General features: G+C 50.1%; 1 protein-coding gene across 1 annotated transcript; it reads left to right on the top strand.

Moving 5' to 3' along the window:
- The first annotated feature begins 14,438 nt into the window (after window positions 1-14,438).
- WSCD2 (WSC domain containing 2) lies at window positions 14,439-50,368 on the top strand. The gene is made up of 8 exons (XM_056859486.1): window positions 14,439-14,905; window positions 23,361-23,475; window positions 27,741-27,925; window positions 39,223-39,344; window positions 42,436-42,610; window positions 43,628-43,792; window positions 46,952-47,152; window positions 50,004-50,368. The coding sequence occupies exons 1-8, from the start codon at window positions 14,524-14,526 to the stop codon at window positions 50,354-50,356; spliced, it is 1,698 nt and encodes a 565-aa protein (XP_056715464.1). The 5' UTR covers window positions 14,439-14,523; the 3' UTR covers window positions 50,357-50,368.
- Window positions 50,369-70,896: the final 20,528 nt, after the last annotated feature.

Raw genomic sequence — 70,896 nt, forward strand, 5'->3', positions numbered from 1 at the left:
ATTATAATCTCTTTTTGCATTCCAATATTCAGAGTGAATAATCCCTGGGTACCACGTGTCTGTTCCCAGCTGGGACAGAAGCGTCGACATAGCAAGTAATTGGTGGATGTGCTACAGTGGGCTGACCCCCCCCCCCATTAATTTCTGAAAGTGCACCCTACTGCCACCAGCTGAAAAAGATTCTCTAATGAGTCAGGAATTTGGGTTGCTCTCCCCCCAAAAAACATTTGCAAAATTGTTCTCCCTTCACTAGGAAGGAGCTGCTGATGTTGAAACATCAGCTTTAATTTTGGTGTCGGCACAGCAGACTTCTGTGATCAAATGAAGTCTTTCACAGCAGTGGTGGTGGAGGCTCCAGTGGGCAGCAAGAACGCAAGCAGAGCCCTGCTGGATCGAGACCCTTGGTCCATCAGAGTCAGTATTGTCTACTCAGACTGGTAGCAGCTCTCCAGGGTCTCAGGCAGAGGTCTTTCACATCACCTACCACCTGGTCCTTTTAACTGGAGATGCCGGGGATTGAACCTGGGGTCTTCTGCATGCCAAGCAGAGGCTCTACCACTGAGATATGGCCCCTCTCCATGGCTCTCCAGGGTCTCAGGCAGAGGTCTTTCATATCACCTACTGCCTGGTCTTTTAACTGGAGATGCCGAGGATCAAACCTGGGAACTTCTGCATGCAAAGCAGAGGCTCTTCCACTGAGCCACAGCCCCTCCCCTCTGCCACAGAGAAGATGACTTCCCGGGTGTGAGCCCCAGGGTTTTCTTCCCCAAGAGCTGTCTGGATTGAAAGGGCTGTGCTGCTCAGAACATGGCAAGAAGAGTTGGTGCAACCGTTGGGGGTCTGTCTATATCCATCAGGTCTGATTCTTAGCAGATTTGTTTGCCTCGGCGGGGGGGGGGGAGGGTGCAAACTGTTTTTGCAGAAACTTATAAACGTGAGACTGCAACCCATACTGTCAAAGTAGGGGGAAACGGAGCCCCCTTTGTTAGCTGCTGCCAACTCCAGAATGAATGCGTGGAAGAGACGCTTCTTGGGATCTGAGAAAGATTCTGCCTCTGAGAACTGCTGCAGATGAGCCACACGTGAAGCTGCCTTCTGCTGATCCATCAGGCCAGTATTGTCTATTCAGACTGGCAGTGGTTTTCCAGGGCCTCCGGCAGAGGTCTTTCACACTACCTGCTGCCTGGTCCTTTTACCTGGAGATGCGGGGGGTTGAATATGGGACCTTCTGCAAGCCGCGCAGTGGCTCTTCCACTGAGCTATAGCCCCTCCCCATCAACTGTAGGGGAGGACATTGTGGTACTTTATGCTCCACTGAATCTGGTTCCATCCAACTTGGAGACTGTTGGCAGGGTGGGGGAGATTAATTGCAAAGAAACTCAGTTGACCTTTTGTGCCAGTCTAGAGGTGGAACGTTTCCATGTTTGCTGAGTAGGACTCTTATCTCCTGCCTTGCTTGAAGCTGAATTAACCTGGCAAGTTCATCTGGAACAGACATTAATTGGCTGACTCTGAACCTTCAGGATGTAGAAATCTGTCATTCCCACCAGCAACTTCTTGCAATCCAAAGCTCTCTTGCAAAGTTTATTTATCACAGAGGCTCAATTTGCCGCAGGACTTGCTACGATTCTGTCCCGAGACTTATTTTTGGATGTTATCCAGTTCCTGAACACATTATAGCACAGCAAAAATCCCACCCCTCAAGCAACCTGCAGAGGTACACGCTGGCCATCAACAGTTGTTTCAATGGCTTTTAGCCATGATAGCTAAATGGAAACTCCATGTCCAGAGGCAGGATATCCAGGGCAACTGATCTCAGTTGTCTGGAGATCAGCTGTAATTTCCAGGCCCCACCTGGAGATTGGCAACCCTGTGCCTGCGGTTCTCCCTAGTGGCTGCTTGTGTCTGGCAGGGGAGGCCGGGCTTTCCAAAGCTCAAGGATGCGGGCTCCTGCTCATACAGCTGCTTCCAGGCTGGGGGGTAGAGGAAGCAAAGCAAGCAACGTCATGACCTCTTCTCTGACAGCTGAAAGATGTGAGCCCGACTGGGAACTCTGGTACGTCACCCGGCCAATGAGTCAGGCAGGGCCGGCCGGCTTCTCCCCAGGCTGTGTTGCCAGGAAAGAGTGCCGCCGTCGCTGGCTGGGCGGCCCTCCCCATCTGCTCCTTTTCAGGCTCTCTTGGCAGGCTTTATTAGTGACGGGGCTCAGGGAGGGCGCCCAAACTTTGCTTGCAGAAGGCTCTGGGTTCCTAGTCGCTGGCATCTTCCGTCATGGCATCTTCCTCTTGCTCTGAGATCCTGGAGAGCCACTGCCAGTCCAAAGGGTTGGGGGAGGGGCTGTAGCTCAGTGGTAGAGCATCTGCTTGGCATGCAGAAGGTCCCAGGTTCAATCCCCAGCATCTCCAGTTAAAGGGACTAGGCAAGTAGGTGATGTGAAAGACCTCAGCCTGAGACCCTGGGGAACCATGGAGACAGGCTGTGGCTCAGTGGTAGAGCATCTGCTTGGCACGCAGAAGGTCCCAGGTTCAATCCCCAGCATCTCCAGTTAAAGGGACCAGGCAAGTAGGTGATGTGAAAGACCCCTGCCTGAGACCCTGGAGAGCCGCTGCCGGTCTGAGTAGACAATACTGACTCTGATGGACCAAGGGTCTGGTTCAGTATAAGGCAGCTTCGTGTGTTCCTAAGGCTAGGGTTGCCAACTCTGGGTTGGGAAATTCCTGGAGATTTGGGGGTGGGGCCTGAGGAGGGCAGAGTTTGGAGAAGGCAGGGTTTCAGTGGGGTATAATGCCATAGATTCCACCCTCCAAAGCAGCCATTTTCTCCCGGAGAACTGACCTATGTAGTTGTAAGTCCAGGGGATATCCAGGTTGCACCTGGAGGCTGGCAACCCTAAATGGCCCCACAGGCTAGGCTGGCATAAGGCGGTTTCTGACATTTCCCGGTCATTTCTGGCTTTTGCTTAAGGAATCTTGAAGTCCGCCTGCAGAAACTGCATTGAAATACACACCGATACTTAATGGATCGAGACAATAAGTCCTAATCCTGTCGGTAATTTATTAATATTTGATGGAGTGCTTTCTTCTTCCAATAATTTATTGAACACTGGCAACCACTTATTAACCCATTACAATTATCTACTTTCTTTTGTTCTGACATCCTTCATTACCTTTCCGGGCCAGCCAAGTCCTGTGAAGGGCATCGGGTGGTTTCTCTGGCAAGTTGCAGCCCAGAAAGCCCCAGGGTGGGGGGCAGGACCTCCCCCTCCCCATCTAGCCTTTGCAAATCACAGGGAAGAGCAAACAGGTGCCAAGGGCTTTGAATCCCCTTCCTCTCCCTCCCCGTCTTCATTAGGTGCTTCATCGGTTTCAGTGCTCCGTCAATTCCAGAGTTTGCAAGCGAGAAGGCTAGAAGCTGAAAAGGAAGAGAATTGAGATTCGTGGCTGAATTCTGCTGTCAGTATCACTTGTTGTGGTGTTTCGGTCCTTCTGGGGAACTGCGGAGTTTGGGTATGTTTGTAGGGCAGCTGTTCACAAATGCCTGTGGGCAGCAAAGGGAGGGGCTGTGGCTCAGTGGTAGAGCATCTGCTTGGCATGCAGAAGGTCCCAGGTTCAATCCCCGGCATCTCCAGTTAAAGGGACAAGGCGAGTAGGTGGTGTGAAAGACCTCTGCCTTGAGGCCCTGGAGAGCCGCTGCCGGTCTGAGTAGATGATATTGACTTTGATGGGCCAAGGGTCAGATTCGGTATAAGGCAGCTTCATGTGTTCATGTGACCGCTTGTCCTGCCTTGAGAGTCTGGTCATGCAAATCGAATAAGATGGCAACTGTTCTGTTAGCTCCCCTGTGTCACATCCCCGGCCTGGTTACCCTCTTTGCCACTGGCGGGAGGTTTTTGGGGTGAAGCCTGAGGAGGGCGGGGTTTGGTGAGGGGAGGGACTTCGATGCCATTGAGTTCAATTGCCAAAGTGGCCATTTTCCTCCAGGTGATCTGATCTCTATCAGCTGGAGATCAGTTGTAATAGCAAGAGATCTCCAGGTACTACCTGGAGGTTGGCAACCCTATTGGGGAAAGCTTTGACTCCAAATACCTGGAGATTTTGGGGATGGAGCCTGGAGAGGACAGGATTTGGGAAGGAGAGGGGCCTCAGTAGGATACAGTGTCACAGAGTCCACCCTCCAATGCAACTCTTTTCTCCAGGGGAACTGATCTCTATAATCTGGAGATCAGTTGTAATGCCAGATCTCCAGGCTCCACTTAGAGGTTGGTGTCCATACCCAAATGGCCTGCTTGTGGGCCTTCTGTGGGGCTGTTAGTTGCCCATTCTATGAAACAGGATGCTGGAATAGATACCCCATCGTTCCGATCCCGCACGGCTGCTCTTCTGTTCCTGTAATGCTGCGGTATCAATGATACCGCCCAATGCCTTGATAAAAAGACCATCCTCATATTACAGTTGCTGTTTCACATTTCATTGTTGCCAGCCCAGTCCTGTATTCATAGAATCATAGAGTTGGAAGGGACCACCGGGGTCATCTAGTCCAACCCCCTGCACAATGCAGGAAATTCACAACTGCCCCCACACACCTCCAGGGACCCCTACTCCATGCCCAGAAGATGGCCAAGATGCCCTCCATCTCATCATCTGCCTAAGGTCATAGAATCAGCATTGCTGACAGATGGCCATCTAGCCTCTGCTTAAAAATCTCCATGGAAAGAGAGCTTACCACCTCCCGAGGAAGCCTGTTCCACTGAGGAACCACTCTAACTGTTAAAAAGTTCTTCCTAATGTCTAGACGGAAACTCTTTTGATTTAATTTCAACCCGTTGGTTCTGGTCCAACCTTCTTGGGCAACAGAAAACAACTCGGCACCATCCTCTATATGACAGTCCTTCAAGTACTTGAAGATGGTTCTCATATCCCCTCTCAGTCTTCTCCTCTTCAGGCTAAACATACCCACCATCCTATAAAACTTTGAAAACCCCAAATATAAAGTTTTGGAAGAAAGACTGATGAGGGTTGATCAGTGATTTGCTGCTGACAAAGTTGGCTGGTGGGTTGAGTTGATCTGTAAGGAAAGGCATAGCTGAGTAACTGAAGGTGCCCCTGCCTGGTGACGCTGAGGTCCCTTTAGCTGGCAGTCTTGCGGGGGCGGGGGGGGGGTTAACTGGCTTGCACAGGGAAGAAGGTGGCATTCTTGAGGTCACCAGGGGGATGTGATTACATGCTGGCCCTGGCACCCACCACTCTACCTCAAAATAAAATGGTATAATCTATTGCTTATAGTTCTGATCCTAGTATTATTCTGAATATCCAATTTACCCTTAACTCTTGTTTAATATATCTATTTTACTTTTCAATCATTAATAAAGATAATACATTATGGATCAGATTAAGAAATAACCTTCCATTTTCCCAAAGTGTAGTTCTTGTTCACAATAGTTCCTCCAAGCCTCCCATTCTCCCAAAAATGTTGGGAGAATGTTCGTTGTCTTTTTGGTTTATTGTAGCAGTTAGTTTCGGCATCTCCACCAGTTCTAGCATTTTTATTATCCAATCTTTTTTCTCTGGAACGTCCGTCCCTTTCCATTTGGCTGCATTCTGGCCCACCGGAAACTTCACGGGAGCCGCTGCTTTTGCCATGCCCAGTCCAAAGTGAGAGCTTGGACTAGCTTTGGAGAAACCCTAGACTCTGCGGCATCCGAATCCACTTCCTGGCTCTGCCTTGTCCGCACCGGGTCCAGGATGAGCAGCTGGGCCCTACTGGGTATTCAGAACGACAAAATACTAATCTGGATGTCGGTAATTACGTCTCAGGCAAGCGGCTTCAATGATATACTGCGGGACTGCCGAACAAAAGCTCTGTGCGTGCCCGAGGCCCGGCTGTAGTCCTGAAAGGAAAGGGAATTCTGCTCCAAACACGCAGTGCAGCCCAACACAAGCTGCTGCTGCTTCAACAGATTGATCTTCTCTCTCGCTTGGGGATGGGGTGGAATTCTCCGTAGTCCCACTGGAGATGCAGGATTGGGTGGGTGGGTGGGGGGGATCAGAACTGGAAGAGCAAATCTTTCATAGGCCACCTAGGTCTAGGGTTGCCAACCTCCAGGTAATAAACTGGAGAAATAGGCACAAGTACCAAATGCCAAGCTGAGGAAATAAATAGTACTAGGCTCTTGCAATGCAAACAAACATCTATTATACAAAACTGTGCAATAAGTGAAAGTGTAAACTCTTACAAACGGAACAACAACATATACAATACAACTCCAAAAGGCTGTTCAATGTTCTACAAGAATTATCACAGAAGTGTTGTAATCAGTCAAAATTAACTTGAACTAATACATAAATTATCTTGAGAGTGGGCGCAAGACGAGAACGCGGCCCGGATGACCCTTGCGTTTTCGCTGCTGCGATAGCAGCTTCTTCAGTCATTCGTCTTGAATTTCATATGCAGTTGCTTCTTGACTATAGAATAAAAATTCTCAAAAATTGGCTCTGCTCTCTCTGCACCACAAGGCTGCTTGCTTCCAAAATGCTAGGCTAGTGCATCTGAGATGGGGCTGTGCTTTCTGGCATTCCCCCCCACTGGTGCGTAGAAGCAGGGCCTGCCGCCAGCAATCCTGGCGCTGGTTTGTTTCTTCGCTCACTCCACCTGAGGGCCCTTCCTACAAACAAAAGCGGAGGGGATTCCACACAAGCAGTGTCCAAATGGTCAGTTTCGTCAAAGGCTGACTGCCAGGACTGGGGAGCCCTGGTAATTTGGCCTCCGGCATCTAGGGGGAAGGCTGTGCCCAGCTCACCACTCAGTGCACAAACGGGTGGATTCCAACCCCTCTGGGCTGCCAACTCTGGGGTGGAAAATTTCTGGAGGTTGGGGTTGGAGCTTGGGGAGGGTGGAGTTTGAGGAGGGGTAATGCCACAGAGTCCACTAGGGTTGCCATTCCTCCCGCTCTCTCTGACAGGCAGGAGTCTCTCCTAGGTAGGGTTGCCAACCTCCAGATGGGGCCTGGAGTTCTCCCAGAATCAAAATTGATCTCCCGACTACAGAGATCAGTTCCCTGGGAGAAAATGGCAACTTTTTTTTATAATAAGTTTTTTATAATTTTCTCATTTTATACATCATATAAATCATTTTCCATTAATACTTAACAATATAAAATTGAATCCATAAAGATTTCTAATCTAAAAAAAATAACAAAGCATAATTGACTTCCCCTTCACTCTCTTCTGTCCATAATTAAATTGTATATACTTTTGCTAACAGTATAATCCCCCCTCTCAATTACTATATACGTATCTTGTTCTATCTAATTAATATATCTATAATCATCCAGATGTTTTCAATATACCAAATAAATGTGAGGGATTAAATCAAAGAGTATCCTTTAAGTTGACCCATTGAAAAATGTTTTTCACTAGAAAATGGCAACTTTGGAGAGGGAACTATATGGCATCACATCTAGGGTTGCCAGGTCCCTCTTTGCCACCGGTGGGAGGTTTTGGGGGCGGAGCCTGAGGAGGGCGGGGTTTGGGGAGGGGAAGGACCTCAATGCCATAGAGCCCACCTGCCAAAGCAGCCATTTAATGGGACCAGTCTCCCTTTTGGTTAATGATGGAGCCAAGGAATAGAAAGTCTTCAACAATTTCATATCCTCATTGTCAACCTTAAAGTTGTGTAATTCTCCTGTAGTCATTACTTTTGTCTTCTTGATGTTCAGCTGTAGTCCTGCTTTGGCACTTTCTCTTTTAACTTTCAGCAGTAGTATTTTCAAATCTTCGCTATTTTCTGCCAGTAATTTAGTATCATCGGCATATCTCAAATCGTTCATGTTCCTCCAGTTTTCACTCCTCCTTCATCTAAATCTAATCCAGCTTTCCTAATTATATGTTCTTCATATAGATTGAAGAGCCTACCTCGCAGGGGGGGATGCCATGGTGCTACCAACCCAATTGTTTTCTGAGGGAGGATGGGTTGCAAGTCTTCTGGCAGAGGAGCTTGTATTTGAGTCTCTGGTGCAAACCCAGACAGCCTCTCCTCCCTCTCCCTTGCTGAACAGGCCAAGGCGGAAGTTTCCAGAAGGCCAGGGTGTCGATTGAAAAAAAAGCCCCACTTCAGAGCACAAGGCACGTTTGAATAATTACACGAGGAAGCAGAATTAAAACATTTATTTATGCTCCACACCGAATGCACAGGTGATATTTTTTACTTAATCATCCCAAGACAGATGGCAGCACATGAGAGCCCATTAAACTAATGGCATCTTGTGTTCTCCAATTATTTTCAGATTTTTGTGCTCGTCTGGGGTGGGGTGGGGTGGGGGGCGGAAAAACAAATGAAGGTGAGCCACGGCTTCAAGGGATCCAGAACTTCGCCCCGGCAGCGCACCTCCGGCCATGGTCTCAGCTGGGGAGTGGGCAGAGTTGGAATCATGACAGCAGTGAATGTCACATAATCTTGTTTATGGACTTCACAACAATCCTGCAATGTAGGTCAGTGTTACTATCCCCTAATAGGAAACTGAGGCTAGGGGGAGTGTCTTGCCTAGGACTACATCATGGAGGCAGAGACAAGGTTTAAACCTGGGCCTCCTTGATTTGTAGCTTAGTCGCTTAGCCACAGTGCTGGCCCCAGTAAAGACCAGAAAGCCTCTGAACATATGCAGAGTGTTTATAATCACTGAGTGCAACAGACATCAGATTGAGGGGGAAGCCTTGGGATTTCTAAACAGGCTTGACCCTTCCGTTTGAAGCTCAGGGATAAGAAGCGAACTGTCCTTATCCTATCCATGCAAAAAAAGCTTTGCCTGTTGAATGTATGCCTGTCAGGTAGATGCTACAGGTGCAGGCACGGTGCTAGACAAAAAAGGGGTCAGCTTCTTTATCGCAGATTAAAATGAAAGGCCCCATAAAATCCGGAGGGTCTTGTAACTTGCACACAAGACAGTTTCTAGCCCTCATGTTAAACGGCAGCTGGCGGTGGGCACCTTGGAATCCTGTGCGGTTTCAACAGCTCTGTTTTTTTAAGACAAAACATGCAGCTATTCCCAGCAGAGATGGGGGCGGTGGGAGAGAACTGTGCCTGTGGAATTCCTGCCTGCTGTGTTGCTGGTGACAGGCATCTACTTAAAAGGCGGCTGTACTGCAGTGCTGAAAAACAACCACGGAGTCCAGAGGTTGTGCTGGTTTTGGAGACTGTTGCTGTCTTGTTCCTCTCCGGTTCGTGTGAAAGGATGAAAGACGTCAATGCCCGTCTTTTTTTCACAGAACGATCTGCAGAAAGCAAAACTATCCCAGCCTGTCAATTCTGGGACAAGACGATTCAATGTGTGTGTATGTGTGGGTGTGGGTGTGGGGGGGAAGTGGAGCAAGAGGATGACTTTGCTTCGCACAAGCAAAATTGCCAGGAGACACAGGCCCTGCAAAGAACTCTGTGCACCAGCCTTGCGGAATCCATCAGCTTTTCCATCCCCCACTGCTACGTTCGCACACATTTGAGAGGAAAATGATTCACGGTTGGTTAAACAGCTCTTGGAGGTGTAAACGTAGTGCCGGCAAGACTCTCTCTTCTCTCTTTAAAAGCATAACCCAGCTTCCCCCCCCCCCCAAAAAAAAACCCTTCAAGATTTGCATTTGCAGATAGCAAAACATCTGGAACCACCACTGAGTAACGGCCACTTCCTGCACAGGAAAATTAAGGCAGCCCTGGGGTCTGCGCCACAGAGTTGAGGCACGCTCTGGATCTGTTTTTATTTGCCCGCAAAGAAATGTTGGTTCTGCAGCGAAAGAACTGCAAAGCGGGCCTGAAATCCACGTCATTTGAACCCTGCCAGGCAAGACAATGTCGAAGAACAGAGAGGGAACAAACAGCTTTGCCTAGTGGACTGATGCTAAAAAGAAAGAAAACAAAAAAGGATGAGATCAACATTTTGGAGGAACACAATGGTAAGTAGGGTTGCCAGCCTCCAGGCGGTGACTGGAGATCTCCTGGGATTACAATTTATCTCCAGGCAAGAAAGATAATTTCCTTTGGAGAAAACGGCTGCTTTGGAGGGTAGACTGTGTGGCATTGTATGAAGATCAATTGCAATTCAGAGAGATTTCAAGGGTCCCCCTGGAGGTTGGCAGCCCTAGATTGAGGAAACTTCTCCAACTGTCCAGAAATGCGGGCATTCTTTTGACCAGGGCAGGCAAGCTTTAGGGCAGACAAGCGTGAGAGACCTGTCCATAGGAGCCAGAGGGCAGGTTGCTAACCCCCAGGTGGGAATTGGAGATCTCCCTGAATTACAAATGATCTCCACACTACGGAGATCAGTTCACCAGGAGAAAATGGCTGCTTTGGAGAGTGGACTGTATGGCAATATACTGCTCTGAAGTTCCTCCCCAAACCCTGCCCTCCTCAGGCTCCAAAATGTCCAGGTATTTCCCATCCCAGAGCTTCCTCCACCCCCAAGCCTGCTCCGTCACAGCTTGGATGTGGGGTAAAGCTTTTGGATCAGAAGGGTGACTATGGGGCAGATTTCCTGGCCCAAAGAGCACACCCTTATGATCAGCACTGGCTCTCTTCCTCTCCGCCAGCCGGCTTTCCGGAGGCAATAGAGATGCTCAGCGGGAGAGACGCGCACGCGGCTGAAGTGACGAACAATCGGAGAGGGTGGCAGGGCTGCCACTGTGCCAGGCCAGAGTGGCACAGGCGGCAACGTCCCGCTTCAGAAGCAGTGAACAAAAGGGCAGCAGGTGCCGGGTGACACATCCAAAGCCCTTCAGCAATCGGGCCTGTCCCGGTGGGGGGGGGGCAGGGGCTCTGGCACTCCCAAAATAACTCATTGGGAAGGGGGACGGGAGGCGACTCCTGCGCTGGAGAGATAATAGAGGACCACAAAGCGACGGAGTAGAGGGCAGGCTGCTTTTCATCCATGCCCGGCCAATCCAGGCCAGTCTGACCGCCCCAAAAGCAGCATCTTTGGATGGAGGCAGGCGGGAGAGCAGCATCGCTGCCCGCAGGGAATACGCTGCCCCGGCAATCGGCTCTACTTACAGGTCACTCAAAAACCTGCCCGACGAGTCGGATCAGAGGAGCCGGGCTGCCCAGTCTCCGGGTGTGAGCCACAGCATGAAGATGTTTGCCTCCATTTCAGAGTTGCCAGGGTGGGTTGGTGAGGGACTGGAAGGAAGCAAACAAATTCTCCCCACCTGCCTTCTAAAGCTTAAACTGCCCTATCCTCCAACTCACACAAGAAGCTGGAAAGGAGAATGTGGGGTCAACACAACAGGCATGAGAAAGTCAAAATCCTCCTTCCGAAATGGTGTGGATGCCCCATAGCCAAATGACCCACAGATTCCTGTGTGCAGAGCGAGCACTCCAACCATTCCAACTTTGGGGAGGGGCCGTGGCTCAGTGGCAGAGCATCTGCTTGGCATGCAGAAGGCCCCAGGTTCAAGCCCCGGCATCTCCAGTTAAAGGGACTAGGCAAGTAGGTGATGTGAAAGACCTTTGCCTGAGACCCTGGAGAGCCATGGAGAGAGGCCGTGGCGCAGTGATAGAGCATCTGTTTGGCATGCAGAAGGTCCCAGGTTCAATCCCCAGCATCTCCAGTTAAAGGTACTAGGCAAGTAGGTGATGTGAAAGACCTCCTCTGCCTGAGACCCTGGAGAGCCGCTGCCGGTCAGAGTAGACAATACTGACTTCGATGGACCAAGAGGGGTCTGATTCAGTATAAAGCAGCGTCATGTGTTCATATGTTCATGTGCCTCAATAATGGGGTGAGAAGCGTGTTGGGTGAGATGCTCAAACCTTTTCAATGTGGATCTGTTTAGAAAATTTACGCATTGGCTTTCTCCTACTTACGTGGCTCCTCGGGTGGCTAACACATAGGATTGCCAGCTCCAGGTTGGGAAATACCGGAAGATTTGGGGGGTGGAGCCTGAGGAGGGTGGGGTTTGGGGAGGGGAGGGACCTCAGCCCAGTTTGAAGGGCTGCCCTTCACTCTGTCCCCGCTTCATCCTCCCGCCTGTGTGAACCAGGCCTAAATCTCTGCTACTTGTGAACATGGCTGCCCCTCACACTATTTGCTCAGGGCTCCGTTTTTAGATGAGAGGTGCAGGGAGAACACCCTGCGATTCAAAGCTCTGACCCTGGCCTGAATGCAGCTGCTCCCAAATGTGGACAAGGCCTTCCTTATATGTGCAGAGGACCGGTCTTCTTCATGGTTACTTCACAAGCTCAGGCCTTTCAAACTGTCCAGTTCTCTGGTTCCTCTCATGTCAGAATCCATTTTATGTTGTGCCCACATTAGAAGAAGAAGAAGAAGAGTTGGTTTTTATATGCCGATTTTCTCTGCCTTTTTAAAGGGGAATCAAACTGGCTTAGAATAGCCTGCCCTTCCCCTCCCCACAACAGAAACCTTGTGAGGTAGGTGGGGCTGAGAGAGCTCTAAGAGAGCTGAACAAATCCAGTTCACCAGATTAGCCTCCGCCGCTCATGTGGAGGAGTGGGGAATCAAACCCAGTCCTCCAGATCATAGTCCACCACTCCAAACCACTATACCACGCTGGCTCTCAGATGAGATGGATTCAGTAGAAAGCCACCCCACCCCCATGGACCTGAGCCCCCCCCCCCTCAAACCATGAAGGAGAGGAGCCCCTTGATTCTCTGCCCCTCTTGCCCTCTGCCCGGGGAACAGGGCTGGCATTTTTACAGGCATGGTGTGGTATCAGTTGCTTCTTTTAAAGGGGGAGTCGCCTGTGGGAAAGAGATGCTGGTGATGCAGAGAATCTAGAAACTGTTTAGGGTGTGTAAAACAGTCTATACGCTTGTTTTTTAAAAACCCTTTCCTCTCCATACTTGCACGAAGTAATCCCTGAGCGGTCCCGTAGGCAGTGCTCTGGCTAGCCTTGCAGGAACCGCCTGCCAAGGGCTTCAGCAGAGGCCAGGCTCTGGAGGTGAGGACGGCACATTCAGCGGCCCCATTCCCTAGAAAGTGCTTCGCAGAGGAGGCCGCAGGACTGTACCACCTCAGTTTCCCAACGGAGACTGGCTTCTTTGGAAGCCCCGGATGACCCGTTCCCAGTGAGAAAAGCCGGCTTGTTCGGTGTGGGGGCTCAGATGGAACTGACCCAGTGACACGAAAAAGGTTGTGCAAGATGGGAGGCCATCTTCCAGACACCCAGGCGAGGGCTTTTGGGCTTCCCCGAGTGGGGCAGCCACCGAATACTGCCCGAGGAGGACATTTGGAGTTTCCTGTGGGAGGGGAATAGTTAAGAAGGCCAGAAGGGAGCTGAGTAAGTATAGCAATGACTGGCCCCATTTGTGTGGGTAGGTGGCTGGGGGAAAGTTTGACATGCAGATTCCTGCATGCAGAGCAAGCACCCCAACCATTCCATCTTTGGGGAAGGGGCTGTGGCTCAGTGGTAGAGCCTCTGCTTGGTATGCGGAAGGTCCCAGCTTCAATCCCCGGCATCTCCAGTTAAAGGGACCAGGCAAGACCTTGGCCAGAGAAGCCACCCTGCTCCTGCGCTGGCCCACCTATTCCTGTGGAGGGGCTGTGGCTCAGTGGCCGAGCATCTGCTTGGCATGCAGAAGGTCCCAAGTTCAATCCCCAGCATCTATACATACACCCCCCTTTGTAGGGGAGTGAGCCAGATGCTGAACCATATACACCTGGCTGCCACCTTCACGTCCCATTTGGCCCCCAAAAGAGGAGGAAAACTGGGAGGGCTTTTGGGTGGAGAGATGGGGTGCCAGTAGGATCCAGAGAAGTGAGAAAGGACCAAGTCCACGGCTTGAAAGTCCCTGCCACTTGTTTGGTTGTTGACCTCTGGTATCAGTTTCCTTGTCCTAATGTTGTCTTTCCCTTTTGACTTCCAGGTAGAGCTTTCTGATTCGGATGCTGCAATGAATGGTGGGTTGTTGAACAAAGGGCCCAGGCATCATGTTGTACCCAGAATGCCCTGGGTTACCTTTCCATTTTTCCTGCTGAAAGAGGAGATCCTGCTTCTTGTATTCAAGAGGAGGCTCTGAAAAGGACCTTCCCCCTCAGACTCGAAGCTGGCGACAGAGACGGCATCGGCAGATCGGCTTTCAAACGGCCTTTGCCTCCCCAAAGACCACCTTGCGGCCAATGGAAACTCCGGGCCACTCTTTGGGGGATGGTTGATGGGAGACAAAGAAAATGGAGCCCAGCAGGAATTCCCGTTGGAGAAAGCGCCGTCTTTTTCAGACCAGTATCTAAAATAAGATAACACCCGTTCCCTCGCCAAGGCCAGGGCCTGGCGGGAAGAACACAGAATGGTGTGTTATTTTTGTACAAGTTAAGAACACGACCAATTCATGGTGCCAACTGGAATCGTTTCTCGCTTTGAATACCACTGTGGAGCCACTGACAATAGAGGGTTGTCTACCTGGCATTACGACTGATATCAGCCATTTGAGTTCTTGTTCCTAGCGTGGAAATTTGTTTGCAAGTCTGGAGCTGCCGCTGCTTTTTGTGTTGCAAATCTGCACCCGGTCAAGAAACGGAATGAAACCATCATGGCCAGGCTCTTGGTAAAATTCCAAAGGTACTTCCGGCGGAAACCCATCCGGTTCTTTATGCTGATTGCCCTCTACTTGACTGCTGGCAGCCTGGTATTCCTCCACGCCAGCTTCACCGGTGAGCCGAGGGTCTCGGATGCTGCACCCAGTGCCAATGGTGGCACCAGCGGCAGGACCGAACTCCAGTATTTGGGGACGCTGCAGCTCGGCAGGGAATTCAAAGAGCTGCCGGAGCCGTTGACAACTGCCCGGAGGTACGGGTCCTGGTTTAAAAGCCCCTCCAAGGACACACCGGGGAGGAGCAACCCAGGAGACTATGGGGGAACGTGGAGCCGGGCCCTCAAGGGGAGGAACGTCCGTGAGAAGGAGGAAGACAAAGGTAAGGGTCCTTTGCAGGGGTGTAAAGGGATTTGGTGATGGGAATGTTATGCAGAGAATTTGAAGACCTGGCTTTGGGGCCTCACAAAAGGCCTCCTGTGAGGTTCGAATGAGGGCTGCAGCAAAACTTCTCCCGTTTCAAAAAATAATGATCCAGTCAAGCACTCTTGGAATCTGCAAACATTCACCCTCGTAATTCTTTTCTTCTGTCCTTCTGCTCCGACCTCTGTTGCTTTGGCAACATCTGGGTCCTTCCCTACATCTGCTTTCTCCATTCTGGATGAGACACGTGGGTGGCCTCAGCCAATCAGCGGTCACTTAGCACCATCTTGCAAATGATTCCATTACAATGACAAGCCCTCCGGCCTGCCTTGGAGAAGGCAGACCGGTCTTCCTTAAAGATAGTTTCGGGGGAATAGCCTTGTGGGTCTGCGGTAGAACAGCCAGATTCGAGTCCAGGAGCACCTTAGAGAACACGGTTTTCAGGGTGTGGGCTTTTGAGAGTCAAAGCTTCCTTCATCCAATTTTTGATGAAGGGAGATTTGAATCTCGAAAGCTCCAACCGCCCAAAATCTCATGGGTCTTGTGGGGAGAGGCTGTGGCTCAGTGGTAGAACATCTGCTTGGCATGCAGAATGTACCAGGTTCAATCCCCGGCATCTCCAGTTAAAAGGACCAGGCAAGTAGGTGATGTGAAAGACCCTCTGCCTGAGGCCCTGGAAAGCCGCTGCCAGTCTGAGTAGACAATGCTGACTTTGATGGACCAAGGGTCTGGTTCAGTATAAGGCAGCTTCATGCGTTCATGTGTGTTCCAAGGTGTTACTAGACTTGAATCTAGCTATCTTTCATGAGTTTGTCTAACCTTTGTCATTTAAAAAAACAAAACCTTCATCTGCACCTTGAGAAGAATGGCATGCCTCCACGATCGCACCATATAACAGGTTGGGGAGAAACATATGATTGAAACATGCACCCTCACCTCCCAAAAACGCACCCACTAGAAACCAGCCTAAAGATGCAAGGTGGCCAGGGATCTGGGTGGGGGCGCCCGTCCTCCATGAAGCCGCTCGGAGGTAGGGATTTGGGCCCCAGTTGGTTCTTGTGTTCCCTGGCGTTGTGAGCCCGGCTGCCAGCCCCCCTTCATGTTCTTCTTGGCCAATGGCATCTTTTGACTGGTGACTTATGCGGCTGTCTGCAGAACGCTTAGCGTCTCTGAAGGCCTCATTTACTCTCCCTGACAGGACACTTCGTTTTGGAGAGGAGAGGATCTCACCACGGTGCCGTTTCATTCATTACGGAATGGAGGGGTAACTCCTCTGTAATTCCGACACTGCGCGCACTGCAACCTGATGCGCCTGGGTGTGTGTGGGGGAATGTGGCCAATTTCTGAATAGGTACAAAGCCTGGAAAGGGGGACAGAGGCCAAGACTTCAGAATGTCTGCAGTAGGGCAGACATTCCTTCAAACAAGGAACTCAAGGCATGGTCTGTCTGTCAGGTTCCCAGAGGCCAAGGGCGGTGGGAGGAGGCTAAGGACAACAGGACAGCACCTTGTTGCCTATTCTGGAAGGAACAGCAATTCCCCTAAAGGATCAAGAAAAAGAAGAAGAGTTGGGTTTTTTACTCCGCTTTTCTCTACCTTTAAGGAGTCCCAAAGCGGCTTACAATCTCCTTCCCTTCCCCTCCCCACAATAGACACCTTGTGAGGTAGGTGGGGCTGAGAGAGTTCTGAGAGAGCTGTGACTAGCCCAAGGTCACCCAGCAGGCTTCATGTGTAGGAGTGGGGAAACCAGCCCGGTCCTCCAGAGTAGAGTATGACTCTTATGTGGAGGAGTGGGGAATCAAACTCTGTTCTCCAGATTAGAGTCCACCACTCTTAACCACTACACCATGCTGGTTCTCACAATTTAACCACTACGCCACACTGGCTCTCACCACCACTTGGGGTGCTTGAAGATCTGTTCTTATTCTCAGGTTTCCATGTTGATGCTGGAAGCATCTTTGGCCAATTGTGCTGTGCATACCAGCCATGCTTCTTCCTGCAAAAGAATGATGTACTATCTGAGTTTGGTCACATTGAGTCTTGACTACTGTAGTACACATTACGTGGGGCTGCCACTGAAAACCCCTGTTGTAGCAAGGGTGTCAAGAGGGCCCCGATGCAGTGATCAGATTACTCCTGTCTTACGGGGTTTTGCTGAGGTTGTCAGTGTCACAATGTTGACCTTGAACGAGAGTGCAGGTCCAGCAGATCTTCCTGCGCAATCCTGCCTGTTCACGGACGTCTTCCTGGGAGATCTTCTTTGGCTGCTGCTGTCCACAAGGACAGGGCAGATGGGGTGGGCCAAGCCAGCGAAGGCCCATCAAGAGGCCCACAACTGTTGATGGCATGGAGGCCCCAAGCCACACTTTTCATTTTTTGCTCAGGGACAGAGGTTAAGGAGGCATCATACTTCCTCCCAAGAAGCTCACACAAAGTGACTAGGCCAGAATAATTCTAAGAAATTGCCACTGGACTGGTATCTGCTTCTGTGGTCCATAGATGGGAGGAAAACCAGATGGGTTGGAGGAGTTGAAGGAGTTGGTTTTTATATGCCAGCTTTCTCTACCACTTAAGGAAGAATCAAATCACCTTCCCTTCCCCTCCCCACAACAGACACCCTGAGAAGTAGGTGGGGCTGAGAGTGTGTGACTAGCCCAAGGTCACCCAGCTGGCTTCATGTAGAAGCAGGGAAACAAATCCCATTCACCAGATGAGCATCTGCCGCTCATGTGGAGGAGTGGGGAATCAAACCCGGTTCTCCAGATCAGAGTCCATGGCTCCAAACCACTGCTCCAAACCACTACACCATGCTGGCTCTGGATCAGCACCAGTCTGAAATCACCAGCTCTCTGATTCTGCCCATTCCGCCTTTGTCGATTTCCCAGGGTACTCCATTGGACAAAGTCTCTCTGTGCTGGATTCTCATCAATAAGTAGCCCAACATGGTCCCTTTTCGTCAGCACCTGCGGGCCAAAAGGGGGTTGGAAAACCAGGCGGGCTGTCCTGTTTGCGGGCAGCCCTCCCCCAGGTCGAAAGAGTCCCGGGATTCCTTCTCGTGAGCTCTCTGGTCGCTTACTGCGCTCAAAGGGCAGAGGGAAACCCCATCTCCGAAACCTTGTCAGCCATGCTCGTTAGTTTAATTTGAATTGACATTCAGAGAATCTCCACCAGATGGTAAGTGAGACTCAACTGTCAGTGCCGGTACAGGCAGCCGCCACGTTCCCCACCATATGTGACGTGTCCACAGCAATTAACCTCCGACAGGAGGGCTTCTAATTCTTAACGACGGCCGTGGATTTGGCCCGGGGAAATGACGGCACCGTTTGACACAGATGGGGCGTGTCCGTCCCCGCCCCTCCGCTGACTCTCAGAAAAGGTAGAGGAACCGATGGATGGCTTCTCCTCCGTTATCCGTTGATCCGCCACTGTTATCCTTCATCCATTTGTACAAGAGGAAGTGGGGAAATTGCAAAATTCTCCCTGTCCAAATTTCTCCTGAGATTCTGGAGTTCCAAAGAATTTCGTTTCTGAATTGGAATGGATGAGTTAAGAATTCTAATTTCTCTGAATTTGGAGAGCCAGCATGGTGTAGTGGTTAAGAGCAGTGGTTTGGAGCGGTGGATTCTGATCTGGTGAACTGGATTTGTTTCCCCACTCCTACACAAGAAGCCAGCTGGGTGGCCTTGGGCTAGTCACACACTCTCAGCCCCACCTACCTCCCAGGGTATCTGTTGTGGGGAGGGGAAGGGAAGGTGACTGTATGCCGGTTTGAGTCTCCCTTAAGTGGTAGAGAAAGTCGGCATATAAAAACCAACTCCTCCTCCTCCTCTTCTTCTTCTCCTTTTCCTTCTCCTTCTTCTGTACAAGAGGAAGTGGGAAAATTCCAAAATTCTCCCTGTCCAAATTTCTCCCGAGATTCTGGAGTTCCAAAGAATTTCATTTCTGAATTAGAATGAATGAGTTAAGAATTCTGCTTTCTTTTCTCTGAATCTGGAACTGCCTTGTGCGCATGCACAATATGGCCACAGCAGAGAGTGTCTCTTATTCTTCCTTCCTTATGTGCCCATGTGAATTTGAAAAACACAGAAGAAAAGCAACTTTGGTGTGGCTATTTGTGCTGTGGAATGAAGATGCATTTCTGGTGGTGTTTCCCCAATGCGCAGGAGTGCATCAGTCAAAATGCCACACACATCTAATCTATTTAATTCATTTATATCCCACCTTTCTCCCCTAATGGGACCCAAAGTAGCTTCCCTCATCCTCCTCTCCCCAATTTTATCCTCACAACAACCCTATAAGGTATGTTAGGCCGAGAGAGTGTGACTGGCCCAAGGTCACTCAGCAGGTTTCTTTGGCATGAGTCGGGATTTGAACCTGGGTCTCCCAGATATTAGTCCGATACTCTTACCCACTTCACTGTACTGGCTGTTCATGCAGGTAAAGCCACGCATTCTCAACAGGGCATCCCAAACCCTCTGGAAATTCTCCCAAGAGTTCAGCCTTACTGGGCATGGGCAATTTGCTGGGGTGTGTTTAAGGATGATGTGGGGAGGAGCAGAGCATTGGTACCACTGAATGGAGTCGTGGGGGGGGGGAGTACAGATGTTTCCAGGGGGAGGGCTGTTGGAAGGGCAGCCTCCAGTAAGCCCCCCCCATCTTAAGCTGGCACTTGCCACAAATCCTAGCTCTTGTGTCTTGTTCCCCTTTGCCTTTCTGCTTGGCACTTTGGGGGAGGGGGGCATCCAGGGGCTCTAACTGAGGGCAAATGCAAAGCTCAGCAGACTTGGGATGCGGATCCAGGGACTGGGTCCCATCAGACTCCACTACGAGCGGACTGAAATCTTAAAACAGCCCTGAAAGAAGTAGAGCGAAGCTGCCCCTGCAGGGAGGGCTGGATGTGCCAGGGGGCCGCCTGGCTTGGGCCCAGGCCGTGCCATGGTGCAGCCTGGGTTGCCAGGTCCCTCTTCACCACCGGCGGGAGATTTTTGGGGCGAAGCCTGAGGAGGGAGGGGTTTGGGGAGGGGAGGGACTTCAATGCCATAGAGCCCAATTGCCAAAGCGGCCTTCTTCCAGGTGATCTGATCTCTATCGGCTGGAGATCAGTTGAATTAGCAGGAGATCTCCTGCTACTACCTGGCAGTTGGCAACCCTAGGGCCCGATGGTCTAGATCCAAGCCCAGGGGGCAGTTCACTCAGTGTGCCCCCCGGCCCCCAGGGGCTCCTCAGGGCAGCTGCCCACTAGGCTCTGTCCTGTCCACCCTTGGTCTCTGGGAAATGAAAGGAGGAGAAAGTCCCAGAAACCTAGCTGGCTCGCTGGATGATTTCTCACAGCTCTCTGCCTTGGGCAATCAGAAAAAAGCTGCAGGTCCCTTGTCAGGGCCATATTAATAGGCACGACTTCAATGGATTACCGAACAGCAGAATACCCACCCGACACTTGGAGTGTAGCAGCTCCCCCCCCCCCTTAATAGGCGTAAGAAATAGCAGGAGCCACAGTTCACTGAACAAACAGCCTCTGCCGACGTGAGCTGCCCGAGCTTTTTCCAACAGCCCCCCCCCCCCGTTCCTTATTGAGTCTCAAGAAAGCTGAAGGCCCCGCGCAGGGGGAGCGGGGCCTGAGGTCCGTGTGCCGGTTGGCAGGGATGCCAGCGACAGCCCGGTCTGGAAGGGTTGTTCTGGAGTATAGCTCGATTCAAGTCCGGTAGCACTGTAGGGACCTGAATCTAGCTACTCTGCTGCAGACCAACCCGGCTACCCTGTGAAATTAATCCAGAGTATGAGGCAGGGATGGTCAGCAAGACACGTTTCTTGGGACGCTTACCCAGCAGGCAGCGTGATCATGTCAACCCCACTGTGAAACCCTTGATCTCCCCCCCCAAATAACTTTTATTTCAATACACAGACATACATAAAAAACAAAGAAAAAACAAACAAGATATATACATACATATACATAAGACCTCCGCTTTCAATTGCAAAGATATATCAGTAATAACAAAATTATTGCCAGCTCTCTAGTTAACCTTTTCTACTCTATATTTTACTTATTGTCTTTATTATCATCATAAGTTATCTCCTCTCCTCTATTATTCTTAAATTCTTTTTCTTTTAATCTTCAAATCCACATATCATCAAGTCTTTTTTTTCCTTCTGATTTCCGTATGAAGTCCATCACGGGATTCCAGTTTTCAATGAATTGTTTTCGATTCTTTCCCCTGATTAATGCAGTTAGCTTTGCCGTCTCTGCTGAATCTAGTAGGTTCATCAGCCAGGCTTCTAAACTGGGTACCGCTGGGTTCTTCCATTTTTGTGCACATAATGATCTTGCTGCTGAGATCATTTATAGAAACAAAGTTCTGTATCCTTTTTCAAACTGTTTGTCCGTGAGACCTAAAAGGTATATCTCTGGAATGTGAAACCCTTGGCCTAACAGCTTACTATTACTGGGTTCCATCAGGGCCAGAAACCTGCTTATTTGCTTCTGTTTAAATGAAAGCAGATTCTTAAGCTGTGCTTTTTCTCCCGGTTCCTTGGGCTTGGGAGCCCTGGTGACAGGCAGGGAAAGAGCGAGAGCCGGAATGAGTCCTCCTGCTGAAAAAGGGTGTTGCGTTTTACAGCCGCCTCCCTTTTCAGGCAAAGTTTTTGCCTGCCTCATCCCGCTGAAGGCGAAGCAGGCAGCCTCACATTCTTGCTGGTTTCTTCTGGTGGGCAAATTGTACATAACAAGGGAGACATTCTTTCCCGGAGGCCGTACAAGGGCTTTTCTTAAGGAAGCACAGAAATCTGGAACATGGCAGCACCAGCAAATCCATAAGCTCTCCCCGGGCGCTGGGAGGGTTGCGTCAAGGACCACGTCTTTCCCCGTAATCCGTTTAGAGCAGCGTTTCCCGTGACTCTGGGTAGCGTGCGCTGCAGTTCATGCTGAGGAGACAGTATTGGATCTGCACTCCAATGCCCGGCGTGGGGTCAGCTTGAGGTGGCCCCAAGCAGAACGGCTGCTGAGAGAGTGGGTGAGAGAGATCACAGCTGAGCAGCCAACTCAATGTGGCTTAATGCTCCAGGGAGGCACCACAGAATGCAATTGTAGACTTGACAGGACTTCTTGTTCAGAGTCTGGATTTAAAAAAAAATGAGTTTGCCCTTATTATTTTTAGTTACTCTGTCTTCCTCCCAGAAGCTCAAAGCATTCCCTCTCGTCCTCCCCAACCTAGCTGCAGCTTAGCTGCATCACTCTGTGAGGTTGTACAGTGTGGTTTGGAGGTTGCTCTAGTAAAATTGTGGAACTCCCTGCCCCAGGATGTGGTAATGGCTGCCAGCTTGGAACGCTTTAAGAGGGAAGTGGACATGTTCAAGGATGATAGGGCTATCCGTGGCTACTAGTAAAAATGGATACTAGTCATGATGCATGCCTATTCTCTCCAGGATCAGAGGAGCATGCCTGATATATTATGATATATTAGGTTCTGTGGAGCATAGGCGGGAGATATATATATTAGGTAAACCAGGTGCCTCTAGGTAGGAAGTCCACAAGCAAGACGACTGCAGCAGTAGCTGCAGTCATCTTGCTTGTGGGCTTCCTAGAGGCACCTGGTTGGCCACTGTGTGAACAGACGGCTGGACCTGATCCAGCATGGCCTTTCTGACGTTCTTATGACTGGGAGGCTATATGAAGGATGTCTTCAGGCTGGTTGTGCTCCCTCAGCCTAGCCTACCTGACAGGGCTGTGGTGTGGGCAGAATGGAGGCAGGAAGAATCATGGGTGCCACTTGGAGCTCCTTGAGAGAAGAGGAGGGTAAAAAATGGGTGAGGAGTTCATGGCGGTGAGGGGAAGCGATCGAGACAGGCCTAAGATTGCCCAGCTTGGTATATATGAGACACTCTTCTCCATTGTATCGACCCTGCAAGGTAGGTTAGGCAGAGAATGAAAGAGTGGCCCAGGGTCACCCAGTGAGCTCTGTGGCTGAGTGGGGGTCCTTGTCTAACAAACATGAAGCTTGGCATGCAGAAGGTCCCAGGTTCAATCCCCGGCATCTCCAGTTAAAGGGACCAGGCAAGTAGGTGATGTGAGAGACTTCTGCCTGAGACCCTGGAGAGCTGCTGCCGATCTGAGTAGACAATACTGACTTTGATGGACCAAGGGTCTGGTTCAGTATAAGGCAGCTTCATGTGTTCATGAAGCTGACTTCTACCGAATCAGACCATCAGACTGCCGAGGCCAGAATTGTCTACTCAGACTGGCAGCAGCTCTCTGGGGTCTCAGGCCGAGGTCTTTCACATCACCAACCACCTGATCCTTTTAGTCCCCGAGGGATCCTGGGTCTTGTGCACAGTTGGATCTCGTGCGGCTTTGCTCTTGCTCCAGGATGGCCCAGATATTTGGGTCTTGACTGTGAACGCATGTTCTCTTCTCCTCAGCTAAGTACATCGGCTGCTACGTAGACAACATCCACCGCAGAGCCCTCCGTGGAGTGTCCTTCTTCGACTACAAAAAGATGACATTGTTCCGTTGCCAGGACAACTGTGCCGAGCGGTAGGTGGCAAATGAACATGGGGTGGGGAGGAGGAGGCCTTCATTAATTCCAAGGCATCCGCTGTATTTCTCTCCTGTCAGCTTCAGCAGTTTGACTCTCCCCAGGTTGTTTTTCTTCCTCCCTCCCGACACCCTCTGAGCCCAACAGATTTGAAAGATCCAATTTTTCTCACTCGGGGGAAAAGCAAGGCCTCATTTGCAATGGAAATGCCCTTTCTGAGCAAGGCTAGAACTGAGAAGCCGGAATTATATACTGCAGCTTTCCTGGCCTGCAAGAGAAATTGGCTGCTGCTGTGGTTGTAACTGCATAGTATTTGCCTGGTTGCAGAAATAAGGTTTGAGAGAAGCGTCAGTCCTGTTTCTGGCAATGGTACCTGATGGAAGCCAAGGGGCCAGGTTGGTAGCTGTATTGTCTAGCTGAGGGCAGAGGAGGATCCCCCTGGGTCATGATGAACCCCGCTACCCTGTAAGCACTCTAGGACTATGCAAGGCCGGAAAGGGCGGGATGGGAGGTTTTCTGTTGCCCCAGTCAGACCAGAACCGGGTTGAGATTAAATCAAAAGAGTTTCTTTCTTGACATTAGGAAGAATTTTCCAACAGTTAGAGCAGTTCCTCAGTGGAACAGGCTTCCTCGGGAGGTGGTGAGCTCTCCTTCCCTGGAGGTTTTTTAAGCAGAGGCTAGATGGCCATCTGTCAGCCATGCTGATTCTATGACCTTAGGCAGTTCATGAGAAGGAGGGCATCTTGGGCATCTTCTGGGCATGGAGTAGGGGTCACTGGGGGTGTGGGGGGGAGGTAGTTGTGAATTTCCTGCATTGTGCAGGGGGCTGGACTTGATGACCCTGGTGGACCCTTCCAGCTGTATGATCCAAAGCAAGACTTGTACAGCCATGGGGAGCAAGCCCTGCAGGACCTGGGAGAGCTCCCCGGGGGCAGCAGATGTTGTTCATCGGCAGGTGCCCACAGTTCAAATGAGTCCTTCCATAGGGAGCAGAGTGAGCCTAGTGACTTCAGCTGGGATGCTGGGGCTGAGAGAGCATGTGTCCCCCCCCCCCCGGCACCACAGGGCGGGAGGGCCAGTGCAGACTTCACACTTGAACAGTCTGAGATTCCAGTGCCAAAGTCTGCATCTGTCTGTCTGCTGTCTGTCGTTGGTTAAGGTGCTACTGGACTCTAGTTGTTCTGTCTGTCTCTCTGTCTATTTATCTAGTTAACTAGCTACCTACACCACGTGAGCCAGTGTGGTGTAGTGGTTATGAGCAGTGGTTTGGAGTGATGGACTCTAATCTGGAGAACCGGGTTTGATTCCCCACTCCTCCACATGAGCTGCAGACGCTAATCTGGCCAACTGTATTTGTTTCCCCGATCCTACATATGAAACCAGCTGGATGACCTTGGGCTAGTCACAGTTCTCTTAGCGCTCAGCCCTGCCTACCTCACAGGGTGTCTGTTGTGGGGAGGGGAAGGGAAGGTGATTGTAGGCTGGTTTGATTCTTCCTTAAGTGGTAGAGAAAGTCAGCATATAAAAACCAGCTCTTCTTCTTCTTCTTCTTCTTCTTCCTGTCTATCTGTCTATCTGTCTATCTGTCTATCTGTCTATCTGTCTATCTGTCTATCTGTCTATCTGTTTGTTGTTTCAGAGTGCAGCCATGTTGATCTGCAGTAGAACAGCTAGATGTGAGTCTAGGAGCACCTTAGAGATCAAGAAGATTTTCAGGGCATGGGCTTTTGAAGGTCTAAGCTCCCTTTGTCAGGTATCTTATACCTCGAAATCTTGTTGGTTTCTAAGGTGCTACTGGACTCAAATCTAGTTGTTCTGTTCATCTGCCTGCCTGCCTGCCTGCCTGCCCGCCTTCCCGCCCGATCTATCTATCTATCTATCTATCTATCTATCTATCTATCTATCTATCTATCTATCTATCTATCTATCTATCTATCTATCTATCTATCTATCTATCTATCTGCTGGCTAGATTGATCTAGTTGTTCTGTCTGTCTAGCTAGCTAAGGCATATTTATCTCACCCTTCTTCTGACTTGCTGAAGGCAAGTGAATGGTTCTCCATTCTTCCATTTTGCCCTGGCAACAACTCTTGTCAGGTAGGTTAGGCTGAAAGAGAATGAGCAGCCCAAAGTCATCCAGGGAGTTTCACATTCAAACGGGGACTTGAACCCTGGCCTCCTCTATCCTAATCTGTTGCGCTAACTACAGTGATCCAAGGTCTAAGATCAGGGATGTGGGAATGGAGCATTGGATAGGAGTGCCAACTCTTTGGCCAGTCTCTGCTTATGCTGACTGCCACCATGGCTGTGATCCCTGCCTGACCCTGGCTTTCTGAACTGGATTGTCCCCATGTTTCTCCAAGCAGCCACACCTCTCCAACACAGCAAAGCGCCCTTCCCCAATCAGTTCACCTGCAAAACACACATCAGGCTGCCTCCCTCTCCCTGCACCTTCGCCTATAAGTCATGCGGCCGTCTCTTGCACTATGATCTATAAGGCGTGCACAGTTCTTTTCTCTTGAGAAGTGATGCTTCCTCCTACGCGCGTCTCGTAAATCATCTTGCAGTGAGTTTTGGTAAACACGCTGGATTGCTCCTTGCTCCCCGGTTGTCTTTCTAGGCAAGAGTGCAGCAGCTCTTGTCTGGGCCAGGATGCAAATGGATTTGGGCTCCCCTTTTAGAGCCTCCAGGATTTGGCCTCCAGTCAGACTGGCTTGTGGCTCGGTTGGTGGTTGGGGAGGGCTTTCCTCTGGGCTCAGGCGCTTGACAAATCTGGACAAGATCCTTTAAAAAGAGAAGCTTTGTGGCTCTGTCCTGAACATCAGGTTCCCAAATCCCAGGTGGATTTCACACAACAGAGCTTCACTTGCATTTGTGTGTGTGTAAAGTGCCGTCAAGTCGCAGCCGACTTATGGCGACCCCTTTTTGGGGTTTTCATGGCAAGAGACTAACAGAGGTGGTTTGCCAGTGCCTTCCTCTGCACAGCAACCCTGGTATTCCTTGGTGGTCTCCCATCCAAATACTAACCAGGGCTGACCCTGCTTAGCTTCTGAGATCTGATGAGATCAGGCTAGCCTGGGCCATCCAGGTCAGGGCCACTTGCATTTAGAATAATAGAATCATAGAGTTGGAAGGGACCACCAGGGTCATCTAGTCCAACCCCCTGCACAATGCAGGAAATTCCAAACTACCTCCCCCCCACACACCCCAGTGACCCCTACTCCATGCCCAGAAGTTGGCCAAGGTGCCCTCCCTCTCATGATCTGCCTAAGGTAATAGAATCAGCATTGCTGACAGTTGGCCATCTAGCTTCTGCTTCAAAACCTCCAGGGAAGGAGAGCTTCTTGGCCTTTGGACTCAACCCTTTACTATATTTTTTCTGTGTGCCATGTTGGCATGTCTGTACAAACAAATGCATTTACTAATGTTATTGCTATGTCAAATAAAGGGTGCAAAATGGCACAAGAGTAAAAACGAGTGGTGATGAAAGGCAGGACGCAGCAGCCGCAGCATGAAGCTGACGCTGGTGGAAGAGCTCCAAGCCACGTCAGCTTTTGCCACAAGGCTCCTTGGTGTTTTTCTGGGCTCCTCCCAGCAACCTGTGGTTTAGGCTACTGTGGAGTGTGGAGGTTTGTGCCAGAGTGTGTGATGATCAAGCCGAGCTGAGAAAAGCTTGAGAGCCTAACTGTGCATTCAGAAACGTCAAGTTGAGCTCCCGTGTTAGGGAGAAGAATTCTAGACTAACCTTCTCCTTGACTTGCTGAGTTTTCTGCATGGAGGTAGATGGGCCTCCTCGATGCATTTGCAGAGGGAGACACCCAGTCATTTTTTGGAGCATCATGGTTCAAGGAGAAAGTTTTCTGAATGGGTTGGAAAGCATCAGCCGGGGGTGGTGAGTGATGGCTGCCAACTTGGAAGGCTTTACGAGGGGAGTGGACATGTTCATGGAGGAGAGGGCTATCCATGGCTACTACTAGTCAAAATGAATACTAGTCATGATGCAGACCTATTCTCTCCAGGATCAGAGGAGCATGCTCATATGATATGAGGTGCTGTGGAACACAGGCAGGATGGTGCTGCTGCAGTCGTCTTGTTTGGGGGCTTCCTAGAGGCACCTGACTGGCCACCGTGTGAACAGACTGCTGGACTTGATGGGCCTTGGTCTGATCCAGCAGGGCCTTTCTTACGTTCTTATGACTGAACACCCACAAGCATACTCACACCCACGCATCCCAAATGAATTGTGGCTTTTCTGTCTCTGCAGGGGTTACCTCTATGCGGGTCTGGAGTTTGGGGCTGAATGCTACTGCGGGCACAAAATCCAGGCTGTCAACGTGAGCGACTCTGAGTGCAACATGGAGTGTAAAGGAGAGAAGAGCAACATTTGCGGGGGAGTGAACCGCCTTTCCATCTACCGCCTGGAGCTGGCGCAGGAGTCGGCCCGGAGGTGTAAGTCCCCCAGTCCCTAGGGAGCTGCAACTGCCGGCCAAGTGATTTTAGAAAATGGGTGTGGCCGGGTGGGGCTTTTGCTCAGCAAGCCTTCTGATTGGCCATGGGAGATTTGATGGGCTATGCAGATTTTTAAAAACATTGCTTTGGCAGCAGCTGCCACCACGGCATGAGCATCTTCACTGTGTGGCCAAAGATCAGCCTCGGCTGCCATTTTGTGGCAGCCATCTTGTGGCTGCGCCCACCACAGTGTGTCAAATTGCAAAGGTGCCTGCAGGCTCAAAAATGTTCAGGACTGCTGGTATAGATTATGGGTCTGGGTTTGTTTTATGTTAGGTTTATGAGGGCCAGGGTTCTTATGAGTTGTATCTTACCACCCTGCTCAGCTAAGTGTTGAGTCCTCCTTGGGGCATAGAGGTGAGCAGAGTGATAGGGTACACCCTTTATATTTAGCGGCTAGGGTCAGAGTTAATTTAGGCTACTCTAATTTATTTGTTAGGATTCCTGCATCTTTTTTTTTGTAGCTGAGGCTACATTCTGCAGCATCTGGTGCTCACATGAATTCTGCCCCTGAACATGGAGGTTCCATTTGGTCACCCCAACTAACAGCTCTTATAGGACGGTCCCTGACTTGTGGGGACACTTCTGCTTTGCATGCAGAAGGTCCTAGTTTCAACCACTGGTGACTCCCAGTAAATGGTCTTAGGGAAAACCTTTGACTGGCTGCAGCCCTCTGGGGTCTTAGAGCCAGAGAGAGTAAATCAGCTAGATGAGCCAGTGGCCTGGTGTGGTATGCATCTTATACATTGAAGGAAAGGAGCTTGGTTCAGTGGTACAGCATCTGCTTTGTGAGCAAAGGGTCTCAGGTTCAATCCCCGACATCTCAAATGAAAGGTTCTCAGGCACTGGGAAATGCCCTTCCCAACCTGAGACCCCAGAGAGCGGCTTCCCATCCAGGTAAATAATACCGAGCTAGATGGCGCCATGGCCGGAGTCGGTATAAAGTGTCTTTATGTGTTCCTATGCCAAGTCTACTGTGCGTTCCTCCCTTTCTTGCTAAATGCCATCTAAGCCAGTGGCCAGTATGTGTGTGGGTGTGTGTACAGTGTGCTAAAATAATCTCTCCAGTTGCTCACATTTCAGCCCCCCAAATCCTGCCCAAACAAAGTTTTTTTTCACCTCCTGCCAAATATGCTCTGGTCAGGGTTTGTGTAAACCTCCCAGGGAAGTGAGTTCCATACAGAAGGCCCGGCTGCCAAGAATTCTCTCCGTGTGCCTTTGCTCTCTAGAGCTAGGGGCAGGCTAGGCAATTCTCCTAAGAGACCACTTAGGAGCCATAGTGGGATGGAAAAGGAGACGTGGACAGAGAGCCAGGAGGTCCCCCAGGGCAAAAAAGGCCGGGGGTGGGTGGGGGGATCGAGTCAGGGCTGCAGATAGGTTTGAACTCTGCCTTTGCAAAATAAAAATGCTGGTGCCAAGAAAAGCACAATTCTAAGGTCTCTCTCTATATATATTGTATAATTTGTACAATTTATACTCTCCTCCATGGGGATAGGGCAAGAAACTCTGCGAAGCGCAAACATTGAAGAAGAAGGAGTTGGTTTTTATATGCCGACTTTCTATACCACTTAAGGGAGAATCAAACCGGCTTACTAATCACCTTCCCTTCTCCTCCCCATAACAGACATCCTGTAAGGTAGGTGGGGCTGAGAGAGCTCTAAGAGAGCTGTAACTAGCCCAAGGTCACCCACTTGGCTTCCTGTGGAGGAGTGGGGAAACCAACCCTTCCCCTCCCCACAACAGACACCCTGTGAGGTAGGTGAGGCTGAGAGAGCGCTAAGAGAGCTGTGACTAGCCCAAGGTCACCCAGCTGGTTTCATGTGGAGGAGTGTGGAAACCAACCCGGTTCACCAGATTAGCCTCCGCCGCTCATGTGGAGGAGTGGGGAATCAAACCTGGTTCTCCAGATCCACCGCTCCAAACCACCGCTCTTAACCACTATACACGCTGGCCCACCCCCACAGTGGAACATACCTTATGTGTCCAGGCTGATCTCTGCAGTCATAAGGTCCAGAAACGTGGTCCTTTCTCAAAATGAGATTCATGACATGCTGAGATAGAATACCACATTCCCAGCATGAGTCATGCATAGCCCTACATAGAGGAAGGCTCCCATCTTTGAATGTTCTGGTTAACTGGGGTGGTGTGAATGGATGGGAAAGCACACCACGGAGCCCTCTGGACAGGCGGAGTCGGTGCCAGGCATCCCGTGGACTCAGGCAGAGCGTGACAGGGAGGGCAGGAAGGGATAAGCCTCTGCTTGGGTCTCATGGCCCTTTCTTACATGCCCAGGGTAATGTCGATTACCACTTTGGGGTCAGGGAGGACCCCAAATGTATTAGGTGCTGTGGAACACAGGCAGGATGCTGCTGCTGCAGTTGTCTTGTTTGTGGGCTTCCTGGAGGCACCTGGTTGGCCACTGTGTGAACAAACTGGGCAACTTGATGGGTAGGGTTGCCAACCTGCAGGTATTAGCTGGAGATCTCCTTCTATTACAACTGATCTCCAGCAGAATAGAAATCAGTTCCCCTGGAGAAAATGGCCACTTTGGCAATTGGACTCTATGACACTGAAGTCCCTCCCCTTCCCAAACCCCGCCCTCCTCAGGCTCCACCCCAAAAACCTCCCACCAGTGGCAAAGAGGGACCTGGCAACCATATTGATGGGCCTTGGTCTGATCCAGCAGGGCTTTTCATATGTTCTTAAATTCTTAATTTTCCTCCAGGCCAGATTGGCCTGGGATCCGGAGGGTTTTTTGCTTTACTCTGGGCATAGAGCAGGGGTCACTGGGGGAATGTGGGTGGGGGGAGGTAGCTGTGAACGTCCTGCGTTGTGCAGGGGGTTGGACTACATGGCCCTTGAGGTCCCTTCCAGCTCTGTGTTTCAATGTTTCTATGGCAATCGCATGCGCAGAAGGTGGGAAGAGATGCTTGAGCTCCGCTAATGAGTTTGAAATGGGTTTTTGATCTCTTCCTGACTCTCCAGGGCTCTTCTGCCTCTCGCCTCTAATTTTGTATTCATTGTGTTCATTGAGGCCTTTGGTAGTTAAGAGGCTGGGCTGGGGGTGTTCATTAGCAGGTACTTAAATGTCAAAGGGAGAGCTGAGAAACCTGCCAGGCAGGCAGGAGGACGGAGTGTTTCTGTGGGTGAGCCTCGGTGGACTGTCCCCCAGAAGCCGCCGTCAGAGATTTCATTAGGGGTGCATAGCCAGGACCGGTGGACATGGCTCATGACGAGCCAAGGACGGAGGAAAGGCAAAAGCAAAGTGTCAAAGAATCGCCAAGTATTGCAGTGCTCACAAAACTAGAAGGAACACAGCTCGAATCAGAGCCCCAACAAAAGTCTACCCGTCCTGTCCGGTGGAGTTATTATTATTTGGTTATTTATACTCTACCTTTCTCGCTGAGTCTCAAGGCAGATTATGCAGGGTAAGTCAAGTCTAATCAACAGGACGGGGCATTCAGTCAACAGTGCAATAGGGTTTGGACTACAGAAATCTGAAAACAAACAGAAATCTAAAACAACACTGAAACAAAGCATAAGCTTTTAAACATGACACGTTAACAGTGCAGTCCTAAAGACAGCCAGCATGGTGTAGCGGTTAAGAGCGGTGGACTCTAATCTGAAGGACCAGGTTTGATTCCCCACTTCTCCACATGAGCTGCAGACTCTAATCTGGTGAACCAGGTTGGTTTCCCTACTGCTCCACGTGAAGCCAGTTGGGTGACCTTGGGCCAGTCACAGTTCTCTCCGAACTCTTTCAACCCCACCTACCTCACAGGGTGCCTGTTGTGGGGAGAGGAAGGCAAGGCAATGGTACACTAGCTTGAGGGTCCTTAAAAAGGTAGAGAAAACCAGGGTATAAAAACCAACTCTTCTTCTTTTTCTTCTTCCTCCAGTCTTGTGTAGTGGTTAAGAGCCGGCGTGGTGTAGTGGTTAAGAGCAGTGGTTGGAGCGGTGGAGTCTGATCTGGAGAACTAGGTTTGATTCCCCACTCCTCCACGTGAGCAGCTGATGCTAATCTGGTGAATTGGGTTTCTTTCCCCACTCCTACACATAAAGCCAGCTGGGTGACCTTGGGCAAGTTACAGCTCTGTTAGAGCTCTCTCAGCCCCACCTACTTCATAGAGTGTCTGTTGGGTGGAGGGGAAGGGAAGGTGACTGTAAGCCGGTTTGAGTCTCCCTTAAGAGGTAGAGAAAGTTGGCATATAAAAACCAACTCTTCTTCTTCTCCCATTCATTTCAATGGGCTTAGACTGGAGTGACTGTACTTAGGATTGCGCTGTAAGTAGTGCACACACTACCTAGTCTGGAGCATACACACAGTGACCAGTCACAGTGCAGGAGTGTAGGCCGCACAGTTCCTATGCCTTTACCGGTTGGGGCAGAATGGCCAGGATCCTGGGGAGGGGGGATCACGTTGTTTCGCATGTTATTTGTTTCTCGGAGGCAGGAATGAGGGCAGACACGCCCCCTCCCTCCAGCAGGTATTTATTTACATACATACATTGAGGATTTAAACCCGCCCCTTCTATTAAACATAGTCCTCAGAATGGCACTAAAATCCATCAGAAAACCCCAGGTGCCAATCAGCAAAAACAGCGGCAGTAAATAACCCAAGCCGGTCAAAACAGTGAAATGAGAGGTGTCAAAAGCATCAGCGGCTGCAAAATAATTTCGGTCACTTGGATTCAACCACCTCCAAATGCCTTCTGGGAATGAATATTATTTATATCAGGGGCCCCCAGTGTGGTGCCCGTGAACATCATGGTGCTCAAAGACACCTTTCCTAATGCCTGCCGAGTGTTTTTAGCAAATGGGCAGGGTCAGGTGGGGCTTTTCTCCAGCAAGGCTTCTGATTGGCTGTGTAGATGTTTAAAAATGTTGTTTGGGAAGAAGCCGCCTCCATAGCACAAGGTAGGGTTGCCAGCTCTGGGTTGGGGAATACCTGGAGATTTTTGGGGTGGAGCCTGAGGAGGGCTGGGTTTGGGGATGGACATCAATGGGGTATTAATGCCATAGAGTCCACCTTGCAAAGGGGCCATTTTCTTTAGAGGAATTGATCTCTGTTGCTTGGAGATCATTTTTAATCCCAGGAGATCTGGAGTCGTGTAACCGTAGCACAAGGGTCTTCACTATGTGATTGAAAATAAGCTGCGGCAGCCATTCTATGGCTGGTTCCACCTCCTGTGGCATCCATTGGGTGGCTGCGCCCACCACACTATGTCAGCATTCTAGGGTTGCCAGATACCTCTTGGCCACCAGCGGGAGGTTTTTGGGGGTGGAGCCTGGGGAGGGCGGGGTTTGGGGAGGGGAGGGACTTCAATGCCATAGAGTCCCATTGCCAAAGCGGCCATCTTCTCCAGGTGAACCGATCTCTATCGGCTGGCGATCAGTTGTAATAGCAGGAGATCTCCAGCTAGTACCTGTGAAATGGTCTGCATTATTGTATTAATTTCCAATGACAATAACACATTAGGAGGTTGAGAGTTTAAAGCAGTCTGTTTATTAGGCCCAATATACATCCCGGGTGAAAACTGCCCCAAATGCGCAGGACAATTCACACCGAGAACAAAGGATTGCAACAACGTTTATAACTTTGGTTTAGGGATGTTACAATTACGTCATATAGTGTGTAGAGACACAAAGACCCAATAGTGGATACATTTGGATTAGCATAGGCCTATCAGTGTGGTTTTGAGGCGTGGATTTAGGTGGCTACGTGATCTGGAACGGAGAAACGAAACTTAACATTCCTTTCTTACACTCCTGGTGTCTTAAATCAAAGCTTTAGGCCTTGTTAAGGCGGCTGGCGGTACCAGGCCTGAAAGGATGATCTCACTAGCACCTGATTTATAATGGCTGCTAGCTTATGCTAACCCAGTGGTCACACACTAGTGGATCTGAACCAAAGAATAATACTTGACCCCTTGTATTGCCATTATATATGTGTGCAAAAGATGGTATTGTGCTAGATGCTAACCCTTATATCCTGGCTTAGCATTGGTTCTTGTAGGCTATCCGGGCTGTGTGACCGTGGTCTTGGTATTTTCTTTCCTGACGTTTCGCCAGCAGCTGTGGCAGGCATCTTCAGAGGAGGAACACTGAAGGACAGCGTCTCTCTGTGTTACTCCTCTGAAGATGCCTGCCACAGCTGCTGAAGAAACGTCAGGAAAGAAAATACCAAGACCACGGTCACACAGCCCAGATAACCTACAAGAACCGATGAACTCTGACCGTGAAAGCCTTCGACAATATTCTGGCTTAGCATCTTTATAAGTGCGAGGATGCGGACTGAGCATAAAAGCATACATTTCCAATACATTTCCCATAGCATATAATGATTTCAGGCATTACACCTGGAGGTTGGCAACCCTACAGAATTCCAAATGTGCCCACAGGCTCAAAAAGGTTGGGGCCCCCTTCTTTATATAGTGTATGTTATGAATGGGTGTTTTGGGGAGCCTTGAAAAGGGCCCTCAGCCTTTCATCATTTCTTTCGATGCCACAAAACATGTGATGCCCTTCCTTCTGGGTTGGCTCTCTTTTCCCTCAATGACATCAGCACAACGCCCAGACTGAGAGGTTACCTGGCTTCATGATGTCATCCCATTTGCTGTGTGATCCTTCATCGGTGGGGCCCGCCCATCAGGGAAAAAGAGGATGCAGTATTGAGAAGGGGAATAAACAGTAACAGCAGCTTGGAGGAATGACAGTAGGAAGCAAAGGAAATGAAAAATGCACGTTCTCTCATGGGGGACATGCAGGGGTTGAGCGAGATTTCTTGCCCTCCTGAAAGCAAAATAGACCTAGATGTTGGAACAGGGGGATCCTGGGAGCTGTATTCATCTGCGTCCACGGCCAGGAAGTTGGTGGCTGCGGGAAATTAATTTTAGCTTTTGATTTGTGCTGTCCTAGAGAACTGTAAATCTGGCCACTGCTGTATTCCTTGGAGAGAGACGTGCTGAAGGAGAGATCGATAGAACAGGGCTGCGGTTTGGCGTAAGGCTGAGGACGCAGGAGTTACAGCATCAGGTTGAAGAAAATCCTGATGACGGACAGGTTTTCCTCCCCCAGTGACAGGAGTAAAGGGGCTCACGGATTCACAGGGAACAGATGGGTCAAAAATAAAAAGGGGTTGATTGAATTTCAATTTATTAGTAGCAGCAAGATTTTATTGCCCACAAAAGTGGAAATCGAAAGATCTACTTCCATGCAACAATGGATAATCAACAGGGAGGAAGTGTGGGGGAGCAGTCAGGCTAGGAGACCTGATTTCAAATCCTGGTTCAGCGGTGACATTCGGTGACCTTGAGCCAGTCACAATTTCTTTGCTCAGCCTACCTCACAGGGTTGTTATGAGGATACAGCGGTCCCTCTTCACTACTGGCGGGAGGTTTTGGAGGCAGAGCCTGAGGAGGGCAGGATTTGGGGAGGGGAGGGACTTCAATGCCATAGATTGAAATGCCAAAGCTGCCATTTTCTCCAGGGGAATTGATCTCTGTCGGCTGGAGATCAGTTTGCAAGACCTGAGCAAGGAGACCACATTTTGGAGGACATTGATTCACAGGGTCCCCATGAGTCAGAAGCGACTTGACGGCACTTAATACACAAACACACCTAGAATCTATGGTGTGCAATAGAGTCCACCTTACAGTGCAGTCATTTTCTCCAGGGGAATTGATATCTGTAGCTTGGAGATCAGTTGTAATTCTTGGAGGCCTCCAGGCTAGGGTTGCCAGGTCTCTCTTCACCACCAGCGGGAGGTTTTGGGGGCGGAGCCTGAGGAGGGCGGGGTTTGGGAGGGACTTCCGTGCCATAGCAATAGAGTCCAATTGCCAAAGTGGCCGTTTTCTCCAGGTGAACCGATCTCTATCGGGTGGAGATCAGTTGTAATAGCAGGAGATCTCCAGCTAGTACCTGGAGGTTGGCAACCCTACTCCAGGCCCCACCTGTGGAGGTTGGCAGCCCTGATTCCACCCAAACCTCTGCTGTGATAAAGGATGAGCGAAGGTGCCACAAGAAGACCTCTATTTGTTTTCGCTGCACTAGAGCAGCATGGCTGCCCCACTGGAGGGGTTTCCTGGGGGGGAATTCAGAGTCAGTGGCTAATTTGTTTAATAGCAAATTAATAAAAATCGCACTGCCTTGGAAATCCTGATTGGATGAAAAGGCAGCATAAAAATGTTTGAAATAGCCAGTGTGGTGTAGTGGTTAAGAGTGGTGGTTTGGAGCGGAGGACTCTGATCTGGTGAATTGGGTTGGTTTCCCCACTCCTCCACACGAAGCCAGCTGGGTGACCTTGGGCTAGTTACAGCTCTTTTAGATCTCTCTCAGCCCCACCCACCTCACAGGGTGTCTGTTGTAGGGAGGGGAAGGGAAGGTGATTGTAAGCCGGTTTGATTCTTTCTTAAGTGGTAGAGAAAGTCTGCATATAAAAACCAACTCTTCTTCGTAAGTAAGTAAGTAAGTAAGTAAAAACACAGTTTGACAAGTTTTATATTTACATGTCAATCAATAGCCCATTATATTTTGGGGATTATTTGCAGGCTGAGTTGGATTGGACTGGAGGCAGCTATCATAATGTGTGTGTGTTGTTTTTTTTTTAAAGGTAAGAGAGCCAGAGTGTTCGAGGCTGTTGTTGATCCGGGTAGGCAAGGGGGAATCCCTTGTGGGCCTAAAACAGAGCCGTTACTGAGAGCCCAGTGGCGGGGAGAAAAGATGCCCTTGTTTCAGGCGCCTTTTGTGCTTCGTGAGAAAAAGATTGAACGAGCAGCCCGGACTGAAATTGGATGAGGAATGAATTGGCCAAGAATGGCTTTGGGGAGATGGGATTTCTGCAGCTGGGCATTTGTTTCAGATAGCCATCGCGGTAGAGAAGGGGCCATTAAAATTCCAGGTGGGATTGCCAGTTCTGGAAATCAAAAGATCTAGTATCTGGGCAGAGTTTGGAGCTTAGAGTCCACCTGAGGGGGGAGCCGGGGGCTGGGGGGGAATGGAATATGGAACCCAGCACAAACAACTGCTGATTCACTATGCAGTTATTTAAAAAAAAAATTCAGGTAGGCGAGAGAACGGCCATGTTCCTTTATTCTGGCAAATAGAAAGAAATCCCTATGCTGTATAGTAGCATACTCGATCCAAAGAAACCAGCATGCAGCCTCAAATATACAATATTTTTGGATCAATCCTTGCAGTATTTCACCATCCTTGACTTCTACTAGTGCATCTTTGAACTGTTATCTTCAAGCTATGCTCCTGTTCAGAGCGGAACGAGTTTATTTAAAGTTGCGCTATTTACATAGGAGGCATGCTATCTATACAGGAGCTTATACGGATTTTTTGGGCGGTTTTGGGCACTCCAGAGCTGTATTTAATGCCTGTGATGTGTGTGTTTTGTGCTATTTAGACTGTTAGTAAATTCGTGTTTTTCATATGCTTAATATAGTGTATAATTGACCCTTTATTCTGGCCGCTGCCTAAAAGCAAAAAGGATTTAGTAACCCCAGTTATGGTGGAGATATTTCCATTCATAGGTGCAAAAGCAGTTCCTTTTGGTGTGACCTTTTGGATCTCAGGCGGCTCTTTCTGTCCTGCTGGGGATTTATTTATTTCTCCTCCAGAGGCCTTGCCAGTCGCACCCTCCCCATTGCGTGAGGCCGGAGCCTGACGGCACCTGTAGAAATCGAGTCGGGACGCGGCTTTGTACAAGAGCCATGTTTCCTTCATGCAATCCGTACATGCTCAGTGGCAACGCTGGCTAACTTATCTGTCGCCTAGACAATGCCAGAATGAGAAGCAGGGAAACGGCCAGTGTTGAGACAACCAAATGTTATCCGTATCGGGATAGGCGACGTCGCCTGTTGTCTGCAACGACTCTCATTGGGAGTTCTGCAGAAGAAGAAGAAGAGTTGGTTTTTATATGCCGACTTTCTGTACCACGTAAGGGTCAAACCAGCTTACAATCACCTTCCCCTCCCTACAACAGACATCCTGTGAGGTAGGTGGGGCTGAGAGAGCTCTAAGAGAACTGTGACTAGCCCAAGGTCTCCCAGCTGCCTTCGTGTGTAGGAGTGGGGAAACAAATCCAGTTCACCAGATTAGCCTCCGCCGCTCATGTGGAGGAGTGGGGAATCAAACCTGGTTCTCCAGATCAGAGTCTACCACCCCAAACCACTGCTCTTAACCACTACACCATGTTGGCATATCTATATAGGCATGCTCAGATCTTGCCCAGGCCCGGTGGAATTTTTTACATTGAGCAAACCAACTCTGCTCACTTTCAGAGGCCTTGAGCCATGTTGCGTGGCGAAGGGGGCCCCTGCTTTTTTGGTAAAACTATATAAAGCCCTCTTGGGCATGTGGCTGCAGATGTGGGCTTCTCTGGCTCCTGTCAAGTGCCGCTTCTCAAGGCACATTATCCAGGTCGGCTTTCAAAATGTCTGCCCCCTTTCCATTCACATGAACACACACATAAGAACATAACATAAGAACGCAAGAAAGGCCATGCTGGATCAGGCCAAGGTCCATCAAGTCCAGCAGTTTGTTCACACAGAGGCCAACCAGGTGCCTCTAAGAAGCCCACAAACAAGACTACAGCAGCAGCACCATCCTGCCTGTGTTCCACGGCACCTCATAGAATAGACCTGCTCTTCTGATCATGGAGAGAATAGGTATGCATCCTGACTAGTATCCAGTTTTACTAGTAGACGTGGATAGCCCTCTCCTCCATGAACATGTCCACTCCCCTCTTAAAGCCTTCCAAGTTGGCAGCCATCCCCACATCCTGGGGCAGGGAGTTCCACAATTTAACTATGCATGGTGTGAAGAAAGACTTCCTTTTATCTGTTTTGAATCTCTCCCCCTCCAGCTTCAGCAGATGACCCCGCGTTCTAGTGTTATGAGAGAGGGAGAAAAGCTGCCTTATAAATGAAGCTGCCTTATACTGAATTGGACCATCAAGCCAAGAAAGTCGGTATTGCCTACTCAGACTGGCATCGGCTGTCCAGAGTCTCAGGCAGATGGAGGTCTTTCACATTACCTACTACGTGATCCTCTTAACCAGAGGTGCCAGGGATTGAACCTGGGACCTTCTGCATGTCAAGCAGAGGCTCTTTCACCGGGTCACAGCCTCCTCGTGCTGCAATGCATGGTCCACAGAGCCAGATGTCCCCAGAGGTGCCCTCGACTGATGCCCTCCCCGTTTCCTGACCCTCCCCCTCTCTCCTTGCCTCCAGATGGCAGCGCCATATTCCGGGGATGCTTCCGCAGGCCAGAGAATGCTTCCGTGGCTTTGCTGGCAAGCCGGGTGATGAAGAACATGTCTGTGGACCGATGTGTGGATTTCTGCACAGGGAAGGTAAGCAGGCTCTTCTTGAGAAAGCTGATTTCAACAAGAATTATGAGTGCCATGTAGGCCATTTGTGCATGGGAGGTTTTGCCTTGGATTCGCTGCTCTCTAGATGCACCTTTTCTCCATCCAAATTGGACGCTATGGCATTGAAGTCCCTCCCCTTCCCAACCCCCCCTCCTCAGGCTCCACCCCAAAAATCTCCAGGTATTTCCCAACCCGGAGCTGGCAACCTTACATTTTATGGTTGGCTGTGCCTCCTGTGGCAGCCATTTTGTGGTCGCCCCCACCACTCTGTGTCAGGATTCCCAAGGGATCCCTGCTTTTGAGGGACCACTGAAGGAATCACTGCTGAAGAGACCTGGGCCTCTGAGGATTCCCACCCGTCCTCTGGGTCTACCAGTGTGTTGCGGTGCTTTGGGCCTGTGGGATCTTCTAATTTGCTAATTAATTTGGCCCAGCAAATGACTTGGGAATAGTGTTGCCAACCTCCAGGTACTAGCTGGGAATCTCCTGCTATTACAATGGATCTCCAGTTGATAGAGATCAGTTCCCCTGGAGAAAATAGCCCCTTGGGCAATTGGACTCTATGGCATTGAAGTCCCTCCCCTTCACAAACCCTGCCCTCCTCAGGCTCCGCCCCCAAAACCTCCTGCCGGTGGTGAAGAGGGACCTGGCAACCCTAGATGTGATGCCATATAGTTCACTCTGCAAAGTTGCCATTTTCTCCAGGGTAACTGATCTCTGTAGTCGGGAGATCAATTTTAATTCCGGGAGAACTCCAGGCCCCATCTGGAGGTTGGCAACCCTACCTAGGAGAGACTCCTGCCTGTCAGAGGGAGTGGGAGGAATGGCAGCAAGTTGGGGAGATCAGTTCCTTTGGAGACAATGGCCGCTTTGGTCATTGGACTCTCTGGCATTGAAGTCCTTCCCCTCCCCAAATCCCGCCCTGCTCAGGCTCCGCCCCAAAAACCTTCTGCCAGTGGCGAAGAGGGACCTGGCAACCCTGCTTGGGAGTGCCCCTGTGTGCCCTCGGCCCCTTGGCCTGGCAGTTGTCCCCTGCTCCGTCCGGAGCCCGGCTCTCCAAGGTGGTCAATACCAACCCATTGCGGCGTGCCCCTTGATTGACCCGGCCTCGGCGCATCCCTGGGTATTAAATGGCCTGTCAGGTCTTGCCGCGGCCCTCATAACTCCGGCACTTGAAGACTCAAACGAGGGCACGGATGAAGGGCCGTGGGGGCTGTTAGCAGCTATCCTTCAGGTGACAAACTCACACATTATCCAAGCGCCATCGGGCCATGATTTTCAAAGCGGTATCATAAGCCTGGCCGTATAACTCCCAGTGCTGGTAAATAACTCGCGGCTGACAACAGCAATTTCCTTGTGGCTGCTTTGAGTAGGGAGACCAGCCAGGCACGGGTGGGGACTGGGAGATCCCAGCGTCCTTCGCAGCTTGGTCCCGTACCTGGCTGGTGTTTCCTGCACCTGAAAGAGAGCGGGCAAGCGGTTCAATGTGAGGAGGAAATCAGGCTTAGGACAGACCTTCATTACCCAAGGAAAAACTGCCTGCTTCTGTGGCGTCCCGCCTGGATGTTGCATTCATCCCGTCAAGCCCTTCTTCACACCCCCAGAGGCAATGAGGGACGGGGAATTTATGGTGGCTACCTGCAAGTTCTGATTTGACCTCCCCCTCTCCCTGTACCTGTTGCCTTCGCTGGACACCTTTTGGCACCAGGCAAAGAGGTTTCTATTCCACCTAGTGGATTGCCCCCTCTGGGCTGATGCCGAGCTATGGCTGATCTGATCAGCAGTCCCTTGCTTGGCACATTAACAACTAGCAGCATTGGTTCCGGCTTGGGCCGCTGTGAGTGAGCGAGCGCTCACAGCTACTGGACTCCCGTTCAGTTGTGCTGTGGCGAATTCGCGATTGTCGGTGGGCTGTCAGGCCGCTCTGGAGGTCGGTGCTGCCTCTCCAGGTTAGCCATTGCTGCAGTGTTTGGTTTCTGCATGTTTGCCAGGTCCCTCTTCACCATTAGCGGGAGATTTTGGGGGCGGAGCCTGAGGATGGTGGGGTTTGGGGAGGGGAGGGACTTCAATGCCATAGAGTCCAATTGTCAAAGCGGCCCTTTTTTCCAGGTGAACCGATCTCTATTGGCTGGAGATCAGCTGTAATAGCAGGAGATGTCCAGCCACCACCTGTCCAGCAATTTAGCCCTAATTTTTGTTACAATATACTTTAAAATCCAGTTTTGGCTCAAAATTCTTCGGCTACATACAGCCAACATTGATCTGCAACTACTTTTGCCTGCGGTACCTGTTTCATCTGCGGCTCGACATGCCACTAGTGCCGCCCCAGTGAACGGATCTCCAGCCTTCACCTGGAACTTGGCAACCGGGAGACCCCACCCGGTGGAATTTATTTTCCCCACGGGACTGTGTTTGCTTCTGTTTCACTGTATAAGGTTTGATTTTTATGACTGAATTATAAAAAGTCTTATTGATGTTTCCAGTAGCCATCAGTGCTTGTTATTTTCCTTCACCACCTGGAGGCTGGCAACCGTACTTCAGATGTGATTGGGGTTTCTCTTGTTTGCAGTTGTACAGTGCCATGTACATTGTTGGTAGCGGGCAGGCTATGAATAAATATTTTAAATAAGTCACAAGTCAACCCTTCTGGGCCAAGGCGGAGATGCCCTGCTGCCACCACCCAGAGGCAGAAGTTAGTCTGTGGCTGCTGCTTCTGCCTCGTAGTGGGTGGCCCCTGTCAAGGCCCTTCCAGGGGCTTCTGCAGCTGCCCAGTGGTTCCAGTCCTGCCGAAAAAAGAGCACCCAGCGCCTGCTCCTCTTTATTATTATTCCCTTTGTCCATGCCACAAACCACATCCCACCCTTTTCAAGGGGCTTAGAACAGCACACATGGAGATTATTCCATTTACTCATTGCAACAACCCTGCGAGGTAGGCGAGGCTGAGAGAACGTGACCTGGCCCAGGGTCACCCAGTGAGCAGGGTGGGGATTTGAACCCAGCAGCCTTTCTACTTCATCATCTTTGCTGTGGAACGCCCGCCATGAAGATCTTCTTTTCTGTTGCTCCCCTCCAGGAATACCCTCTTGCGGTGCTGGCCGGATCCTGGTGCCACTGTGGCTTCCCAACGACCCTCTTCACTTTGCACGAGCGTGAAGATGAGCAGCTGTGCGCCCATAAATGCAGCGGCGAAGAATTTGAGAGCTGCGGCAACTCCAAGTATTTCATTGTTTACCAAACTCAAGTGCAAGGTAGGTGAGTCTGTGGGGCTTGCTTCTGGGGCAGGGGTCTTGGCTCCAGGGCAGAGCTGAGGCCTAGCATGTGGATGGGCCCCCAGGTTCAGTCCCTGGCATCCCCTGGTGAAAGGGCTCAGGTAGCAGGAGCTGAGGAAGAGGGACCACAGGTGTGAGCTCAAGGGCCGTCAGCGAGGGGATGTTGCGCAGTAGTCAGGCTCTTGCTTTGCATGAAAAATGTCCTGGGCTCAGTCCTTGGCAGAACCTCCAGAGAAAGGGTCTCAGATCCTCTCCCAGGCTGGGAAACTCCTCTCTGTCTTGGGGCAACATACAGCTAGAAAACATGGAGGTCTGACTCTGTATATTGCAGTTTCCCACATCCGTCCATGGAGGGTTCATCGTTCCTGGCAGACTAGTGGTCTGGCACCTCGGAGCGCAAGATCTTCCAAACATTCATTCAAGAAGAAAACCCCCGCTATTTATTTTAATTACCAAAGAAATAAATTTTGCTTTTCAAGGAAACAGTAATTAGTTTCAGCTCAAATCAGACGTGGGAAACAGCAATTTGCCAGTTGTGGGCAGCAGATGGCTGGTTCCCCCCTTTTCCCTTTCCCTTTCCTTAACTCTCCCCTCTCTTTAAACAGACAATTCACGTGTTTCATTTGTTCTTTGAATGTATAAAAAAATATGGGTGTGTCCCAACAAAGCCATGAGATGAAACATGTGATTCTTATGGGGACACAGGTATAGGAGCCGAGATTGGCCGCCATTCCCTGTTAAAAAGGGATTAGACAAAAGTGTGGAGACGTCCATGACTGGCCATTAGCCAGGATGGTGAAGTGGAACCTCCATATTCACAGGCAGTTATAGGGCAGGACAAAAATGGGGTGGCTTCAGCCTCTGCAGACCTGCTTGGAGTCTTGCAGGTCATCTGGTTGGCTACCATGGGAAACAGGGTGCGGAAATAGAGGGACCGTTGTTCCGATGCACGGGGCTCTTCTTATGTTCTTACTGCCGATTGTCGTCTGTTTGCAGACAACCGGTGTATGGACCGGAGATTTCTAACTGCCCGAGTGAAACAATTCATTGCCCTCGCCAGCTTTCCCGGAGCTGGCAACACTTGGGCACGGCACCTCATTGAGCTAGCGACGGGCTTCTACACTGGCAGCTATTATTTCGATGGCTCTCTCTATAACAAAGGTCTGTGCCTTTCCTTGACTTGGGGGTCTTGGTTTTCCCACCACTTTCTCTCATCAGTTCTACCCATTAAAATCAACATGTCTTTGTCATATGGGGGGTGGGGTACCAAAATGATGGAAAAGATTCTTCGAGCCGTCAGATGGCCCAGAGTTCAGGGAATAGGGGCAAAATTCGCCCAGTGATCTTGGCGTCTCTCTGCCACCTTTGCCCACCCTGTGTCTTTCTCAAGCCTTGAAAGCAAACCTCGAAAACTCCCCCATCGTTTGGAGGATTGTCATCAGTTGCCTGGAAACTGACAGTGCTCCCTTGGAGGTTCTACATCATTAGAGTTTTAAAATATCCCTGGGAGAAAGACAAGAGATGCCCTCCTAGCGGGAGCCAGGAGAATCTCAAACTAAGCCTAGCGTACCAAAGGAAGCCCCCCCCTGCATCAATCAGCCTCTGACCATCTCCTGGAGAGCGCTAAGACTTAATTTAATGGTACGGCAAGGAAAGGCCCCACGCCGCAGCCCAGGCGTGGAAAGCATTGGCATCTTCTGTTAACAGCCGGCTGGCAGGAGCCGAAAGCGGCAGTTGCTGCCTAATAGGCAGCCTTAAACAATGACTGAGAAGCAGTCTTGGTCTTCACACAATGCATAGTTAAATTGTGGAACTCCCTGCCCCAGGATATGGTGATGGCTGCCAACTTGGAAGGCTTTAAGAGGGGAGTGGACATGTTCATGGAGGAGAGGGCTATTCATTGCTACTAGTCAAAATGGATACTAGTCATGATTCGTACCTGTTCTCTCCAGGATCAGAGGAGCATGCCTATTAGGTGCATTGGAACACAGGCAGGATAATGCTGCTGCTGTTGTCTTGTTTGGGGGCTTCCTAGAAGCACCTGGTTGGCCACTGTGTGAACAGGCTTTGGACTTGATGGGCCTTGTTCTGATCCAGCAGGGCCTTTCTTATGTTCTTGTATGTTCTTAAGCAAAGATAACTTCAACTCCTTATGTGAAAGGACAAGAGTTTGGGGCAGGGAGGCTGGAGGAAACAAATGTGTTTCTGCACTGACTGTGTTTTTCAAACCTAGGCAAGTGTGGGATTGTGTAGCTTTTTAAAATATATATATATTAATGCACACAGAAACTCAGCCAAGCTGCAAGCAGGACTTCTGTCCTGCCACCACTGTACTGGTAGGGTAAAGCTTGGCTCGCTTGCTAGAGCCATTCAGCAGAAATTTGCTTTGTATGCCTCTCCATGTGGTCCCATCTCCACAGGATACATGACTGCCTGGATGCTTTGGGCTGATGGGAGGGCTGGTTACCGGGGGTGGGAGTACCTGATGTTTGGGAAGATGGAAGGAAGAGGACTCTCTCTCTCTTCTTCTTCTCAGTGTTGCCTTGACACCAGTGCAGCAGCCACCTAGGATCTCAGAGGATAGTTTAGGAAGTCACAACAGGGACTCTGGCTTGAACGTGGCACCTGTCAGCCACAAATGCCCCCCCCCCGCGGCATTTATTACCAGTACTGGGGGGCAACAGCAGGGGGTGGGATTTGGCCTCTGTGCTCCTCCTTGTAGGAACATCTGTTTGGCCTCTGTGTGAGACAGGATGCTGGACTAGATGGACCCTCATTGGTCTGATCCAGCAGGGATGTTCTTTTGTTCTTCTGTCCATCCCTAATTTGAATCTGTTCCATGTGGTTAAACTGCTGAGGGATAGAAATCGGTGGCTTGGAATGGATTTCAGATCCTGGAGCTAAATGAAAAGCCAGTTTATGACAACCGAGCCCTTTTCCACTTAGCAGATAGAACGTTGCTGGGTGTTCCGTGACATCAGAGCAGCGCAGCCAATAGCTGGGGAGGCTTGTAGGCAGGAATTGCAGGCGACAGAGCTGATCTCAGTTCTGGTTGGTGAGATAGACGTGTCAGGTTTTTTAAAAGAATTATCTTGCTTGGCCATAACCCGGTGACAAAGCGGGTCGTTCTATCCCAATCCTGCCCTTTGCCCAAGATAAATGTCAGGTAGAGCAGGGCTTTTCATTTAGCTCCAAGATCTGAAATCCATTCCAAGCCACCAGTTTCTATCCCTCAGCAGTTTAACCACATGGAACAGATTCAAATTAGGGATGGACAGAAGAACAAAAGAACATCCCTGCTGAATCTACCACCACCCTGTGTGCTTGGGCAAGAGGCCAGCCTCTCCATAACAAACGAGATCTTTTCAGCTCAAATATCTGTAGCTCCAGGATCTTCCAGGGGTCTCTGCAGAATAACATGGTTATGTTAAGGTTTGCTGACTTGCAAGGAGATGCATAAATGTCTGCTTGCTGACTGGATTGTCTGGCATGTTTCTCCTTGGCCTGACAGATTCTGTGGTTATCTGTCTTTTTCTTTGCGGGTGACACAGTAAAATTATTTACCGATTTAATATTTTACGGGCAACGAGCTCATTCTTTACTTCAACCCTGATGGCTCCTCTAGGGAAAACATTTCTGGAAAGCTGACAGATCAAACTAGGTGTGATTCTAAAGAGTTGCAGTTTGGGCTGTAGCAGAGGTTGGGCCTGCAGGGGAAGGAGGTGGAATGCGTAACCGAACAGTGAATCCTGAAGACTATGCAGATTGTGGAACTTACTGTCAAAAGGTGTTGCCAGTGGCCAAGAGTTATCATTGTTTATTAGTAGGTAAAAGTAAAGGTAAAGGTCCCCTGTGCAAGCACCGGGTCATTCCTGACCCGTGGGGTGACGTCACATCCCAATGTTTACTAGGCAGACTTTCTTTGCGGGGTGGTTTGCCAGTGCCTTCCCCAGTCATCTTCCCTTTACCCCCAGCCAGCTGGGTAGTCATTTTACCGACCTCGGAAGGATGGAAGGCTGAGTCAACCTTGAGCCGGCTACCTGAAACCAACTTCTGTTGGGATTGAACTCAGGTCGTGAGCAGAGCTTGGACTGCAGTACTGCAGCTTACCACTCGGCGCCACGGGGCTCCTTGTTTATTAGTACTTTGCAGTAATAAACGTGCATTGTCCATGTATTCATTCGTGAGTGCAATCTTGTCCTTCCTGCTGGATTTTCCTGTCCCCTTTTCCCCCTTTGCTCTCCCCCCCCCCAGGTATTTATTTCTCCTGCTTCTGCTTCAAGTTTTTCTCTTGTTTTCTGCAAAAAAAAAAAAAAAAAGGGTTCAAAGGAGAAAGGGACCACTGGCGGAGCGGGAGGACCATCTGCATCAAAACTCACGAAAGCGGGCAGAAGGAGATAGAGGCATTTGACTCGGCCATCTTGCTCATCCGGAACCCATATAAAGCGCTCATGGCCGAATTCAACCGGAAATATGGCGGCCACATCGGTTTTGCGTCTCACGCCCACTGGAAGGGGAAAGGCACGTACGCCAGCATCCTGGTTCAGGTGGCAGCACGTCCCAGGCGAGGCAGCCCGCTTCCCTGCCTTGTTCCTTTCTTTCACACATTTCTCTCTCACACACACATTTTTATGCCTTCCCTCCTTCAGCGAGGTTAGGGCACCAAAATGGTTCCTTCTGCTTTAGCCTCACAACAACCCTCTGAGGTGGGCGGTGCTGAGTGTGTGGCAGGATCTAGGTTACTCACCAAGCAGAAGGAGTGGACATCCCCTGGTATGATACTTTCCTCGATGTCCACATCACACGAGCCCTCCATTGCAGTCCGCCTCCTGCCCAGTGATTCTAACCTCATGCTTTTAATTAAGAGCACCTCCGTTTCTGGCCAGGGGGCTCGTTCTGCACCTCAATATTGTTACAGTAAAATGGGCCCATGTCACAATGGTGCATGCCAAAGGTGCCCTTCGCTGGAACGAAAGAGGGCATCACGGTATTCTTACATTGGCTGTTTTGCAAATTAGCCTTTGCTGTGCAGGCAGAAGATGCCAGGCTCAGTTCCCAGCACCTGCAGTTAAAGGTTCTCAGGTGCTCGAACTGGGAAAAAGGGTTCTCTGCCTGAGATCCAGGAGAGCAGCTGCCGGGCATAGTTAAATTATGGGACTTCCTGCCCCAGGATGTGGTGATGGCTGCCAACTTGGAAGGCTTTAAGAGGGGAGTGAACATGTTCATGGAGGAGAGGGGTATTCATGGCTACTAGTCAAAATGGATACTAGTCGTGATGCATACCTATTCTCTCCGGGATCAGAGGAGCATGCCTGTGATGTTTGGGGAGGAGCTGTGGCTCAGTGGTAGAGCAACTGCTTGGCATGCAGAAGCTCCCAGGTTCAATCCCTGGCATCTCCAGTTCAAGGGACTAGGCAAGTAGGTGATGTGAAAGACCTCTCTGCCTGAGACCTTGGAGAGCCGCTGCCAGTCTGAGTAGACAATACTGACTTTGATGGGCCAAGGGTCTGATTCAGTATAAGGCAGCTTCATGTGTGATATTAGGTGCTTTGGAAAACAGGCAGGACAATGCTGCTGCAGTCATCTTGTTTGTGGGCTTCCTAAAGGCACCTGGCTGGCCACTGTGTGAACAGACTTGATGGACCTTGGTCTGATGCAGCATGGCTTTTCTTACGTTGTTAACGGCCAAGGAGACCAGGCTGAGAGCGATTGAGCAACAGTCTGACACTGTCTCCGTATGTCTCCCCTCCCCTGACAGCTCTGCTGTGACTCTCTCCTGAAATCTAAAAGGCACCTATCAGAGAGAGGGAGAGACTTGGCTGCCTTTGCAGCTCTGCAGTTTTAAAAAGTGGTTTCCCCAGAACTGCTCCGGTAGTCGATGGTATGCCCGTGACTATTAACCAGCCCTGTTCTTGTCTCATGAGACACCAGTGGCTTGTTAGCATTTTATATGCCTACTTTGTGCCAGAGTTGAGGGCCACCCTTCTCCCTGGTTAAAGCAGACATTTTTTCCCCTCCCAATCTTAAGTCGCTACATTTTTTTTAAAAAAAAATAACAATTCAGTGTTTTGTTCCATGACATTAATTTTATGATATCCCTTGGAATGGTTCCAAAGCAAAGTTTTATGTGATATGATTATACGAGGTGAATTGTCCTGTATCTGTTTAATGAAACAGATACTCAGTTTAATGATTCTTTGCAGGATAAAATACCGACGGAGCTATTAATCAGGGTTGGAGGGGAGGGGAGGTCCATTTCTCAAGGAGGGTAAGACAAAGATGCTCATCTACTAGCCTTCAATACATTACGAGGCGCTGGACCGGGTATGGCTCCAGGCAGGATCCTTGCCGATTATGGCTGCTTCATTATCCTTTTTATCACCTGATTTTAATGTGAGGATCAATTAGCAAGAAACCTTGGGGATAATTGAAATATATATATTTTTTAAAGAAAGGGAACAGGTTTAGCTGTTCCTGGGACTTGGTGACCAGTGGAGCAGCCAGCTAATGAGATTATCCATCATCACCAGAAGAGCCTTTCTCAGGATGGCCTTTTCTGAACAAAGATGTTTTCTGATGAGCTGAAGGTGGTGGTGGGAGAGGAGTTGGACTGCATGCTCTCTAAGACCCCCTTCAAGTCTAGAAGAGGGGCAGGGATGTGCAATGGGATGGGACTGCCAGCAACCCCCCCCCCTTTTTTTTTTGTCTGTGGAACTCAGTCTCCAGACTGGCTCTGGATCATAAAGCATGAGGATTACATTCCTGGAAAGCAGACTGGTTGAAACAAAACAAACCAGCCACAAGGTAGTTGTGAATTTCCTGCATTGTGCAGGGGATTGGACTAGATGACCCTGGTGGTCCCTTCCAACTCTATGATTCTATGAAGGTTGCTGGTGATGGCTCAATCACTGAGTGCTGGAAGGGGTTAAAAGCAATTGCCAGGCAGCAGGGAGAGACTCTTGGCCAGGGGTCCCCAACCTCTTTGAGCCTGCAGGCACAGTTGGAATTAATTTAAAAATACTTTATTGCTAAAAATGTGACACAGAGACACAAACTGAGCACATGCTGTTGGAAAGATGGCGCCGATAGACTTGCTCGATGCAGGGTTGCCACAAACCTAAAAAACACAATATCTGCAAAGCGCAGTGAAGCAAAGTGCAATAAAATAAGGTGTGCCTTATATACTTCCATTTTAAATAGGTTTGGGGATAAGTAATGCTGGTTGCCTGGCAGAAATCAAGGCTGCTATCCTAAGCACAATCATCAGGGAGTAAGCCCTATTGAATTCAATGCAAACTGTGTGTAGGAACATGCCGCCTAATTTGCTCCTAGTGAACCTAGTTTCTCCCCCCCCCCTTCCCTGTTCTTGCAGAATGGCCCGAATTTGTCAAGAACTACGCCCCCTGGTGGGCCACACACACCATCGACTGGCTGAAGTACGGCAAAAACGTCCTGGTGGTGCACTTCGAGGACCTGAAGCGGGACCTCTTTGTCCAGCTGAAGAGGATGGTCAGCCTCCTGGGCATCGCAGTCCTCGAGGACCGGCTTCTGTGCGTCGAGGGCCAGAAAGACGGGAACTTCAAGCGCTCCGGGCTGAGGAAGCTGGAGTACGACCCCTACACGCCCGAGATGCGGAAGATGATCAGTGGCTACATCAAAACCGTGGACACGGCTCTCAAGCGCAGAAACCTCACCGGGGTGCCAGAGGACTATTATCCGAGATGATGGTCGTCTTTCGGAGGGACACATTTGGCCCAGCGGAATGAGCTCTGCCTGGATCGGCTGGGCTTGGCTCCCCCTGGCCAGGGATCATTTCCACCCAGTGGGTGGTGCTAGTTTTGGGACTGCCCTGCTGTTGCTCGCTGTTAATGGATCCCCTTGCATGAGCAAAGTGCTGCCTTCATCCATCATTTCCAAAGAGGAGGACGCCTTGGCGACCCCCCCCCGCCTCCAATCGATGTTCTTTGGTGACCACCACCGCTGTCTGCACTGGGGGAACGCAAAACAAAGCTGTGCTTTTCTGCTGACTTTTTGTAAAAGCTTTGCTTTCCCGCCCTGCCCCTTGGCTCTTTTCTAGCCTGTGGTACCTGCCCAGGTATCAAAAAGGATTTGCAAAGGGCTGCTGTGGTTAAAAAGCATCTTGGCCTCGGCCTGCGTTCTCTATTGACAGGTTGGGCTGGGGGGGTCAGTGCTTGGTACTCATGGTACGGAGTTTGGGCTGGGGCATCCCTGAAAGATGGCTTTCCAACCCCCACTTAAAGATCTCCCGTGAGGGCATATCCAACTTAGGTCTTTGGTTCCAGCACTGAAAGTCTTCTCGTTATTCAGAAGTTTCTCCTCATGTGCATTTCAAATCTTCCCTCCTGGAACTGAAATGCAGTAGATCTAATATTTCCGCCTGAATGCAAGAAGAGCCCTGCTGAATCAGACCAAAGGCCTATCAGGTTCAGCACTCTGTTCCCACAGTAGCTGACCAGCTGCATCTAGGAAGCAGGATGACTGGAGCAGCAAAGAACCGGGCTCTGCCCTTTTCCAAGGGGGGGGCAGCCCTTTGGGTAGCTGAAGGGTGCAATCGCAAGTCCCTTTGGTCTTTTCCTTCCAGGCCAAGCAGCCGAGTCCCTTTACCATCCCTCTCAGCTTTCTCACTGGTTGCCACCTGCCCATACCAGCAAAGCAGTTCAGGAGGCCGCGCTGTGTAGATTTGCATGCAGACAGTTTCGAGAGATGTCTGTTATTCCCACTTCCTACGGTGTTTCTCAAAATAAGCCACTCTGATTCCCATAGCCTTGCAATAGGTTGGGTTGACAGAAAGAGCCCTGCTCCAGGGGAATCCTGTGAGCATAGTGGCTGCGTAGGAATGGAAAAGCAGGCCCCACCCTTGCTCAGAAGCAGCATTTCCTAGCATTCTTGGCTCAGATGTTATTGTGGAAGAGCAGACTCCCCCCCCCCCCCGATTAGTATATTTTTGCCATCGTTCTCATGGTCCCATTGGATGCAAACCCAAAAGCCATATATTACACCTCACCTATTTTCTGTCTCCAATTAATGTGGCTTTTAAGTCTGGGATGCACAATTTGCTCTTCGGGGACAGCCAAGGTGCTTCTGTTGTGAGGGAAAACATTGCAAAAAGAGATCTATTTTTTTATCTGCCTTCACAGAGGAAAGAACTGAACAATTGCTGAATGGACCACTGGGGTTGTTTGCGGTGTCGGCTTCTCATTTTCGGATTTTCTTTTCTATTTTCATTCTTTCCCCAAGGAGACTCCAATGGGGTTGAATTGCTCCTGAATGTATTTTGTAAGGAACATCAGCAAAGTTCATTTGTTTCAGTTTTTGGTTCAGGGTGCAAGTCTTGTGGTCCATTCCAGTTGCGTTGGTGCGCCGCCGCCCCCCTGCAAGGAACCTTCCCTTCTTGCAGGACTCCTCTTGACCAGGGAAAGGGCCACCATTAGCCGAATGGATCCATAGGCACCAACCCTTGGTTTAACCAGGACATTTTTGGTTGGTTGATTAATTGGGTTCTTGGAGACCAAGTCGCCTTCATCAAAGTGGTCTGATTTCCCTCTCTCCCTTCATTCGTGGGGTGGCCCCAAAGCAGCCGGACTCTTGTCTGAATAATCCTCAGGTCAAATGCCGCCCATTAAACCAACATTTTGTTAATATTTCTACCGTGTAGTTTGGTGTTTTTTTGTGGTTGCTGTTCAACTTTTCTGCCATATTTTGTGGCACTGATGATTGGGGCGGGGAGGGGGGACATGCACAGCAGAGACTTTCCTGGGGAGTGGACCCTCACACAACCTGTGCTGCTTAAGATAGATTTGCACACAGGAGTTGTGTTGGTGTGTTTGTTGTACCAAGAAAAGACCTCCGATACAACCTTGCCCTGATTGGTCCTCCACTCCTGGAGCGGTGGACTCTGAACTGGAGAACCGGGTTTGATTCCCCACTCCTCCACATGAGCGGCGGAGGCTAATCTGGTGAACTGGGTTGGTTTCCCCACTCCAACCCATGAAGCCAGCTGGGTGACCTTGTGCTAGTCACAGCTCCCTTAGAGCTCTCTCAGCCCCACCTACCTCACAGGGTGTTTGTTGTGGGGAGGGGAAGGAGATTGTAAGCCGGTTTGATTCTTCCTTAAGTGGTAGAGAAAGTCGGCATATAAAAACCAACTCTTCTTCCTGGGTGTGGAAGTTGGTACCACATAAAACGGGTGCTAAACGAAGCGGTTCAAACCTTTCCTTCTGGCTGTTGACCTTCCTGCTTCTTTTTTCATCTTAAAAATCCTTTTCCATGGAGGCATTTGTCTGCCTGCAACAGACTCCCCTATCCTTGAACCACTTGTCTTTCCCTTGTGTAAAGAAACAATTATCTGCCTCAGGGAATCCGCATCAGAGACCTCCTGGTGCATTTCAAATCTTCCCTCCTGGAACTGAAACCCAGTAGATCTAATCTTTCCATCTGAATGCAAGAAGAGCCCTGCTGGATCAGACACTCGACTTGGCCCCACGTGTGCGGCTTTACACCCATCAGCCATCTGGTTTGCCACTTGTAGGACTTGGGATGCTGATGGTAGGGATGACACTGAATTAATATGTGAACGAGGCCAGCAAGGAAGTGACGAAGGGCCAGGTGTCCATGTGCGATGGAGCGCATGCCCCTACTACTGCATTGGCAATGTTCACATCCGCAGAAGAGTGAATTCCTGGCTAGGAGACACAGCTGAAGGAGACCCTTCCCTGACTAACATGGACATGATCCTCTGTGCAAGAGGAAAAAGCATGGCACCTCCTGCAGACGAAGAGGAGAGCTGCGGTAATGATGCCCCCCTGAATCTCTGCATAGGTACACCCCACACATGTTGTTTCTGGTCATTTGAACCAGGGTTGGTATCAGCATGCCCTAAGGTGGGCCCAGGGCTTCTGGCAGGCCCGTCTGCCACCGAGCCCTTGCCCACGTGCCTGCCCTGCCACCTGCCAATGTGCCCTTCCCCTACCTGCTTGGTGCTCCATCGCCCATGCTTGTTGCCACATGCACTGCCCAGCATCATTGGGGAGGGGCATGCGGGGGGTATGGAGGGATGTTGCCCGGTGCCAGTGGAGAAAGGACACTTGGGAGAGCTCCTGGGAAGAAGAAGGACACTTAGGCAGGCAGATAGGCCAGCGTGGTGTAGTGGTTAAGAGCAGTGGTTTTGGAGCGGTGAACTCTGATGTGGAGAACCGGGTTTGATTCCTCTCTCCTCCACATGAGCGGCAGAGGCTCGTCTGGTGAACTGGATTTGTTTCCCCACTCCTACACACGAAGCCAGCTGGGCGACCTTGGGCTAGTCACAGCTCTCTCAGCCCCACCTACCCTACAGGGTGTCTGTTGTGGGGAGGAGAAGGGAAGGGGATTGTAAGCTGATTTGATTCTCCTTAAAAGATAGAGAAAATTGGGTATAAAAATCAACCTTCTTCTTCTATGCAGAGGAAAGGCTCTAGGCACTCTCTGCCCAGGGCTCTCCAAAACCTTGGACAGGCAGTGATTTGAACACAGTGCAAAGACACAATCCTATGAATGTCTGTGTGGGAGTAAATTCCTCTGAAACGAGAGGGAAGGCATACATCTGGGGAAGTTTCCATAGGATCCAACTGTAACCTTTAAAAATAACTTCTTCCAGAGGCGGTTTCGGTCCCTGGGAGGCCTGCTCTGATTTGCACGAATGAGTTCACTCACACAGCACCGGGGGTGTCGAGAGGCAGAAACAGACTTTCCGGAGCCTCCAGGGAAAGGCAGCGCCGGCCCAAACCCATCTTGTAATTGTGGCGAACGGAGGGAGTCAACAGGGCTGTGGGTTTCTGGAGAAACGCTCCAGTGTCAAAGCGGTTTATTTAAACAAACACAGGCCTTGGGGGGGGGGGGCTCGGTCACGCTGTCTAGACGGCGCTCCGTGGTAGAGCCCCACTGCTGTATCAGGGTTTAAAGGGGGGTTCCATGGGGGGGTTCCCCCCCCAGCCTCCCCCTGAAGACCCGAGACCTTTGTAGGCTGCCAGCCCCACCACAAGGAAGAAGACGCAACCTCGACAACGTCAAGACGCTTCTGCCAAAAAACGGTCAGGCTTTATACTGTAGCAGAAGAGGGTGCGGGATGGAATTTGGAGCTGGAAAGGGCAGAGCCACAGGAAAGGAGGCGGACACAAGCCAAACTTTCTGACCGTCTGAAAATAAATTTTCATCCCCACGGCAGCGAATCCTGACGCCCCATCTGGGTAACTGTCAACATTCACCAATTTGCTTCTGAGGTTTTGGACGTCCCCCAAATTCGTGGGGAGAGGAGTGGTTTTGACATCCATGCACAAACACCTCGGTCCACCAGCCGTCAGGCGTCCTCGGTAACACAGACCTCACTTGATATTCCGAGCAGTGAAAACAGACCGTCTGGGCTATCTTTCATAGGCGAATGTGCTGAATTCCAGATAAGGCCCCTAGAAACAATCAAGACAACGGAGAAGAGGAAAGCTTGGAGATTGCAGATCTAAACAACTGCAGTGAGTCTGCAAAATGGCTTCCATCCTGCCTTTCTGAGGAAATTGGCCTTCTGATTAGAAAGGGAAGCGGATGGCCGAGAGACAGCGGGCCCAGGATGGCGCAGCCAGCAGCCATCCCTGTAGCCCCCCGCCCCGCCCTGCTTTTGGAGTACCCTCCATTGTAAGATGTGCTCAAGAGGAGTTCAGTCTGATCTGCTGCACCTCAGCACAGTCCAGCCTGGAGAAGAGGAGGTTGAGGGGGGACATGATTGCCAGCGTGGTGTAGTGGTTAAGAGTGGTGGAGTCTGATCTGGAGAGCCAGGTTTGATTCCCCACTCCTCCACATGAGCGGCGGACGCTAATCTGGTGAACTGGATTTGTTTCCCCGCTCCTACACATGAAGCCGGCTGGGGGACCTGGGGCTAGTCACAGCTCTCTCAGCCCCACCTCCCTCACAGGGCGTCTGTTGTGGGGAGGGGAAGGGAAGGTGGTTGTAAGCTGGTTTGAGTCTCCCTTAAGTGGTAGAGAAAGTTGGCATATAAAAACCAACTCTTCTTCTTCAGCTGCTGAGCAGGCCTCCTCCAGACCTCCTCCAGAGACACGTGTCTGCCTGGCCTGGCTTTTGCAGCTGGTTCTTTCACACACCCCTCCGCCACCTCTTCTCTCCCTTGCCCCTAGGGCATGCTGTAAGAACTAGAGCGAGCTCAGTGGCTTGGACCCTGTGCCTTGCTTCTGTCTGGCTGTACTGTTGACGTTGTGGAGGCTGCCCTCTGCCATGGAACATGTTCGACTGGAGCTGGGCACTTCTGCTCTCGTGTGACCAGCGTCTTCCAAGGAATCAGAATGAGCCCAGCACCAGAAGAACATGCTCCAGAGCAAAGGACCACTGCTGCATGCTTCAAGGGATGGGAGCCAAGTGTCTTTAGCAACATCCAGGCGGGATCTGAAGATCTCCTGGAATGACAATTGATCTCCAGGAGACAGTCATCAGTTCTCCTAGAGAAAATGGCTGCTTTGGAGGATGGACTCTAGGGCGTTATTCTCTGCTGAGGTCCCTCTCCTCCCCCAAACCCTCCCAAGGCTCTGTCCCCAGAGTCTCCAGGCATTTCCCAATCTGGAGTTGGCAAATCTAATGATATACCCTCCCAGGGTGCCAGTTGAATAAAGATGGACCTGGTTGTGGTCTCCACACCCATCACAATAACACGCAGAGAAGCAACTTCCACGTGGTTGTACGAGGAGGCGCCTGAGAGAGACGGGCCGAGCCTCCTGCACAGGCCGCATAGGCTTGGATGTATAGAGGTTCGTTATTCATTTGTCCCAAGTTTTTTTGTCCTGCATTCAAAAAAATGAACGCATGGTGAAGGCAGCGGTGAGGAGAGAGCCTGCTGGGGGGGGGGGCGAAGAAGGGGCACCGGGCCAAAATGCAAAGCTGGGCTGCAGGCTGGGGGGCCAGGTGGCCGCTGGCTGTGGGTAGGTGAGCCCAGGCTCAGAGGCAGGGGTGGCAGGGGTGGTTGCAGGTGCTGCGGCTCCCCATGAAAAGTAGCCTCTCGCTTGGGATAACTCCTCTCAGCTCGGATATATCATTCCAGATATATCATTCCACATCATGTGGACAGACCTTTGCAGGGAAGAACCTAGGCACAGAGAGAGGAAGGGGAAATAGGCATGAATTGGCACCCCCCTGGAACAGGCTGGGAGGAAAGACGCTTCCGCCAGAAGGAGGGGGAGTCGACCCGTGCACTGAAATGCACAGCAAGCCCTTGCGATTTCAGCGAATCTTTGTTTTAAATTGGGACAAAACTGGATTAGGAAAACCAGGTAAAGTTTTGCAACACGAGTGGGTTGGTCCCGCAAGAGGGAGATACCATGCGTGTTGACTCATTAAGATTTGCTACATTCGTGGGAGAATCGCAGGACCAAACAGCCATGCATTTTCGACCACGGTATCTCCCTGTGTTTGTCAGCAAGATGAACAGTGGCAGAGCAAAGCTTTGTTCTCTGCGCACCACCTCCCCTTAGACACATCCATGTGGAAATTGCTTCTCCGTGGCATTGCCCCTCTGGGGGGGGAAAGATGCGTTCACGTTTATTGCTTTAATTATTCCTGATTTTATGTAATTGGTTTTATCTTGTTTGGTGAAATGCCTCAGGGACCAGATGTAGTCTGCAGGTGGTCTAATGTATTGGTTTCTTTGTAAGATTTATACTCCAACCTTCATTTCAAAGCATTCAGGGCTAAAAAGGAAGGCAAATGTGCTTCGCAGACAAAGTTCCATTTGTTATAGCAGACTAACCATGACAACAAAGGCTCCTCAAACAAACTCGTTGGATGCACAATTTAACCTGGAATATATGAACGCCCACAAGAGTGGCGACATCACCTTCATGTGTCTCTGCTTCTCTATTGAAATCTCTCAATGTCTGAAATGGTACAAAACCTTTGGACTTGGGGGGACCCCATTATTATTATTTTATTTTGTTACACCAATCATTTTCCTTTACAAAGTTTGGATACAATATTGGCCTTTCAATAACATATCAGAAAACTCCTGCCTCACCCGGTAAATTCTACATAAGAACATAAGAAAGGCCCTGCTGGATCAGACCCAGGTCCATCAAGTCCAGCAGTCTGTTCACACAGTGGCCAGCCAGGAGCCTCAAGGAAGCCCACAAACAAGATGAGTGCAGCAGCACCATCCTGCCAATATCAGAGCAGCATGCCTATTACCCCTTTCACAGCAGCCTGGGTGGTGGTGGTGGTGGTGGAGGAGGAGGAGGAGGAGGAGGAGGAGGAGGAGAAGGAAGAGGAAGAGGAAGAGGAAGAGGAAGAGGAAGAGGAAGAGGAAGAAGAGGAGGAGGAGGAAGAGGAGGAGGAGGAGGAGGAGGAGGAGGAGGAGTTGGTTTTTATATACCAAGTTTCTCTACCACATAAGGAAGAATCACTCCTGGGTTCAAGAAGAAGAGTTGTTTTTTATCTGCTGACTTTCTCTACCACTTGAAGAACAATCAGACCAGCTTACAATCACCTTCACTTCCCCTCTCCACAACAGACATCCTGTGAGGTAGGTGGGGCTGAGAGAGCTGTGACTAGCCCAAGGTCACCCAGCTGACTTCATGGGTAGGAGTGGGGAAACCAACCCAGTTCACCAGATTAGCCTCCGCCGCTCATGTGGAGGAGTGGGGAATCAAACCCGGTACTCCAGAGTCCACTGCTCCAAACCACCACTCTTAACCATACCACCATGCTGGCTCTCAAGCTGAGCTAAGCCTGCTAGCCCCCCCCCACCGGGGGCCCTTGGGTCAGCTGGCACCAGGCCTGGGTTCACATCCCAGTCCAGCTAGGAATCCTCCAGGGCAGAAGGGACCCTCCTGCCACCTCCCCCCTCACCCTTTATCTCTCCGGCTCCCCATAGCTTTCTTTCCCTCCCTCGTGCGCTGGCCGTGGTGCTGAATGCTGAACGAGGCTCCCCCCCCCCCCCGCCCATCTGGGGTCTCCCAGACGGTCCCTCCTTGGGCTGAGCCGGCCAGCCGCATCTGCAGTCTCTTCCTGGGCTGGAGGGGGAGGCCCAGGCCGGCCACGTCTCTTCTGCTCCTCCAGGCCTGCCGTTTGGGTGTTCCGGCGGTGACCTTCCTCCTGCCTTTATTCAGTATTTATGGAGTAAAGGGAGTTCATAATAGAAACGCCGGGTGAAATATTAGCAAGGTGGCAAAATGTAATTTCGAGAGCTATTAAGGGAGAAACAGAAGGGGCTTTGGTGTGTGCTAGACACGGGGAGAGGAAAAGCGCTCACTCAGGGGCTGTTCCCAACCCAACCGGGGAGAGGAAGGAGGTGGGGGGAGAAAGCAATCCTGTTTTCTTCGCTACCTCACAGCCGGCGGATTCTAAACTGCAGGGGGAGAGAGACGACGCCAATTCCAAATGGAATTTTTCATGCCCCCTAAATTTGCTACAGGTCTCCCTGAAGTTTGCTTGTAAGGGCCACGGCCTCTCTGCTCTGCCACCCACTCCTCTCCTTCCCTCAGATCCCTTTCAGAGAGCCAGCGTGGCGTAGTGGTTAGGAGTGGTGGACTCTAATCTGGAGAACCGGGTTTGATTCCCCACGCCTCCACATGAAGCCTGCTGGGTGACCTTGGGCTAGTCACAGCTCTCTTAGAGCTCTCTCAGCCCCACCTACCTCATAAGGTGTCTGTTGTGGGGAGAGGAAGGAGATTGTAAACTGGTTTGATTCTCATTAAAAAGGTAGAGAAAGTTGGTGTATAAAAACCAACTCTTCTTCTTCCTCCTCCTCCTCCTCCTCCTCCTCCAGTGGGCTCTGCAGCCACCTCTTCATCCCATTCAAGGCTTTGGTGTAGCTCATCCGCTGTGGTTTCACTCAGGGAATTCTCTCCACTCTTCTGCTTGAGCACCAGAGGCCATGTTTCCACAGGGAAGCGCTGGGGCCCTCCAATGTTTGTTTGTGTGTTTGTTGCCATTTCTATCCTGCCTTTCCAGATGAGGCCAGGCTCAGGGAGGCTAATAGCAAGTTCCAACCATATTAAAATCACACTACATGTGATTTATAATTAAACCCTTCAATTTCTGATAAAATACCAATGGAGCCCGTAAGCCTAATGCGGCAAGATGCGGCAAGTTAGGAATAGAAGAGACTCTTCCCTGCAGGATAAGGCCAAGAGTTTGTCTACATCCTTGAACAAGGGAGAGGAACTGTTGGGGGACACCTTGCCAGCTGCACAGTATCTCAGCTGTGCTTCTGTCTCCTTCTTCTCTGCAGGTCTAAAGGGCTGGGCTTGGCCAGAGGCACGAGGCCATGAGCATAAGCTAAAGGGCTCACAGCTCACAGCCTGCGGGTTTGTGATAGCTGGTCTACTGGAGTGGGGTCTGCAGGGACGTTTCCCCATGGTCACCCCCGCCAACTGCTTTGGGGCTTCCTTTTGATTGTGCACTCCTTTCCCACCCACCAGCAGTGGCCTCACTCTCCCGGCGTGTTTTGCCCGTGTTTTCCAGATGCTGCTTTATCCAGAATCTGGGAGATGTAGGCAAAACGCACGGGGAGAGGGAGGCAACCTCTGATGGGCAGGCAAGGCGTGCATAATCAAAAGGAAGCCCCAAAGCAGTAGGCAGGGGTGACCACGGGGAAGCATCCCTGCATAAAAGGCCAGAGTTGGTGTTTCAGAAGGTAGCTGTGTTGGCCTGCAGTAGAACAGCTAAATTTGACTCCAGGAGCACCTTAAGAGACTGAGGAAGACTTTCAGGGTATCAGCTTCATCAGGTACCATACCTAACAAAGGGAGCGCTGACTCTTGAAAGTGTATACCTTATCGATCTCTAAGGTGCTCTCCTGGACTCTGATCTGCCTGTTAGTTGGTTGGTTTTTTTTTTAACTTAGGTCATTTATGAATGGGTACTTTCACTCACGTTCACCCGCTGTCTGTCTCAGTTGTTCCTTGGAGTTATGCGTGAGTTTTCCCTCCATTAGAGATGATCTCACTACTGGCCCTCACAAATCCCGGGACTTCCCGTTCCTCTGTTAACCCAATTCTTCCCTCTTCCCTGAGCTCAGCCTGGGTGAAATCTCCGTGCATAAGGCAAAGTGTGGGTCACAAAGGCTTAGTTTCTCTTTCTGCCAATTATAAAGCAGCATGTCCAGAGGCAGGGATTCAAATGCTTCCTGATTCCTCAGAGCTCTGAAAATGCTTTTTAATGAGGCTATTGGGTTTGGGAGGGGGAGGGATCTTTTCTCTCACTACAGCCAGTTATGAAGCAGCATCTCAAGAGGTGGGGATTCAAATACTTCCTGATTTGAGCTTGGAGACTTCTGGTGCATAGACTCCCAACAGGAAAGTGTGGGTCCAGTGAGCAACAAACCTCAGGTAAAACTCCCATGCATAAACCACCTTAGATGGCTAAATTTGGTCCAGAAATTTCTGTAAGCCACTTTGGGTCCCTCGAGAGAAAAATGGTATATAAATGCCTAAAATAGATAAATACTCCTGCATCTTGTTTGCGATGGCAGCTAGCCAGACTTTTCCAGGAAACTCTTAAGCAGAAAGGCAACAGCCGTCCTAGATAACTCAGCACCCCCTCCAGTATCTGCCACTCACTGCTTCCAAGCATGGAGGGTTCATTTAGCTCATGGGTGGTGGAAAATCCTCCTCCAGGAATTTGCTCAATCTGTATTTCGGAGCAAGTCCCGTTCAAGCTGTTCTGTTGACGGCATCCCCTCCAGGGCCCTTGCAGGGGCCAGGTCCAAGCCAAACCCCTGCAAAGTTGCCCATCGCCCTCCCCTTTGTGCACCACAACGAAAGCCAGTGCTGTTTTCTGGCCATCTAGCCAAGTGGCCCTTGCGGAATCATGCAGAATAATGAAGAGTTGCATAACTCACGCAGCACACAAAGTAGGCGTCTGTGCCAGTCACCCACCACTGTGCATTACCCCAGCTTATTGTAAATGGGATTTTAACCAGGCAGGCTGGTTAACAGCCCCAGGGGGCAAAGGGGCAGGTGCAGAACTGCTCTTGGAGAACAGAAGAGGCTGCGGTCGGAGATGCCGTCAGCCAGCTCTTGGCAAGAGCAGCCATCAAATTATCTGTTTGCTTCCCGTATGTTATTTGGTGCTGCGTTCCAGAAACCACACTGGAAGCATATTTAGGCAATCTTTTATCTGAAGTAATTTCATTAAGATCATGAAATGTATATCCAGCAGATTTATAGGGCCATATTATCCAATACTGTCATTAAATCAGTGAAGCTGAACATCCCCAGCATTAGGGGAAGGAGGGGGAGGGGGGATGAGACTGCGAGAGAGAGAGAAAGAGAGAGAGACAGACAGACAGACAGACAGACAGACAGAGACACAGACCTGGGAAAAGCTGGCATTGGGGTGGGCCTTTCTGGGTCAGAAGCAAGCAAGCAGGGGACCACCAGGAGATGTGAGTCTAGGTTGGATTGGGACCATGGCTGGGATGGACTATTGTACTGGTGCAGAGATAGGTCTACGCTGAAGAGTCAGATGGTGGTGGTGAGGTGTGGGTGGAGGGAGTTGGAGGAGCAAGCAGGAGAGCTGAATCCATCTTGCCCAGGCCATGAATGCTTTCTTGTACCTGATACTTCACTCAGTTGCACTGCATCATGGGTTCTGTAGTCCAGGTTGCTTCTGAGGCAGTGTGACAATGACCAGAGCACAAATCCAACGGGTGTCCAGGAATTTCAGGACTATCCAGGCCCAAACTCTAGGTAGATGTACATGGTTTATCCAGTTTCATCCATCTCTATGCTGAATTTTCCAGCTGAATTTGACATTTTGTGGGTCCTCTTTCCACCATTCCAGTTTGTCACTAAGGGACTAAGGCAAAGCTTGAGAATCCCACCTCTGAACATTGGTCCGAGAAAGAACACTTTTGTTTCATATTCACTGGTAATTCAGTGAATGATACAAGCTTTTTAAAAATTGTATCTCTGTGTATATAAGTCCTATGAGGAAAGGCTGAAGGAGCTGGGTATATTTAGCCTGAAGAGAAGACTGAGAGGGGATATGATAACCATCTTCAAGGACTTGAAGGGCTGTCATATAGAGGAGGGTGCCGAGTTGTTTTCTGTTGCCCCAGAAGGTTGGACCAGAACCAATGGGTTGAAATTAAATCAGAAGAGTTTCCGCCTAAACATTGGGAAGACCTTTCTAACGGTTAGAGCAGTTCCTCAGTGGAACAGACTTCCTCGGGAGGTGGCGAGCGCTCCTTCCCTGGAGGTTTCAAAGCAGAGGCTAGATGGCCATTTGTCAGCAAGGCTGATTCTATGACCTTAGGCAGATGGTGAGCGGGAGAGCATCTTGGCCATCTTCTGGGCGTGGAGTAGGGGTCACTGGGGTGTGTGTGGTGGTGGGGGGGAGGTAGTTGTGAATTTCCTGCATCGTGCAGGGGGTTGGACTAGATGACCCTGGTGGTCCCTTCCAACTCTATGATTCTATGATCAGCTGGTGGAATTGGAGACTGTTCTGGACATACACATTTAAAAATACATTTTTAATCCATCCTTGTGTATGATTATTGCTACTGTTTATTTGCCTTGGTATGTTGCCCTTTTTAATAAATGAAGCTTTCCCAACACTCCAGCTACATGAATATTTTTTCGCTCGTTCCTCCCTTTAGTCGTGCCCTGAAGGAAATGCATGAACAAGCACATTTGGATGATGGATGCTTTCTTAATTGGAGAATTCCTCCTTGAATATCTGCTGAGCGGTGCAAAAGCCATCCTGGCTAAAGGCTACTGGCAGGGAAATGCCGCCCGTTCTGCAGTGCTCGGCTGCCTCTGGCTGAGAGTCCTAAAATTACCTTCGTAGCACAGCATGACAAGCATGTCTCCCGCCACAGAGGAAGGTAAACTGCAGTTGACAGAGAAGCTCTTCGGGAACACCCGCAGAAATCTGGGCTAAGAGGTTCCAGAGGGAAGTACGCCTGGGAATTGGCGGCTGGAAGCAGGAACCTCATGAAAAGCAGCCGGGAGCAACCAAAATGATCAGGGGGCTAGAGCAACTGCCCTATGAAGAGCGGTTAAAACGCTTAGGGCTGTAGCTTGGAAAGAAGGCGGTTAAGGGGAGACCTGATAGAGGTCTATAAAATGATGCATGGTATGGAGAGATTGGACAGGGAGAAGCTTTTCTCCCTCTCCCATAATACTATAATGCGGGGTCATCACCAAGTTGGAGGGTGAGAGATTCCAAACAGATAAAAGGAAGTCTTTCTTCACACAACACATAGTTGAATTGTGGAACTCCCTGCCCCAGGATGTGGTGATGGCTGCCAACTTGGAAGGCTTCAAGAGGGGAGTGGACATGTTCATGGAGGAGAGGGATATTCATGGCTAGTAGTCAAAATGGATACTAGTCATGATGCATACCTATTCTCTCCAGGATCAGAAGAGCATGCCTATTATATTAGGTCCTGTGGAAAAAAGACAGGAGAATGCTGCTGCAGTTGTCTTGCTTGTGGGCTTCTTGGAGACACCTGGTTGGCCCCTGTGTGAACAGACCGCTGGACTTGATGGGCCTGGGTCTGATCCAGCAGGGCCTTTCTTATGTTCTCATTTACTGACTGTGGATTCTTAGCCGCCTTCACCCTCTTTGCATGTAGAAAGGGGTAGGGTGGGGTCTACAAACCCCCCCCCACACACACACACACACATACACACACCCTGCAATGGGTAGGCAGTATGCAGCGTCTGACCTGGCCAGCCCTGGAATAAATGTTTGGAGCTTGGTGTTTTTGTCCTCAACTGGCCAAGAAAGCAAGACCTTGAGGAAGTTATTTATTTCATTCATTTATATCCTGCTTTTCTCCCCAATGGGGACCCAAAGCGGCTGACATCCTTCTCCTCACCTTCTCCTCACCTTTGGACTTCTACGGTCGCTTCTGACCCAGCTGCAAATCACAGCCCCGGTTCTCCTGCTCTTGACCTAGAGAAAGACGCTGTTGGTGGCCCAGGCCCAAAGGCCCAAAGCCAAAAGTTGCAGCGATACTCCAGAGCTCATTTCTTTAAATGATTTGCAGTGGCAGAACCAGGGCAGAGGAAAAGGGCACTTCCCCTGGCACATGCCGCCCAGAGCTACGACTCCTCACTGATTCATGCCAAGGTCAGCCCAAGGTCCAAAACAGATTTTGATGGGCTTAACAACAGGAGAGCTTGATTTGAAGCTGCATAATTCAAGAGCTGAACAGCTCAAGATCTAAGTACCATTTCCACCCCTACTTTCTAGGATGCACACCTCGCTTGGGGTTTGTCTGTCTCCCTCTGTCATCCCCCCTTCTTTTTAAAAGCCAGGTTTGTTTGTTTATTTTATCTTTTAAGTTTTGTTGTTTGGGGGCCTGCTCCCCTCCCAAGGACTCACCAGCAAAATCAGGCCAAGTCGGTTGCCAAGCAGTTGCCATGGCAACTGCTATCTCCAAACTCTTGCTGTATCTCCCTGCAAAATTTAAAAATACTTTTAGTGGGCGAATGTTTCTGGAGATGGAAGGGAATGTTTTGGAATCATCTATTTGTCTTTAATTTTTAAAGTGGGAGTGCAGAGGGTCAAAATGAAACCCGCTCTGAAATTTCAGACAGAAAAGGGGGGGTTGTCTACTGGCAATCCTCTAAGGGCATTGCCTAAGGGCTGCCCTTACACATTAGAAAAGCACTTCTACACCTGCTGGATGCGGCCTGTTCTGAACTCGCTTCCCAAGCAAAGAGGATCAGTGGACTGCTCCTAGCAGTTTGGTGGAATGTTTATCTCACAAAGGCTCCAGGTGGATATTCTAGCAGTGACTCAGGCACACTGAACAACAACTGGGCTGTGGCTCAGTGGTAGAGCATCTGCTTGGCATGCAGAAGGTCCCAGGTTCAATCCCGGGCCTCTCCAGTTAAAGGGACTAGGCATGTAGGAAAGACCTCTGCCTGGAGAGCCATAGAGAGGGGCTGTGGCTCAGTGGTAGAGCATCTGCTTGGCATGCAGGAGGTCCCAGGTTCAATCTCCAGTTCAAGGGACTAGGCAAGTAAGTGATGCGAAAGACCTCTGCCTGAGACCCTGGAGAGCCGCTGCCAGTCTGAGCAGACAATACTGACTTTGACGGACCAAAGGGGGTCTGATTCAGTAGAAGGCAGCTTCATGTGTTCAACACTTGCTGGCAGATTGGCATGTGGACTAGGGCAGAGCTGCATGCAAAAAGCCCCCCCCCCCATTTCAAGGACACATCAGAACAGGCAAGAAAGTGTTCACCTGCTCTGCAATGTTATCCCCCTGCCTCCCACTCTTGGAAACACCATGCTGGAAAGAGTTTAGGAAGAATTTGAAAGAGACTTCCCTGGGAGGGGCTTTGCGCACAGAGCAGATGCTCCATCCACTGAGTCACATAGACCCCTTTCGGAAAGATGTTCTGAAACTCCAAAACGCCCACCCTGCAGGGAAGATAATACTGCTACAACAAACACATGGCGATTCTAGAGGCAAGGCAGTCCTAATTAGCAGAAGTCAAAAAGGGCAAGAGTCCAGTAGCACCTTAAAGACTAACAAAAATATTTTCTGGTAGGGTATGAGCTTTCGTGAGCCACAGCTCACTTCTTCAGATACCGCTACAATGTGAATCCATCTGTCTTTAAGGAGACATACTCATACCCTGCCAGAAAATATTCTTCGAAGTGAGCTATGGCTCACAAAAGCTCATACCCTACCAGAAAATATTTTTGTTAGTCTTTAAGGTGCTACTGGACTCTTGCCCTTTTTGACTACTGCAAACAGACTAACACGGCTACCCACTGCTAATTAGCAGAGAGGGAGGTATTATTCCCCCCTCCCCTCACAATAAAAACCTGTTTCTGGATCTGTCTGTTGCCGCTATTTAAATGAGATTGGGGGGAGGGGGTTGTGCTAACAATGTAGTCCAGAGAGCCCTTCACTCATAACTTCCATAAAAGCAGTAAAATGTATGGGGAGATGAGAGGTATAAATCTGAGGAGCAATAACATTCATCCCCCAACAAAGGAAACATGTTTATTTATCACTTTTACTATTTTCTGTAAAATTTACAGTCAACAATCTGCTGGAATGTAGGAGCGATCATTTAAATGGGGCTCCAAGCAAGAAATTGCAGCACCAAGTGAAAGAGCGGGCGATCCAATCCATCTCCCCTTTTGTCTTGCCGTACCCTCATGTCCGATTCACAAACAAAAGGGGGCGTGTGATTCATCCCATGACTTATGTACAGCTCTCCTTCAACAGCTTGACGACTAACTGGAGGGGGGGGGGAACACTGACACCCAGTAATTATGGAAAGTGACGCCGGAGACCAAAACGGTGTTTGTGCCATCGGGCATAATCTTCCCCAATGTTTACAATAAAGTGGAATTGAATCAAGCCCAGACACTGCAAAGGCGTTTGGAGAATGGTTCGTGATTGCAAAGAGAGAGACAACCACAACACACCAGCTCCAGAATATCAGAACAGGGAGGAGGCGCTAAAGCTATCTGGTTCCATAAAGGCCATTTGGAAACAAAATGGCTCAGTCTCCTGGGGCCCAGCCAATGCTTGGGAATGGGCCCAAATGGGGGCCAGACCAGAAGTCCCACCCAGGGCCAAAGAGCAGCCAATGAGAGATCAAGTTTGAAACTCCACTGTGCCACTGAAGCTCGCAGGGTGATCTTGGGAAGCCAAAACGTGGGTGGACAGGAATAAGAGCTGATGACTAGAATCATAGAATCATAGGGTTGGAAGGGTACCGCCAGGGTCATCTAGTCCAACCCCCTGCACAATGCAGGAAATTCACAACTACCTTCCCCCCACACCCCCAGTGACCCCTACTTCACGCCCAGAAGATGGCCAAGATGCCCTCCTTCTCATCATTTGCTTAAGGTCATAGAATCAGCATTGCTGACAGATGGCCATCTAGCCTCTGCTTAAAAACCTCCAGGGAAGGAGCACTTACCACCTCCCAAGGAAGCCTGTTCCACTGAGTAATGGCTCTAACTGTTAGAAAATTCTTCCTAATGTCTAGACGAAAACTTTTTTGATTTAATTTCAACCCATTGGTTCTGATCTGACCTTCTGGGGCTAGTACATTCAAAACACATAAAAGACAGTATTACTTATCCCAATCTATTGTTAGCCTGTGGAACTAACTGCCACATGATGGCTACTTGCTCAGATGGCCTTAAAAGGAGACTGGACAAATTTATGAAGGAGTTGTTGACTAATGGCTGTTAGCTATGATAACTAAATTGGAACTCCATGTTCAGAGGCAGTGTACACTGAATATCAGACTGTTGAGCCAGTGTGGTGTAGTGGTTAAAGCATTACACTAGGATTCTGGGGGAACCAGGTTCAAATCCCCACTCTGCCGTGGAAGCTTACTGGGTGACCCTGGGCCACTCATACCCTCTCAGCCTAATCTACCTCACAGGGTTGTTGTGAGGATAACATGGAGGAGAGAATGATGTAAGCCACTTTGGGTCTCCAGGGGGGAGAAAGGCGGGGTATAGAAGAGAAGTAAATAACAGTGGGAGGGGGGCTTTGGCCTTCATGTCCAGATAGTGAGCCTTCCAGGAACATCTGGTTGGCTACTGGAGAGCCAGCGTGGTGAAGTGGTTAAGAGCGGTGGTTTGGAGCGGTGAACCCTAATCTGGAGAACCAGGTTTGATTCCCCACTCCTTCGCATGAAGCCCGCTGGGTGACCTTGGGCTAGCTAGTCACAGCTCTTCGAGCTCTCTCAGCGCCACCTACCTCACAGGGTGTCTGTTGTGGGGAGCGGAAGGGAAGGTGATTGTAAGCCGGTTTGATTCATCCTTAAATGGTAGAGAAAGTCAGCATATAAAAACCAACTCCAACTCCAACTCCAACTCCAACTCCAACTCCAACTCCAACTCCAACTCCTCCTCCTCCTCCTCCTCCTCCTCCTCCTCCTCCTCCTCCTCCTTCTTCTTCTTCTTGAAATAGGATGATATACTAAATGAACTTTTGGATTGATCCAGCAAGGCTCTTATCATGCATTCTCTAAAATGAACGTGGCATCAATTCTCCGCACCAGACAGAACACTGGTCAGACAACAAGTCTGGCATCTTTCATGAATATGCAGCTTGGGTAAATAAACTTGGCTATTCCAAATTGAGATGAGCTAAGAATTGTCTGTTTGGCCTCCAAAAGCACTAGATCTTTTTTTACGCCCTGTTATGATTGGAAAAGAACAGTCTGCTTAAAATGCTGATTATGTTTTGTGCTTTCAGGTCCTGCCCTGGTTTCATTAACCTGCGCCGCATGATTTATTCACGGCCCGGGATTAATTCCCAGAACTGGCCACCTTGGAACTTAAACTTGGAGACTCCTTTCGATTATCAGATAAATGGGACTGGCTGATTCGAGGTCAGCTTGGTGGCTTCAGGATTAATGCCATAAATGTCTGAGACCTTCTGCTCCACAGTAGCTCATTTCAGTCTGGCGTTGCTAGTTGGGTGGGTTTTTCAGCCTTGGTGGCAAACTTCCCAAGCTTGATCAAAGTGACAAATGTGTCAAGGAGGAGGAAAGAAACACTGTACAGATTCGGGTTTTAAAAGTCAACACACAGGCGGGGGTAGCCTGAAGCATCAACAGTCAGATGCAATTCCATGTCACAGTCACATCCTGACCCAGAAGTTCTCATGGAGGATGGCTCTCATCATTACAGGGCCTGTTTTACTGTAATTGTCATGCCCCATGAACTTCCAGAGCCGGCCTTGGAAGGGTCACCCCCTGAGGAGGAGACAGCGTCACTGGGCCTCCTGCAACCCACTAAGATCCCCCTGCACATGACACCTGACATGTGAAGCTGCCTTATACGGGATCAGACTATTGGCACATCAACTTCAGTATTGTCAACGGTGACTGGCAGGGTCTCTCCAGGGTCTCCAGCAGAGGTCTTTCACACCATCTACTGCCTGATCCTCTTAGCTGGAGATGCTGGGGATGGGACCTTCCACATGCAAAGCAGAGACCCTACTGCTCAACCACAGCCCCTCCCCAGTTCTCAGAGGGGAGAAGAAGAAGAAGAACAAGAAGAAAAGTTGATTTTTACACCCCAAATTTCTCTACCTTTTAAGGAGAATCGAACCGGCGTACAATCTCCTTCCCTTCTTCTCCCCACAACAGGCACCTTGTGAGGTAGGTGAGGCTAAGAGAGTTCAAAGAGAACTGTGACTAGCTTAAGGTCACCCAGCTGGCTTCATGTGTAGGAGTGGAGAAACCAACCCGGCTCTCCAGATTAGAGCCTGCCGTTCCTAACCACTACACCACACTGGCTGGGAGTCAACACCCTATATGAGAAATTCACCAGCCAGCCAACAGACCTGCCGGAATCCCATCAGCCAGAGCTACTGGATCCATGGCCGCATGTGGGGATTGGGACCCTCCTTGGAATCATCCCCAGTGAGATGAGCCTGGATGGAAACTCCTACCAGAAGCTGGAATGCTCGCCTGGCAGGACAAAGCCTTCCTCCCCATGGTCCTCCTTACAAGGAAGAGTGATGGACCAGGATCAGCTCCACCCCTGCAGCAGGAAGAGGTGGAGCCATGTTTCCAACCCTTTGGTGGCTGCCGGGACCTCACTGTGGCTGCCACTTCTCTGCAACCATCTCCACGAGGTGTGTAGTCAGCACCTGGACAGCTCCTCTGAGGCTTCATCAGTCTTGCCTCCCACCCATTTCTTACTCAGGAGAGACAGCTCCGCGCTCCTCCAGCAGGAACAGGCTTCCTCTTGAGGTGGTAAGTGCTCCTTCCCTGGAGGTTGTAAGCAGAGGCTAGATGGCCATCTGTCAGCAATGCTGATTCTGTGACCTTAGGCAGTTCATGAGAGGGAGGGCATCTTGGCCATCTTCTGGGCATGGAGTAGGGGTCACTGGGTGTGTGTGGAGGAGGTAGTTGTGAATTTCCTGCATTGTGCAGGGGGTTGGACTAGATGACCCTGGTGATCCCTTCCATCCCTATGACTCTATGATTCTGTGATCTAGACTACTGCTCCTTGCCCCACAGGGCCAGCTTTCTTGGTAAGAAGAAGAATCGGAACCACACTGGTGCTGAATTGTGAAAGCAGTGAGACAGGAGTAATCGACAAAGTTATTTTTGTTAGCTGTTTAAATATGCCAGATGAAATTATGTGCTGTTATAGAGAATCTGTACTAACATAATATAGGGCTGTTCATTTTGTTTTTGGCTACAATGAGTGCTGGGAGGCCAAAATAAGTTCCTGAAAAACACCCTAAATTTTCCAGAT

The sequence above is a fragment of the Euleptes europaea genome, chromosome 13 (assembly GCF_029931775.1).
Source record: "Euleptes europaea isolate rEulEur1 chromosome 13, rEulEur1.hap1, whole genome shotgun sequence".
Classification (NCBI taxonomy): Eukaryota; Metazoa; Chordata; class Lepidosauria; order Squamata; family Sphaerodactylidae; genus Euleptes; species Euleptes europaea.

Coding starts and splice junctions, on each gene's coding strand:
- WSCD2 (XM_056859486.1), top strand. CDS start 14,524: ATGGCCAGGCTCTTGGTAAAATTCCAAAGGTACTTCCGGCGGAAACCC. Junction 39,345..42,435: donor TGGATTTCTGCACAGGGAAG/GTAAGCAGGCTC, acceptor GCTCCCCTCCAG/GAATACCCTCTTGCGGTGCT. Junction 47,153..50,003: donor CGCCCACTGGAAGGGGAAAG/GCACGTACGCCA, acceptor CTGTTCTTGCAG/AATGGCCCGAATTTGTCAAG.